We start from the raw sequence: 72,089 nt of genomic DNA, 5'->3' as shown, positions 1-72,089 counted from the left end.
GATATGCCCCTACAGTAGGTGAATCGGGGGTCTGACCGGTTCAGGGGATATAGGGGTCCTAGACCAGCTCCCCTGAACCAGTTTTGAAAAAAATAAAAAAAAATGTAAAACAATGAAATCGAAATGCCCGATACACCCTTATATGCATACCAGGCGTATCAATATTTTCAACCTTGGTTCACACTAGTATCAATTGTGTATCGTTAAACCAAACTCATTTGAAGCTTATAGAACAGGAAGAAAATTCAATTGTGTAACTGTAGTCTGTAGGATGATTGCATTTGCATGGAGCCCCATTTGTACAAAAACCAAGTTTAATTTGTGAGGTTATTGATTGCAACCCCTACACACCTTTCACACATCACTCCAACCTAGAAGTGGAATACCATTGGAGTGATCTAAAGTTTCCGGAAGGGAACATCGCCAAATCATGTGCTAATTTTGAGTGGAGACGGGTGGCCGACCTCGTCCCATTGTGAAACCCCTTGTTCCATCAGGCATTCTTGGAAAACGAGGTGGATTCGAACATTTAATACCAGCACCAGAGTGCATGGTTCCATGCCCTGGAAAAACGGATCTAGGTGTTCAGAATATGACTTTGAACAAGACCCTTTTTATCATGATATGCAACTAATCCCAACATCAAAAAGCTAAACATGCCAAAGCCAAAAAAAATAGAAAAATTTTAAGTACCCAATCCATTAGTGCTATGATGTTTGTGACCTCTAAATCGACCGCGGTTTCGACCTCTTCGTCCAGTCTTCTCAGTTGGTGAGTGCCCCCCCGCATACTGCTATTAAAAACAATTCAGCAGAAAAAAAAAATGTGCACACAGGTTCACCATTCAGATCATGTTATTCTTCCAGATTAGTGTTCCTTATTTTTACTCATTTTCCATTTTGGAGTGTCAGATTAGATTGAATTAAGATACTATATATCATTAACAAATTAAAGTAAAAAAAAATGCAAAATAAAATAATTTATTAATAAAAATGAACTGTAAATGGCTTGGGTATTATTCAATAACTTCTATTAGACTTGAACCAAACAATCTTCTATTGAAAATACAACAATACTTGAACCAACTTTCACGATACCAATATCATGAAAATACTTGAAAATATAGCATATGCTAAAAAATAATGACAAAAAATTTTGCTTGTGAAGAAAATACCAAGCACTTGGCCTTTTCTAATTACAAGTTTTTTTCCCTTTTGCCCCTTGTCTAAGCATGAAGATGCAGACATCGAAAAACAGATCTCGTTCTAATTTCTAAATGGTTGTTTATATGTTAGTCCCAATGTTTCCAATTTTGGCATTATTCTTATGTTCCACAGCCACTTTCTAGAGAAACTGATTTCACAACGTAATTTCTTATGATAAAATTATTGGAGGACAGGCCCAATGCAGATTTCTGATTTCCACTGCAGAGCTATAAGCATTCAAAATGTCAAAAACCCCCACTCTACACACCAATGCCCGCCCGTGAATTGGCATCAATCCCGAGCTGGCACCCACCCCAATTGTACTTTGGGCCTAAAAATTGACCCTGGGCTGAACCGCCATTCTCCCTAAAATTATTGCATGGATTGGTCACCACTTAAAACCAACAGCCAATCAAGAGGAGATAAACTAAGGGACGATGAAATCGAACTTTGAGAGCAAATAACCTGTAACTGGTAAAAATCAGAGGAAGTTTACCTCTGGTTCATGTGTCTCCTCAAGGTGATCAGTTTTAGGGTTCTCATCACCAGCAGCTTCAGATGCTGGTACATTGTTATTCTTCTCAGAGACAGCTGCTTTAACACTTTTCTTTGACAGCCCAAACTTACCCTGAATAAAAAAATTGTCGAGTAGGGCTGAAACCTCAAATTGTCATGAAGAAAGAAGAAAAGCTACTCTTGTTAGTTTTACCATTCGCTTGAGAAGTTTAACCCGCATTCCACTTCTCCAATTATTCTCATCATTTAGGGTTGCCACCTGACAAATAACCAAAAGCACAAGGTTGTCTGCTATTAGAGTTAAACATCTAGATAATACAAATTACAATATAAAAGCACAAGCAAATGAGGGAAGAGATTGGCACTCACAGCTTTCTCAGCTGCCTCCACTGTCTCATACTCCACAAGCGCATATATCTATAAAAAAGAATGAAAAGACAAATTAATTTGCACAGCAAGATGCAAGAAATCAGAAATTCAATCGATACTAGGTATTACAAACTTCTTTCAATTGGATATATGCTCAAGGACATGTATAAATCTACTTTAAAAATCAAATGGCAGGGTATTGCTCGAGAAGAATTTATCAGGCTGTGGGATTCAAGAAGATCCATTTGAGGAGAGGAGAGAAGGTGATGAGGAGGTTAGGGGATGGATCTCAGGGAGCTTTGATAGTGGGATTCAAGAAGTTTTGGGGAGAGAAAGGGGAGTAAGGGTGGTAATGAGATTATGAGAAGGGATTGGTCCAGCAAGGGGCAGATGTGACTACAATGGAAAAAATTGGGGAAAATAGCAATGTTGGAGTCTTGAGGACAGAAGAAAAAAGGAAGCTTGAAGAAATTGTGGGAGAAGAGGTGGTCACGAAGGATGAGTTTAGCAACAGAGATGTTGCAAATGTAAAAGTTTACAAGTGGAAAAAAAAATACAGAAATAAACCTTTAAATGGTGAGGGATAAGACGAGGTAGATTCTAAGGAGGAGGTGATCATTCAGAAGAAGTGGTTATTTACAAAACACACTCAATTGCAAGCCAGATTGATATTGAGGAAGTTGTGATAACAAAAGTGGAGAAAAGTAAAACATTGGGACAATTTCTTTTGGGCACACAAAGTTCGCAATGGAGGTGTTTAAAGAGTTGGAGAAGAGTCAGGAGAAAAATAATATTGGATCATGATGCAGGTGGTTTTAATTCAGGGGTAGAGATGGTTCAAGATAGACTGCAATCATCTGGAGTCGTTGAGAATGTTGACAAAAAGGGTGATGAGGTGGTTGAAAATACGAAATATGAGAAGAATGTAGTCTTGGAGTTAGAGAAGATTGGCGTTGGTTCTACGGACCTGAAGGGTTTACAAAAGATTCCTAACACAATAAGATGCTTCATAAGTTAAAAAAAATCCTGTTATTCGGGTTTCAAAAGTTTTTGCCATGTTGAAAGGGGGTTTATTTGGGGTTGGGCCTAACAAAAAGGTGAAAAAAAACAAATAAAGTTATTAGAAAAAAGTAAAGAGATTCTTATTCAAGCCATGGAAGAAGATGAGCAATTGAGCCAAGTTTTGTGTGGTGTTAATTTGGAGTCCAATGTTCATCTATTGTGAGACTTTATCAATTGCTTGGGAGGTTGGTGAGGTTTACGTTAGTTTGATTAAGTGAAAGAGTTTAGTGTTGAAGTTTTAGGCTTTGGGTTTTGAGGTGCTGTTTGTCTTGTCTAGGTCTAGTCAGATGTATTCAATCTTTCTTCTGGTTTGGGGATTATGTTCATTGGAGAGGTTCTTTTGGTTTATGTGTAAAGGGTTGTTTATTTATTCTCTTGGGTGACTTCTTGTCACATTTCTTGCAACCTCTTCTATCTCTTGATAAATTTTTATTTTACTATCAAAAAGAAGATAAAACAACAGATGTAGAAGAGCATATAGCAGAAATGGAGCAAGCGCTACAACCATTCAGCTACTTGTATTTTAACATCACAGACATTGTTTAGATGGTTCTTCTATTCCTAGGGATTATGTCATCAACATAAATCTCCTTACTTATCATCTCAATTAAGAATGATTGCACCAATTAAAAAGTGAAAAAACAAGAATCCATTTTCATAACAAGTGAGAAAGCTTTTACAAAGTTTGAAGTTTGTGTAACATTTTAGTAGCTCACTATTTAATTCTCAATAAACATATGTAATTTTCGATACCAATGAAATGATTTGCCTAGGTTAAAACACCTATGTATACAGTATACCATAAAAAAATAATACAGGTATTAGCTAGAAGCCTTGACTACATCCAAGGATTAAAATATTGATACGATACACCCTGTATCGTATGAGGCATATCATATCCATATTGGTGCATAAAGATATGCTTGGATACACCAATATAAAAGCTTTTTAAAAAATTCAAAGCTCTAAAAGTCTGTGGACCCTCAAACACCTATTAAAATTAAAAAAAAAGTGAATTAAAAACAGGATATCCAACATATCAGGCACCAATACCCATGTGATAGGTTATCAAAATTGCTTTTACTCTTCAAACATGGCCCTGCACCATAAAAATGGTAGTTTCAGTATTCGCCCCAATAAAAGAACAATAGCCCTCCTCTCCTCTCTCTCACTCTCTACACACACACACACTAAAACACTGCAGTCTAGAAACTCTCCTTTTTTTTTAATCTTTTATTTTTTTATTCCATTTCATTTTTGAACACCCAATGAGATGCTCTTTTCACTAAATAAAAATATAGAAAGCTTAATAAGATAAAAAGAAAATGCAAGCAAGAAAATTTTCAAGAATAAGCGCTCAGGCATGTACCAAATCTATATCCTTACCTTACCACTTATCAACTTCTCAGCCATGCTGACTTTTTTGGGCCCTTCCATGGCATGTGGATCACGGATATAAATATTCTTTATACTGAAAACTCATAAAGCATGGTAAAATGTCAAAATGTTTTAACCATAAAGCATAAATTAAGGATTTGACATCATGATAAATGCATACTTTCCAGCACCGCCAAATATCCTCTGAATGTTCTCAGTAGTGTAACTCTTTGGCAAATTCTCTACCAAAACAGTGAATTGCTAGAGTTCACAAATTAGATGCTAGAAACAAACTATCCAACAAGCAAGTTTCTAAAAATTCAGGTTGACTGAAATAAATACCTCAGCATCCTTGACCTCAGTTACTGGCAGTGGATGAATCCGCTTCACCTTCTTTCCGTCTGAACTCACAACCTGCATTTGAAGGTACAAGAAATTTGTGTGTTTATGCACATGAAAGAGAAATACAAAGGAAACACAAAAATAAATAAAATAAAATACAAGGTTTTATAAGAAAACTGGGATTTGCTCCTCAACCACATCCCACCGTGTATTTGGGATTTGGGAACATATCCCATAAATAATAACCAGTGTTTTAAAAGTGAAAGGCACAAAAAAGGCGCAGAGGTCAATTTGTGCCCAAGGCATATGCCTTTTTGAAGCATGCACAAAAATTAAAAAAAAATGTCAGAAAATTAAAAAAACAAATAATTCAAAAAAATATGCAAAAAATAAAAAATACAAACATAATATTAATACGACATATAAACTTAAATTTTAAAATAAATGTTTTAAAAAGTAAAAAACCTATTATGTAAAAATAGAATACGTAAACATAACATGTAAAGCATATTGAAATGAGAATTTAAAAATAAAATCAGACATATGAAACATTTCCAAGCATGTAAAACCCACAATCACTTTTTTCCTCAATCACATTACTTCAAGTAGCCAATGTGATGTAAAACATGTTACATTCCTGATTCTACGAGCTGCCTTTGTGCCACGCCCCTTGAGGAAGCCCAAACAAGCCCCTAAAAATGCACCTCGCCTGTGTGCCTAGGCACACCTTTTAAATCACTGGTAACATACAAGTATGGGAGATGTTCCCGATGTTCAGCTGAAACATGCTGCGAGATTGGTGTGAGGAACAGAACCAGACACTTTATAAGATTCTCCCAAAAGAAAGAAACAAGTCAGGTTTTTTTGGGTATTGAGCGTATATGCCTGAACCTCCATAGAGGTCGTATATCTTCTTTTTTGGGCACAGCACAGCAGGTCAGCAAGTTGTGATTTGTGAAAGGTAACTCAAAAGCTGTTGCAAAATCTAAACTGCCTCTTAAAAAATATTATCTAGCATTCAACATGGAGGAAGATTGCTTATGGGTAGGGTGTCTGATGAAACCTAAGAATGCTCTTGGAGTGCTTGGCACTAAGATGTACACTAATCTTCTCATCTCAACTAATAAATGAACAGTTACAAATCAGAGAAATAGAGAGAGGAGAGGAAGGGAAAAATTACAAGCTGAGTCGATTCCTTGAGTGCAGCCACTATCAAAGAATTGTCACGAACCAGTTTTTTCATTTTCCTAAAAGATGCAATAACAGCAATAGGAACTGCAAGAAGCAAAATACCACGCAATTGTAGGATCACTTCAACAAAGATTATCTAGAAAACTTCTAACAGAACATCACAGAACAACTCGGGCACTTATATCCCATGACTCAAAACATGAAGAAACATGATCTGTAATGGTGAAATGGAAGATGCAGCTGATAAGACAATTGTCTAATAGAAATACAGATGCTAACAATTAAATAATACATTGGATAGCCCAATTTAACTGCAACTGAATCATTAGGATATTTGGGCAGTTAAGCAGCTTATTTTATGAGGACAAAACCCAATATAGTTGTGTAGAATTTCTAAGAAGCCTGCTAAGATTTTTGGCAGGTTCTCATAAAATGGATGAAGAATGAAAAGTTAACATGATCTGTAAATGCTGCATTGCATACTTATACAAACTAGGACATACAAGTGAAATTTTACACCATCAATCAAACTCAACCAAAATTCTTATTAAAGTGAGCATGCCACCTATGATGTACATCAACTCCAACTAATCAACCTGGTGAAACTCTTCACCTGTAATAACAAATAATTATGACTAAATAGACAACAGTGCCTACACACATGCAGATGCAAATTTCAAGGGGAACAGGGAGCATGCTATGAGAATTGGCAACAGCACAAGCACAGAACAACATACGGTATACCATTGCAGATTACAAGTGGATACACATAGAATTGCCCCTCCTCTGTTTCAACCAATCTTCAAAATTCTCAAGAACTGAAGAAACTGTGTGTTTCATTTTTTAAGAGGTAAAGTATTCTATTAATATCAACAGTATAAGGTTCTGTACAAAAAATATCAGAATTACAACCCCCCAAAGAAATCCACCATCAAAAAAAGAAGCAGAACAAAAAGCATCTCTAAAAACATCAGACATGGATAACCAGCTACAAAGCTCCCACTGTGAAATTAATTACCCCAGCCTGAGTCTTAGCTTTTTGCTCAAAGACCCTACTGTTCCTTTCCAACCAGATCACCCACAAAACTGCAGAGGGAATAATAGAACACACTTGCTTTCCTTCTTTGGACATGCATGGGACTCTACACCCAGATAACAAGGAAGAGACTGACTCCAGCCAGCACCAGCTCAGATTAACTACTCTGAGAAAATGCTGCCACAACACTAGTGTGAAATTACAGTGAATGAACAGGTAATTTGAAGACTCAGAATGCAAATTGCACAAAGGACAAAGCAAGTCTGGCAAGGTGAAACCTTTCCTCACTAACATCTCCTTGGTGAGGCACTTCTCCTCTGCAACCACCCACAAGAACTTGACTTTCAGGGGAGCTACAACTTACCAAATGGCCTTGAGAATGGGAAAGGCTAGGGGACATCTCCAAGTAGCCCCAGATAGAAAGATTTGAGTGAAAAGCTACCAGAATTTGCCCGTTTCCAGCATCTAGAATCCTCAGATTGCAGTTATGGGTGCTGATTCTGAAGCAAAGAAAGGAGTTCTACCACCTGGTCCAGCTCCCAGTCATTAAAATTCCTTCTGAAAACAGGGGACCAGACTAAACTATATTACCCTCCTGTGGCAAGGCAATCAGCAACAGAAATCTGAATATCCTCAGCTACAGCAAACAAAGAAGGAAACCTTGATTTTAGAGCAGTATCACCGCAACAGGGGTCCAAACAATACCTCAGTCTTCTACCATTCACAACTTTATAAGAAAAGCCCTTGGTGAAGTGAAAGTAAGCTCTGTAGATGCCTTTCCAGAGGCTACACCCATAAGGCAGAAGCAAGCCATCTATGTCCCACCCATTATCATTGAAGCCATATTTTTCAGCAATTAAAACTCTCCATAATTCCTTGGGTTTATTTTTCACCTTTCTAATCCCCAGCCATCCTTGAGAGATAGGTTTACTACGGATAATCCCAGTTCACCAAATGGTATTTAGAGGAATCCTTACACCCTAGCCACAGAAAATCCCTCATCTTTTTTCCTATTTTCGATGCCACCTCAGATGGAATTAAAGAGACATGAAATAATCAGAAAGACTGGCCAGAACATTCTCTACTAAAACCAGCTTTCCCCTTTTGGAGTCTCCAAGAATCCAGATACTGCTTGAATTCCCAACTGGTAGCATCTCACTTTTAGAGAAATTGACTTTCAAACATGAAACCACTTCAAACCAGCAAAGGAAGAACCAAAGATTAAGAACTTGGTCTGAAGAAGTCTAACAAAAAAAGAGTGTCATCAGCAAACTGCAGCTAAGTGATCTTTGAACCACCAGGACAAACCTCAAAACCTTCAATCAGTCCTAGCTCCAAGACTTGCTCTGCCATTTTACTCAAGCCCCCTCTAACTTTTGAACCTGTCTTTGACTGCCCCATTGACAAGGATTGAAAAACTAGGAGCAGTAACACAAACTTTCATTCAATTCCTCCACTTCTGGCCAAAGTGCAATCCGCTCAACATGTAATCTAGAAAATCCTAGTTTATGTGACCTTGAATCAATAAGCTCATTGGCTACAAAAACATTGTCATGGATGCACTACCTGCAAGCAAAAGAACCTTGGAAGATGGAAATGACAGAACTCATTACCCTCCTTAGTTCATCTAAAAAGGATATAATGTGATGATTACACCAAAAAGATAGGACATTTACCATGAAGAAACATGGCATACTCCATTCTTCATGTGTGCACTGTGTGCAAATGAGAGAGAGAGCGAGGAAGATCACTACACACTTATAAGAGATATTTAACATTGAACTGCAAGAACATCCACTAACTCATAAGCATTTTCTAGAAACCGAAGTGAGGTTTATGGATTTTCACTAAAAATAAATATGAATGTAAAAGAGATTAAAACCTAGAAAGTATCGTGCTGAAAGTATTTTCTTATCTATAAACATTAAAACCTAGAAAGTGGAAACTAATAAATAGGAATGGCAACAGGGCAGGTTCAAGGCAAGGCACCCACTCCCCGTCAGGCATCCACCAAACACATCTAATTTGGGGGTATTTAAGAAATAGGATTATGAGAATTTGGGATTAGATTATGATAATTTGGGGTACTTTAGAAATGGAATCTGGGATTGTAGGGTTTTAAGAACATAGGGGAAACTCAAGGGTATTTTAGAAATTATAATTAAATCTAGGGGCATTTTACTAATTTACCATTGGATTTAGGGCAGATTCAGAGAATTATACGCAAACTCCATCCCCACCCCATCCCTGATTTGGGGCAAAAATATTTTCCCTGTCCCCATTTAAAATCGGGGAAAACTTACCCCCAATTTGGGGTGGGGCAAGGCGATGCCCCAGTTCTACATGGAAAATTGCCATCCCTACCAATAAGTAATAATTCTCATATGAAACTAGGTAATAGACAAAAAACAAATAAATCAGCATAGTAATGAATAAAAAAAGGCAAACAGAAAACATTTTATAACTATGAAAAGAAATTAAATAAATAGAGAAAGAATCAGTCAGCAGATGGTTGCATAGTCATCCAGGTTCCATCCCTAGAAGCTCAGCACAACAAAATTTTGCTGCACCAGGAGAAACATCTAGTAAGGGCAACCCATCATAAGTACCTGCTTAAACTCATCATCTTCTTCATTTCTATTCTTGCCTAGGCAGACTTGGATCAACAACAAAAGCATAGTCCATATCCAGAACTTACAAGTATCAATATACTGCTACAATATGCATAATAACTTGGGAGGATGACACTCAGATGAGTAAGGTAAACGTCATATCCTGTCATACGAGCTACCTGCAGCAGTAAGCTGGGCAAACATCGTACACAGGATCTGCCACACAGCCTCCTCATGGTCATCTACGATGATAATGACTCGAGGTAAAAAAGCAATGCCTTTATGCATATTAGACATTCTGATGTGAAAATGAAATTTCAGAAAGCAGGCAACTAATAAAAAAAATCAAAACAATAAGAAAAATTTTCTAGCAAAAATCTGAACAATAAAATGTAAGTTCCTAAAGATTAAAATTGTAAAAATATAGTCAAGTCTCTACAGACTTGGAGAGATAATTGTACATGATACTGGGTTAAGACAATCCAAACACCAAGTTCCTAGAATGCCAATATGCCATTACAAAAACTTCCAGGGTTTGGAAAAATCATATATATAATTGGACCAGATTCGTTTTTATTTAGAAATCAATGTTCAAAGACCAAGATGGTTAAATAATTGTTCACACATATAGAATCTATTGAGACCAATGTTTTAGAATGCAGAGATGTGAGACAAGACATTCCACTACCTAGAGGCATGAGGCATGGTTCAAAACAAAAGAGGTGTAAGCCTCCTTAAGGAGGAGGATAAGGAGGAAGAGGAAGGATGATCCCATTGTTCTTTATTTTTAATAAAAATCTTCTAATATTAAGAAGAATGAAGATGCATAGTATTAGTTGAAAGGGGGTTCTTGTGGAAGCGGAGGCATATGCCTCTAGAACACCTCACGAAAAAAGTATGAGGTGTACGCCTCAGAGGTGTCAATGCCTCTAGCATACACCTCAGGATGTTTTGGGGGTACCAAGCTTGGAGGCATGCCTCCGGGCATACGCCTCCCACACCTTTTAAAACGCTGATTGAGACAACATTTCAACAATGGGCTAGAACTTAGAAGATAGCCTTCCTTATTATACATACTGCACAAGCAAGTAGGCCTTTTTTGATGAATAGCAAGTAGACCCTTTTCACAACTAAGAAGGAAAAAAATCAGTGAAGATATATGAGAGCAGCTATTCTAAGACCCCTATGCAGGAATTGAAGGTGCTTTCTCCATATGCTATTATCAGAGAATAATTGTATGTTGCATCATCCTCATCACACACAATACAACAGGTATCCTGACAGTTGCAGTTTTACAAATCTGAGCAGTCACCAAAAAAGACATTTTAATAGTCTTTTCAGATCTCATTAAGCATTGAAATTCCATTCGGTCTGAACTTTTCTTCCTAGTGTATGGAGTCTATGGACTGCAGCTGGTTACTCCAAGTGGTACAAGTTTCACAAGTCATCATTAAGTGGATGGGAATAGGGAACCAGGATCATGGAAGTTTTTTATCCAAAAAAAAAAAAAAAAAAAAACTCCTGATTCAATTGGGTCCATAGACCAGAAAATGCCTGGAAGATTTACTAGTTAGGAAGAATGTTAATAGGCAAGATTTGTAGTGGGGCCATAGCCCCTGGAATAGTGTTTGTATTCTCTTGGTGCATGTGCATGTTTGAGGGAGTACAAGATGTTTGGTTAGCTCTCATTTGATGTTTTGGAAAGGGTTTTATTGCAGTACTTTTTGGGCACTAAAAGAAAAAGAAATAAACAAGAAAGGTGACCAGAAGTTACCTGATAGAGGAAACACAACAGAAGCATACTAATTACCAAAGACTACAATCAAAAACCAGACATCACACCCACAATCCCCTATCATCCCAGCAGAAACAAAGATTCAAGCCCCCAACTACAGCAAAGAAAACGCCATACCCATTATCGTGCATCCAATTATTGCAGTATCATCATCTTACATCCACGAGATTCTTAAATTAATAAGAGTTCTGATTAGTTAAAGATACAAAAGCTTCAGGGTAATAGATAAAGAATCCAACCAAGCAAAGAACCCAAAGTAGGAAGGATGATCAGCACTTACCAAACCCTTCCTTGTCTTTCTTAACATGGCTCATCAGGAACTTATCTGTAGGTAGATTTTCGTCACTAAAGTAATATTCAACCTGCACAAGATCAATCCTATAAATTAAATCTATCATAACTGCTTTGGAACTTTCAATAAAGATGCTTACATAATGGAATAACATCTTGCTGATACAGAAACAGTAACTATGAAGACAGGTCAGTCTGACTATAATGTTGATTATGCATTGAGCCATTGACTAAGGAGAATCTGGGCAGGAGGTAGACATGTTTTTTGGGCCAGGCCAGGCTTTGCCTCTTTGTCAACAGAAAATATCCAGGCCATAGATCTTGAGCCCAAGCTTGAAGCCCAGTTTGGACATAAAGAGTCTTAGAGTCCTATTTACGTTGTAATTTAATAAACTAACATATTATATATCAATATATATTCATTCTATATTATTCATATATTTTTTATTGTATGCAATTGAACAAGTGTTTCAGAGATTTCTTTTGAGGCAATTGACAAATATGAAAACAAGAGGTCATGCGTTCAAATCTTGTTAAACACATTTTAACTTATCCAAAAGAAGAAGAAAGATCTACATATGGTGTAAATTGATCCAGAAAAGGCATATGATAGAGCTCATAAAGAAATAATATGGTGGGTCTTGGAAAAGAAAGGGGTTCAAAATAGGTATATAGACTTAATTAAGGACATGTACGAGGGGGCAACAAGCAATGTTAGAACACCAGTGGGAGAAACTTCAAATTTTACAGTTACTTAGCATGGGTCATCACCAAGGCTCAGCACTTAGCCCTTATCTAATTGCATTGGTCCTAGATGAATTAACTAAACATATCCAGGAAAAAGTTCCATAGTGCATGGTGTTTGCGGATACATTGTCTTAATTGATAAAACTAGTGAAGGATTAAATGCAAAATCAAGTTTATGGGCAAATGCCTTAGAAACAAGAGGTTTTAAAATATGGACTAAAATAGAATATATGACATGTAAATTTAGTAATAATAGGAATGTAAATCAAGATACACTTAGGATTGGAGACCAAGAGACAACTCAACATGACTTTCTGGTACCTTGGTTCAATAATTCGTAAGGGAGAAATTGAGGAGGATGTGACCCAATGAACTAGAGCAAGGGCAAAATGGTGGGGTGCATTTGGACTTTTATGTGATAGGCAAACACCACTTAGATTAAAAGGAAAAATTCTACAAAACAATTGTGAGGCCAGCTATGCTGTATGGAGAAGAGTGTTGGCTAGCCAAGAAACATGCCCAAAAAATGAATATGGCAGAAATACAAATGCTATGATGAATGAGTGAAAAAACTAAAAAGGATAGGATTAGGGAACCTAGGAGTACCTCCAACAAGTGATAAAATCTGAGAGAATGGACTAAGATGGTTTGGCCACATACATAGAATAGCACCAACTGTGAATATAGATTTAAATAGAATAATTTGGCAAGACAGGATTCATGTAGCCAGACCCCATATGGTTGGGATAAGGCATAGATGGTGATGATGATGATTTTTATTATATGTATTATTGTCGGGTCCGGCCAGGAAAGCCCTTTGGGCTACCTAGCCCATGAAAAAGCCCACCAGGAGGGCAATGGGATCGGCACACCCTTTGCCCACCATGTGAACAGGAAACTGAGACATCAAGCCACCTATTTCTTCATTGCAGGTTCTCATGTAGAACCTAGCATCATGTCTTGTAGGCCATCATGCGTCAATGGTGCCCCCCAGCTTCAGTCCATACGACCATACCTTATTCTTGGAATGCCATATCAATGAGATGAACAAGAAAAGCAAAATGCTGGATTTCCACTCATATCCTGTGGAGACTGAGATTAATCTTCTATTGAGCGTCTTAGAACCTGGATTTCCACTCGTAGAGCGTTTAGAGGAGAATGTAGCTCCTCTTTTTTGAGTGTTGACTGTTTTGGTGGCTTATTGTTAATATGTACAGAAACTCTTTGGACAAAGGACGTTTTTACATATCTTGACAAAGTAATACAATCATATTTTACCCTTTTTCATTAAAAAAAATCTAGAAAGACTAATATCTTGCAAACCTAATATATTTTGGGGGAAAGAGTAAGAAATGGCCATTTTAGTGAGTGCCCATATAGGAGGATGGTATTTAAGTTTTTTTTTTGTTTTCTTTTAGTGTCAACTTTAGAGTTGTTACCTGTTTGTTTAGTTGTATTAGGATTTGTAGAGGCTTATAGAGTTACTTAGGAGTCTAAATCCTTACAGAGTGTCCCCATGTTTTTGACTTAGCTTTAAAGAATTTTGAAGCAGTATCTTTATCAGTTTCCTAGTTGATTTTTTTACCAGCAAGTTTCCTAGTTGAAATTGGTTTCTGTAAAAAGAAGATTACATCCCTATATCAGAGCTGATTTGATGAATAAAAGTTACGTTCTAACAAGATATGATAGTTGGGGCCTCCAAGTAATTCTAATCTCTCTCTCTCTCTTTAAAGGTATGGTCTTGTTCTACTTTCTTCCCTCTTCTTATTCTGATTTGTTTTATTTATCCTTGTACCCATCCTCCAATATGAATCTTTCTTTTATAATCCATATTATTAATTCCCCCCTCTTTACCAACCACGTACAACTTAATGGACTTTCTCTTTCTAGTCCTACACGATAGACTTAGCAAAAGAAGATCAATTCATGAGACATATGGCGCCTTCAGTTGCATGTTGGTAATTTTGTAAGACATGGAAATCAGACTTCTTAAGAATATTCAATTCAAAAATGCAGTATTCAAAGATGAAGAAGGGTTTGTTTCTACTACCACATAAGAAAGGGATAGCAGAACAAGTATCCAAGAAAAAACGAAGATCCAAAGTACAAAACACGTAAATAGGATAAGTTTTGCAATTTTTTTACATCTAGTTAAACATAAAATGAAGGAAAAAGAAAAGAACAATTTCCTGAAAACTACTGCTTCCCGGTCTTGGTTGCACATAAACTGGCTATGAAAAACAAACGCTTTCCAAAACAGTGAAGAGTGAATGTAAGAAAATGTCATTCCTCCTTTTAATTCGTTTTCTGAATAGAGGGTTGGGCGTCTAGATTCAAATGTCACAACGCCCATACATTTTTCAAACAAGTCAATCTTGTTTTCAATTTAAAACCAATCGCCAGGAAAAGTTAGGAAAAGGGTTTATTTTCCTATTGAAAATTTAAGTTTTTTCTAACATTTATCTAATCCTTCCTTTTTAAACCTTTTAAATTTCTTTGGCTTTGAACTTTCCCTAATCAGTTCATCTTAAAAAAAAGATTTTTTTAAATCATTACTTTTGCGTACGACTCAACATGGCTCCTAGATTATAGTTTCTTGCATCCACAAAGAATATAAGCAAACGTTTAGAAAGAAAATAATGCAAGAAGAAAAATCAAAGCAAGAAACAACTACATAAAGAAGCAAAATTTTCTGTAGAAGAAGAAAAAAAAAGAAGGGAAACGATGGGTCACCTGTCTTATGATCTTGTTTCGGAGATCATCGGTGAGGACGACGGCCTCGGGAAGGGGGGAAGGATCAGCAGCTTCAGCTGTATCCATCTGATCTTCTCCTTGAAACCCTAGATTATCCGGTGATCCGACGGGCAAGGCTTCTTCATCCGGAAGATTATGGCAATCGACGGAGGAGATCCCTTGGCTTTCCATTTGAACAAGGACAGGAGGGAGGAGGAGGAGGAAGAGGGAAGATGAGGGGGAGCGGCTGTGGAAAACCTTTTCCCGCCTCTTTTCGCTTTTCTTTCTCCTGCCCTCTCGCAGCTCCTCTGGATCTCCCTTTTATAGACGAGCCGAGGACAGGACCATTACATCGACCGCACGTGTGAAGTGAAAAGGCTGAGTTTTTCGACAAGAATTCAAGTCTGTGCTAACACGTGCGTAGGATAGGATGACATCATGGGAGTCCAGCTCTTGTGTTACCCGATGCTTATTTAAATGGTGAGCCCATGGGCCATAAAGCCCCCTGTATTTGCAATTTGCTAATGCTAACCCCTATAACCTGTGTTTAATGTTTTGTGACGGACAATGGCCCGCGATGTTATAAAATTGCTGCTTCTCATTTTGCATTTTTTATGGAAAAGAGTTCAGAAGCCCGTGCATAAAATAAATGCCAAAAATCAATAATTATGGGGTCTGTGACAAAGACCCACTGCACTATGACCGTGAGGCAAAGACCCCCTTCTATTAGCATTCTTTTAAAAATTGCCGTTGCAAAATTTTTTAATTCCCATATTACCCTTCACCGTTCATCCTCCCTGACCTCACATACAAGAATAGTAGCGGCAGCAGACTTCCGTTGAAGTCCTCCCTCTCTCTCCCCCAATCTCTTTCTTCCGTCAACTTCCTAGCCTTGCGAGGATTGCAACAAAAGCGCAATAAGAGCTCCTACCACACCCACTTGGACCAACAAGGGCTAGTGTTTTGTCCGCTTGGGCACGTAAGCTAATGTCTCAAAAGACTTACATATCCGCTAAATCAACATGCTTGAATTCAACTTCCCCTTGAGGTTGTCCGGTGCAGGTGTAGAATTAGGAGGTCAATGACTGAGCTCATGGCACGACCACCCTTGATGAAGTCAAGAGCGAGAGTGAGCGTCTTAGCCGCGCCATTGGCAGACACCATCAGGACCATGAACACTCTTTTATTGTTTTTTGAGAAATTAGAGATACCCTGCTTCACCAGCCAGGATGCATACCACAATCCAAGGGCATACGAGACATAGAGTGAGAACTGTGCTACTCCGTTGCAACTTCCAGCAATCTGTTCCTTCCAAAAACAGTGTCTCAGGGGTAAATCGAGGCTGGAGGAGAAGAGGCTAAGTTTGCCTCTGAATTGAATGCAGCAACAATTCTGACATTTGTTGTGGGTCCTCCTTAAGTGGGGGCCACAACCCTTTAATATAAAAAAAAAAAAACTCTCATTATCTTTTTCTATCGATGAAATCGCTGTATTCACCAAAAAAAAGGGGGGAAGAAAATTTGGAAAGGGGATTGTCATCGTCCTTTCCTTTTTCTACGAACAGAACAGAGAACGACGCCATCCACCGCTCCATCTCCACCATCGATTGCCGCCTCCATTTCATCGCTCCAGCAACAGTCACCGTCAGCCGCCACAGGCGGTAGCCAACGACGCCAGTCGCGTCTTTAATCTTCAACAAGAGAAGATTTCTGCTCATTGTCTTCATCAAAACAAGTAATCATTTGTGCTCCGTTTTTTATGATTTTTCAGTATATTGTTTCTGACATCGTGGGCTTTAATCTATATGGTCAGATTTTCGTTTATTCATCTCTTTTGGTTGGGTTGTTTGTACCCTATTGTGGGTTATTTGGACAGCTTTTGGTGATTTCCACTAGTTGATTGTGAGTAGGAGCTTGTGCTGAATCCTTTTGTTTGGAGACACTTTGTTGTACTTATTATATTTTATAGTGGAGATTTTACTAGACTAGGTCCCGTGGTGTTTACTCCTCACATTGAGAGGATTTTCCATGTTAAAAATTGTGTATTCCCTTGCCTATTTATTTTTAGTGTCATCTTATCATTATTTGTTGTCAGGATGTTTTTGGTGTGTTCCCAACAACTGGTATCAGAATAAGGTTATTTGTTTGATTGAATGATGGAGCCTAATTATAGTAGAATGATTAGTTTGAATGGCACCAATTACCACAAGTGGAGAGGAAAAATGAATGATCTACTGTTTGTGAAAAAGTTACATTTACCAGTTTTTGCTACTCAAAAACCTGAAAATAAATCTGATGAAGATTGGCCTTTTTGAGCATGAGATGGTTTGTGGCTTTATTCGACAATGAGTAGATGATAATGTTTTGAATCATATTGCTAATGATTCACATGCCAGAACCTTATGGGATAAGCTTGAGACTTTGTATGATTCTAAATCTGAGAACAATATTTTTTTTTGCTGAAACAGGCTATGAATTTGAAGTACAAGGAAGGTACTCCTATTTCTAATCACATAAGTGAATTTCAGGAGTGCTTTGATCAATTGTCTGACATGGGTATTAAATTTGAAGGTAAAATTTTGGGACTTTGGTTGCTTAATATTCTACTTGACTCTTGGGAAAATTTGCATGTGACTTTGTCCAGTTCTACTCCTGGTGGTGTAGTGACCTTGGAATATGTAAAAACTGTTGTTTTGAATGAAAAAGTCAGACGACGAACTCAACAGACATCCACTTCTCAGTCAGAGGTTTTGATTATTGAAAACAAGGGAATAAGCAATGATAGAGATCGAGGACAAGGTAGCAGAGGTAAAAGTATGGTTATAAGCAAATCAAAGTCTAAGTACAAAAACATTAAATGCAACTATTGTGGTAAAAAGGGACATATCAAAAGATTTTGTTTTCAGCTGAATAAGGACAATAAAGGTAACAAAGGTAAGCAGTAAAATAAAGATAATGACAATGATGATCGTGTTGCCACCACCACAGCAGGTGATATTGTGATTGTCTGTTATGAGAATTTGATTAATGTTGTTTGTGATTAGACAAGTTGGGTTGTTGATAGTGGTGTCTGTTTTCATGTTACATCAAGAAATGATTTTTTCACATTTTATACCCCATGTGCTTATGGGGTTTTAAAAATGGATAATAATGGTTTGTCAAAGGTGATTGGCATTGGCACTATTTGTCTAGAAACAAATAGTGAGACTAAATTGATTTTTAAAAATGTCAGGCATGCACCAGTCATTCGTTTGCATCTGATTTCTACTAGTGTTCTTAATGATGATGTACCTTTGGTAATGGATAGTAGAAACTCTCTAAAGGTTATTTGGTTGTGGCACGTGGAAAAAAGTATTATGGTTTGTACTGGACCAAGACTTCAGTTTCCATTGATGGTGTGAATGCAGTTGAGTGTGATAACCCATCAGTGTTATGGCACAAGAGATTTAACTACATCAGTGAGAGAGGACTTGATTGTTTAGATAGGAAGAATCCACTTTCAGGTTTGAAATGTACAAGGTTAGAAAAGTGTGTTCATTACTTGGCTAGGAAACAAAATAGAGTTTCTTTCAAGAACTATCCTCCCTCTAGGAAATCAGAGTTGCTTGAGTTGGTGCATTCAAATCTCTGTGGTCCGATAAATACAAAAACATTTGGTGGTGCACTTTATTTTGTTATTTTTATTGATGATCATTAAAGGAAGCTTTGGGTTTATGTCTTGAAAAGTAAAGACCAGGTACTTGGTGTCTTTAAGCAGTTTCAGGCTTCTATTGATACGAAAACATGGAAGAAACTGAAATGTATTCGCACTGATAATGGTGGCGAATATTGTGGACCGTTTGATGAGTACTGCAGGCAGCAGGGTATTAGACACCAGAAGACGCCCCTAAGACTCCTTAGTTTAATGGCCTGGCAGAGATGATGAACAGGACATTGATGGAGAGGGTTAGATGTTTGCTTTTAGAAGCAAAGTTGTTTGGATCTTTTTGAAGTGAGGCTTTATATACTGTTGCACATGTTATTAATTTATCTCTGTTGTTGCTTTGCAAGCTGATGTTCCTAACAATGTATAGTATGGAAAAGATGTGTCATATGATCATTTACGTGTCTTTGGCTGTAAAGCATTTGTGCATGTGCCAAAAGATGAAAGGTCCAAGTTAGATGTCAAGACAAGACAGTGTATCTTCATTGGCTATGGTCGTAATGAATTTGGCCATAGATTGTACGATCCAGTTGAAAAGAATATTGTAAGAAATCGTGATGTAATTTTTATGGTGGATCAGACAATTGAGGATATTGATAAGGCAGAAAAATTAGAGTCTTCGAGTACTGATGGGTTGGTTGATCTTAACCCAATTCCTGAGACATATATGCCCAATGTAGCTGAATTTGGTAATCGTGATGATGGCCAGAATCATATTTATGATGATTTGGTTGAGGATAATGATGATGATGTTGCTGATGATCTTGATGCTTCTGCCAGTGGTGCTATTGGTGAACTTGGTGCCCCATTTAGAAGGTCTTCTAAACAACATATTCCCTCTACTCGCTATTCGTTTAATGAATATGTGCTTCTCACTGATGGGGAAAACCTGAATGCTACAAAGAAGCTATGGAGTCTGAGCACAAGAAAGAATGGGTTGTCGTTATGAATGATGAGATGAAATATTTGATTGACAACCATACTTTTGAACTGGTCAAGTTGCCTAAGGACAGGAAAGCTTTGCAGAATCGATGGGTTTATAGGTTAAAGACTGAGAAGAATACTTCTAATCCACGATACAAAGCTAGATTAATTGTCAAAGGCTACCATCAGAAAAAGAGAAATGACTTTGAGGAGATTTTCTCGCATGTTGTCAAAATGTCTTCTATCCGAGTTGTTCTTGGTTTGGTAGCCAGTCTTGATTTAGAGGTTGAACAAATAGATGTAAAAACTACTTTCCTTCACGATGATTTGGGGGAGAAATTTTGTATGGAGCAACTAGAAGGTTTCATGGTGAAGGGTAAAGAAGACTATGTCTGCAGATTGAAGAAAAGTCCATATGGGTTGAAACAAGCTCCAAGGCAATGATACAAGAAGTTTGAGTCTGTTATGATCCAACAGGGATTCAAGAAGACTATTTCAGACCATTGTGTTTTTGTGCATAAGTTTTCTGATAATGACTTCATCATTTTATTGCTCTATGTTGATGACATGTTGATTGTTGGTCATAATTGTTCTAGAATTGACAAGTTGAAAAAGGATCTTAATATGTCTTTTGCAATGAAAGACTTGGGACAAGCAAGACATATACTTGGCATGCAGATTACTTGTGACAGAGAGGCCAAGAAATTGTGGTTATCTCAAAAAAAGTATATTAAGAAAATACTTCAGTAGTTTCATATGGATAAAGCTAACATGGTAAGTACACCTCTTGCTTTACACTTTAAGCTTAGTACTAGACAACCTCATTCTAGTGATAAAGAAAAATAAGATATGCAACGTATTCCTTATGCATCTGCAGTAGGAAATTTAATGTATGCAATGGTTTGCACAAGGCCTGATATAGCTCATGCAGTTGGTGTTGTTAGTCATTTTCTATCCAATCAAAGTAGAGAACATTGGATTGTTGTGAAGTGAATATTGAAATATCTCTGGGGTACTTCTAGTTTAAAACTCTGTTTTGGAATTGGGGAACCTATTCTTTGCAGTTATACAGATTCAGACATGGCTGGGGATGTCGATTCTATAAAGTCTATTTCTGGCTATTTAATTACCTTTGCAGGGGGAGCTGTAGCCTAGCAGTCTAGGTTGCAGAAGTGTGTTGCATTATCTACGACTGAAGCTGAGTTCATTGCTATTGGACCAAATTGATCCAATTCACTATGTCTTGTTGGTCTGTCCAATCCATCCAAATTGATTCTGGACTACATGGGATTCAATCCAAAACCGGTCCATTGACACCCTTACCCATAGTGGCATTGGCATCCTATACTTTGTCAATTGTCTCACTTGTTGATGATCATATCCCACTGCCACCAAGGTGTTATTGAATAGAGTGCATAATTGATTCATGTTATATTGGTGTGTTTCTGTGCAATACCCTTAAATTGGACACTAATGAGACTTGTGTTAGTTTAGAATATTCACATCCATTGAATAAATCTAAGAAGATTTATCCAGCCAAGGCTGACATTGATGTGCTGCCAAGAAGGTTGGGGTGGCTTGTCCCAGCTGTCATGGTAAAACCCAAAGCACATGTAGTGTGGGTTTTCTTGAAACCTTGAACCAGACCAGATTCCAGTATTACATTCGACCTTGTAGACAGATGGGCAAAACTAAAATGTTACACCTGACCCTTAAACTCGATTATGGTACTGCACTAGGTATCAGATTGGACTGTCTTTGATATGCCAATCAGTGAAATCTTTTACCAGGTCAAAACCTGTGTATATTGAGACAATATGAGAATTCATCTGAATGGGTGATCATAATAATAGGATCAACCCCTTTTGTCAAACAAAGTGAATTGTTTGTATATAGCTAAACTGAGAAGAAAGAAGACAGAGGGAGGAGAGAAGTAGAAGGAGGAGGAGGAGGAAGAAGAACAGTGTCGAATTGAGTAGTCCTAAAGTCCCACACAATCAATCATTCATTTTTGAATTAGTAAATAGGCATACAAAGACAAAAATGCCCTTGTTTATGTAAGAGACATACAGAGACTAAATTACCCATGTTTATTCGACTCTAACACTCCCCTTCAAGCTGGAGAGTATATATCATATAATCCCAGCTTGTTACATATATAGCTCATTCTTCCAAAACTTAACCCTTTTGTGAACAGATCTACCCATTAATCACTTGTTCTCACATGCTTTGTTCTTATCACACCATTAATGACCTTTCCCCTTACAAAGTGGCAATCTACCTCTATGTGCTTGGTTCTTTCGTGAAACATTGGATTGGATGAGATGTGAATTGCAGCTTGGTTGTCACAGTATAGATTCATGGATTTGCTTATTGAGAACCTGATTTCTTGCAATATATTCTTCAACCACACTAGTTCACATGCAATGTGTGCCATGGCCCTATATTATGCTTCTACACTACTCCTTGCTACCACAGTTTGCTTCTCGTTCTTCCATGTCACAAGGTTTCCTCCAAGAAAGGCGCAATAGCCTATAGTGGATCTTCTGTCTGATATAGAGTCTGCCCAGTCTACAACAGTGTATCCAACTATTTCAAGATCACCTCTTGGCTTGTACAGTAATCCACGACTTGGAGCCCCTTTCAAATACTATACAATCCTAAGAACTGCATCCCAATGAGGTACACGAGGACTCTGCATAAACTGACTTACCACACTGACAACAAATGAGATATCAGGCCTAGTGATAGTTAGATAATTCGGTTTTCCCACTAGCCTTCTATACCTTCAAGGATTATTAAACAATTCACCTGTGTCACTTCTCAACTTCACATTCAATTCCATGGGAGTTTCAACTGGTTTAGCACCTAGTAACCCTGCTTCTTCCAACAGGTCAATGACATATTTCCGTTGACAAAGTGATCTTGAAGGAAAGTCTTCAATCTATCAATCCCAACTCTATTACTACCAGTTATGACGATGTTATTCACATAAACTACTAGCAAGATCTTACCAACTACAAAGTCATAGATAAATACTGAATGGTCAATCTAACATTGTCTCATTCCAAACCCCTTCACTACTTCACTAAATTTTCCAAACCAAGCATGGGGAGACTGTTTGAGCCCATAGATCACCTTCTTGAGCTTACACACCTTACCATCCTCTCCCGAAGCAACAAACGCAGGTGGTTGAAAAGCCCGTGCATAAAATAAATGCAAAAAATCAATAATTAAAAATATGGTAAATTACAAACCCCCCGTATTATGGGTCTGTGACAAAGACCCCTGCACTATGACCGTGAGATAAAGACTTCCTTCTGTTAGCATTCTGTTGAAGTCTTCCATTGCAATATTTTTTAATTCCCATACTACCACCCTTCACAGTTCATCTTCCCTGACCTCACATACACGAACAGTTAGCGGGGGGGGGGGGACTTCCGTTGAAGTCCTCCCTCTCTCTCCCCCAATCTCTCTTCTTCCGTCAACTTCCCAGCCTTGCGAGGATTGCAACAAAAGTGCAATAACAGAGCTCCTGCCACACCCACTTGGACCAACAAGGGCGAGTGTTTTGTCCGCTTGGGCACGTAAGCTGAGGTCTTAGAAGACTTACACATCCACTAAATCGACATGCTTGAATTCAACTTCCCCTTTTAGGTTGTCCGGTGCAGGTGTAGAATTAGGAGGTCGAAGACTGATCTCATGGCACGACCACCCTTGATGAAGTCAGGAGCGAGAGTGAGCGTCTCAGCCGCGCCATTGGCAGACCATGAACACTCTTTGATTGTCTTTTGAGAAATCAGAGATACCCTGCTTCACCAGCCAGGACGCATACCACAATCCAAAGGCATACGAGGCATAGAGTAAGAACTGTGCTACTCCGTCGCAACTTCCAGCAATCTGTCCCTTCCAAAAACAATGTCTCAGGGGTAAATCGAGCCTGGAGGAGAAGAGGCAGACTATGTTTGCCTCTGAATTGAATGCGGCAAAAGTTTTGACATTTGCCATAGCCTCGCCTACTAACTGCATTGCCTTGGCATGAGCAGCTTCCAAGTCACCCGAGAAGCCTTTCATGAACATCTTCTGCAGCCATAAATAAACAGGTGGAACCGTTCATTCCATATTTTGTTTTAATACAATATAATTTGCAGCAGAATGCGCCCAAAAAATCTATATATTTGAATTGTCCATTACCTGCAAAACGGTGCAGCAACGACAATAGGGAATGCAACAATGAGGACGAGGGAAAGTCGCCACTGTAGAATGAACCTAGCTGTGCAAGCAACGAGCATGAGGGCTGAATTTTGCATGATAACTGAAATCCTATTTCTGATTGTCGATCGGACATTGTTGGCATCAAGAGCCAGCCTTGTTGCAATCCTTGCAAGTCTGGGAAGGTGCCAGAAGAAGAGAATTGGGGGAGAGAGAGGGAGGACTACAAGGGAAATTCGCCGCTTCTGCTGTTCATGTATGTGAGGTTAGGGAAGATGAACAGTGAAGGGTAGTATGGGGATTAAAAAATATTGTAATGACAGACTTCAACGGAAGACTAACGGAAGGGGGTCTTTGTCTCACGGTCATAGTATAGGGGGGTCTTTGTAATTTACCCTTAAAAATATAATTAAATTCACTAATGCAAATCAAGTATGATAACAGAAATTTAATTTGAGATGAAAATATGGTATTGACCTCAACTTGGGAAGGACTTGGATTTAGGTATTTAGTAGCTACAATCTAATCCAGACCCATAGACTAGGGGTGTCAATTGGACTAAATTTGGTCCAATCTAATTCAATCCAATGTGAGTCCATTATAAATGGACCAAGTCCAATCCAATCCGGTGAATATTTTGGACCAGTCCAATTCAATACCTAAACCTCCCAATCTCTTTAATTTCATTTTGATTTAGATTGGTTTCAACCCAAACCCGGTCCATTGACACTTATATTCTTATTTAAATTAATGGACCATATATTTGCTTAATCTAACCTAATCCAATATAAATTTATTACAGCCGAATCTGGTTCAATTTAATCTAAAAAATATTTTGGACCAAATTGATCCAATCCACTATATCTTGTTGGTCTGTCCAATCCATCCAAATTGATTTTGGACTAGATGGAGTCCAATCCAAAACCGATCCATTGACACCCTTACCCATAGTGGCATTGGCATCCTATACTTTGTCAATTGTCTCACTTGTTGATGATCATATCCCATTGCCACCAAGGTATTAAACAGCGCATGCCCTTGATTCAAATAACTCAAATGCTTTATAGATCCCAAATCTTTCAGAAAAACATCGTCCTCCACCTCAATGTGATACTTCAACCATCTCTTCCATTTACCTAGCTAAAGAACAACCAATTTTCTCATCATCAATAACCCATCACTTTTGCCATCCTTTTTGAAATCAAGATATTGTGCATTCACATTGAACAACATTTGCAGGTCCTCGTGATAGAAATTTCGTAGATCTGGAGATCCTCTATTGGTTGTCACCAAGCATGCTCGGTGAGAGAATTCACCAGTGCCATTTTCAGATTGGGAAAATTTAGTGGGAGATATGGGATTGCTGCTCGAATCGATGTTAAAGAATCTCAATTATTTAGCGACAAAAATCACCATACGTCGAATCCAAGGGTGCATTCTTCAACACTTTGCGGCTGCACGAAGAATTCACAACTCTGTGCTAAGACCTACCTGCTCCTCGAGTGATGCAAACAAGGCTGGTCATCTTGTCTTGAACAGCTCCAATCACCGAGGGCCCCCCGAAGAAAGAGCTCCAACAAGGTTTGATGAATCAATATTTATTTCCCTTTTTATTATTTTATTTTAAAAATTTTGAAGAAGAATATATAGTAAAATAGTCATTTTTTGTCTTTCTATTAATGGGCAATAAGGGAAATATTAATCAATTGTGAAAAACAATAAGAGTAAAATTAGTCAATTTTCAAAAATTTACCCTAATTCATTTTTGTTAAAAACTAGGCATGAATAGGTGAACTGCCCAAAACGTGCCCAACCAAAGAAACCCCCCCAAAGGCCAAACTTAACTCTATATGAGACTGATGTGGCATAAACACTGCATCCCGCTTGCAGTGGCACCATCGTAAAAATATCTCCATCTCGGCCTTTTTACGGATCCACATGTAACAAATCGCACCCACTCCACTCTGGTACTATAAATATGCGCTCTAGGGTTTGCGTTTTGGATCGGCGAAGTCCAGAGGTCTGATATCTCTCGGCGGTGGTGGCGTTGTCTCTTCCCTTTGCATTTTTACATTCATATCGACTATCGTTAGGGTTGGGCGTATGCGATTCTTTATGTTCTTTCTTGTTGTTTACCAGTTAAGAAACAAAGGGCTGGATGTGCGTTTACGGGGAGAGCTGTTTTAACAAGCTTGTAGCTCTGAAAATCCCTGCAGGTTCTCTGCAGGCTTCCCCTGTTCATCCTAGCCCCAGACAAATATGGCCTCATAGTACGGTTTTGTGCTTTTTGGATTGGGTCTGGTCGTGGGTTGGAGTCTTTGGTCTTGAAATTTATTCTTCGCCAAATTCTTCAACCCCAATCGCCCAATCCATCGTCACTCACAAATCCGCCTCCAAATGCCATTACATGTATCTTAACTGAAAGCTTCTTTTATTTTTCCCATCTCTCTCTCCTGGAGTTTAGTAACTGGGTAACTGGGAAAGGAGAAAGGAGATCGACACTACCAATGGGTACAGTAGAGGCCCTATTGCATATTGTCAAACAGTGAAGGAATTTGTAACCCATAGCATTTTTAGGTAGAAACTCGACCATGGATCATCACATATTCCATTTGATAGAACCAGGGGAGGTGTGAAGGTGCACGATGAAGATGAGACTGAAATAATTACATCTCCTATGATTTGCTCAACAGTACTGCATTCAGATTCAAATCAATCGTCAATCATCCTCAGTTCTTCCACCATCACCACCATAAGTGTTTATTGGCATTCCGAAATTCCATTTCAGCTGATCCTAGTTCCTATTTGAAGTCCTATCTCAACCGAACAGATTATAGGAATAGATGATTCCAATTCTGATTCTGATTCCACTGCAAATCAAATGAGTTGGATTAAAACAGAAAAAACCAAAGAAGCTCGTTCATTGCCTGTGTTATGTCTCTCACCCTAAACTCTAAACATTCAACCCGTCACCTGGTTAAGAGTATCTTGGGTCAACCCTAAAAGTATTGAACACGTTGTAAACTGCCTTTTAGCTTTTAACTATGTTTGACGAAGGAAATTAAATAATTATCGCAACAGTACGTAGGACCCATATTATTGACCCGACCCGTCCACGGCCTGAAATAAATCCAATTCAAGTTCCAGTCTGATTAACAACGTTATGAATATCAAATGCTTGTTGTTGTTGATGGGGTCATATAAAATCAAATAAAATAAAATGAATGAGCAAGCTGGTGAAAAATCAGCAGACGGGAAGATCATCTGGTGGAGGGAGGAGGCACTACTCAGAAGGCTTGCTACCATCTTTTACTATGAAAACCATTGCGAGACCCCATGTTGTATGCGCTTCAAGATGGCAATGCATGAACCAGACTCCTGGGTTGTCCACCTTCAACCTGATCGCCGTCCATCCTCCGCTCGGAACTGCCACCGTGTTCCTCTCCGGTGGGTCGATAAGATTGTACTTTGTTGGGTCACGTTTGGCGTCGAAGTTTTCCGAACCCAGTCCCTACCACAAAGATGTTGTGGCCATGGATGTGGATAGGGTGATTCTCTACATTGATAAAGGCCGTGTCTTGCAGCAGGAATTCCAAACGAGCCCCATAAGGAACCACTAGAACCTTGGTGCCGAATTCTGTGTTCATGTTCTCGTTTAATGGATTCACGCAAGTGTAGTCAAAGGCAGTTGGTGGCTTCTCTGGGAAATCGGATGAGTAAACCCCAGAATCGAGTTTCCGGTAATAGGATTCCAGAATGGACATGGATGGACGAACGAAGGATTGGTTATTCATGGAAGCAGTGAATCTCTTGCCCAAGAATCCTTTGCAGGCTGTGTTCTTGGGGCAATCCTGAAGGTTCAGGCTTGTAGTGATGATCACTCGCTTGTCCACTGCTTTAGGGGCGTTACAAGGGTATTGGGCGGAGGCAAGGCTTGGAACCTTGTCGAGGAATTGGGTTGCGAAAGGGGTGTCTCTCATGGTGGGAAGGTTGTGCACAGATGAAATGTTGCAGGGTTTAATGGGTGGTGGCTTGGAATTCATGGCCTTTCCTCCGTTGTACTGCAGGAAGCCGAGGGTGGTGGTTTCATCAAATGGAACCATGGCGGTCACACAAGGCCTTGCAGCCATTGGAAACCTTGTTGAGATATCTGGGACCTGATTTGCACTGAGTAGAACATTAGTGGTTTGTCCAAGAGCCACCATGACTGCTGTGGTCTTGAGCTGTTTGGTGTAAACAGCGTCGACGACCTCGACCACAGTTAATGTGTGGTTGGCTACAACAAAGAAGAGTTTGCTGGTAAGGGCAACATTGATGAGTCGAAGTGTTAGGAATTGGGGTCACTGTAACTTTGGAGGAAAAGCTTTGAAGCGCGTCTGAAGACACTTTCTTTAGAATGTTATTTGCCCCCACTCAGTTTCATTGAGTTTGTTGTGGGTTATAGGCAAATCTGTTCCCAAGATACAACAGAGCCTTGGGCGAGAATCTGCAACCAGCAAAGTTGAAGAATCTCCGAAAAAACTTTCTGTGAGACTGTAGCAGACCGGACTGAGAGAGAGAGAGAGAGAGAGAGAGAGAGAGAGAAAGTGGGTTTCGAAAATGTGTGTTTTTTGAAGTCTGATTCATGCTCCTTAAATAGTTTATGAAGAGGTATAAAGAAAAGGTGCTGGTTCAGAGAAGGCACATTGAACAGTTAGAATTTCAAACATTGTGATTGTTTAAAAGGTAGTTAATAGTTAATGACTATTAACTTTGAATTGTGCCTCTTGATCACACCCGATCGAATCATGACAGTTGATCTCATCAACGGTGATCAATGGCCAGCATCGCACCAAAACCAAAGCCACCCTTCGCGAGCCACGCGGGTGCGTGCATCTAAAGCGCCTCATTGCACCGCACACACGCGCGCACGTACGTTGTGCGGTATCAAACCTCCACTCTCCTCTACTATTTCTAAGGAGTGTAAATCAATTTCTATTAAAATACTAAAAACAAAGCTTATAATTTTCCAATGTGGGACAAGTTCAAAACTATGTTTTGTAAGAGAAAAACTAATTTTCCAAACAAGTGTGCAGGTGCAATTTCTCATGTAATTGACCAATCAAACCCATTGGATTTAATCTCTTATGAGATTAAAATCCAACAATCCCCCACATTGATTGATCAATTACATAGTTCTCTTTCAATCCAACCTACTATGACAGTTATGCATACAAAATGTGTTTATTAATTTAAACATTTTGTTAGTATAGATATCTCAAAGCCTTGTCAAAGTTATTGGTGGTAAGACCTTAAACCAATTATTTTCAAAACAGACTGGAGACACCCATACACACAAAATTGTCCAGTCTCTGCAAGAGTTTCAAGTTTTTTCAACACTGTTATGTCCATGTGCTTATTTTCTAGTTTCATAAACAATCCCAAAAGCAAACCCAAACTCCCATGAGAAGCGGTACAATTTCTATGTTCACATTAGGTGAAATTCCACTATGTGTTCCGTTATTTGATACATTTTAGAACTTTATTAAGAGTTTAACTCAACCTCTCATCATAACAAACATCACTGTTTATGTTGTGACGAGAAATTTTTCAATGTCAGTGCTAATAGTCACATTATTGTAACTTGTTGTTACCCATTAAACCCAATATTGATGTTTTTTTTTTCAATTCAGGTCGGATTACCATTACAGGTGACTAAGTAAAGGGTTTTAATCTCATATTTTTGGTTGTCATTCTTACCAATTCTTTGGCCAAGCCCTGAGTAAGAGGATCAACCAAGTTTTTACTTGACTTCACATAGATTATAGTGATGACTCCATCTTGAATCAGTTGCCTAACAAATTCATGTCTCAGACTTATATGTCTGGATTTACCATTGTAGGTACCACTATAGGCTTTTGACAGAGTTGCCTCATTATCACAGTAAATGGAAATTGGAGGCATATGACTAGGCCAAAGTTTTATATCCAATAGTAAATTCATAATTCATTCAGTCTCTTTTCCAGCAACTACTAAGGCTATGAATTCGGATTCCATGGTCGAGTGAGATATACAAGTTTGTCTCTTGGATGCTCAAGAGATCACACCTCCACCAAGGACGAAAATCCATCCAGAAGTGGACTTGTTATCTCCATTACCGGTAATTCAACTTGCAGCAATGTACCCTTTTAATATGGCTGGATAATCACAATAAAACAAACCAAGTTCCAAAATTCTCTTGAGATACCCAAGAACTCTCTCAATTGCCTTCCAGTGCTCTGCACCGGGATTACTTGTAAATCGGCTGAGTTTTCTTATTGCAAATACAATATCAGGTCTAGTACAAAGCATAACATACATCAAGCTTCCTATTGCACTAACATACTCAAGTTGTACAATTGCTCTATTAGTATTTTCTACTAGTTTTATACTAAAATCATATGGCATGTTATATTCTTTAAACCCTAAATGCTTAAATTTCTCAAGTACTTTCTCAATATAATGTGATTGGCTTAATGCATAACCCATACTATGCTTTTTAACTTTTATTCCCAAGATGATATCTACTTTTCCTAAATCTTCCATCTTGAAGACAGAGGATAAGTAGTTTTTAGTTTCATTTATGCCAATCATATTTGTACCCACAATAAGCATATCATCAACATAAAGACATACAATTATTCTATAATTTTCAGTGAATTTTGATTAGATGCATCTATCAACACTATTATGTTTAAAACCAAAAGATAGAATGCAAGAATCAAATTTTTCATGCCACTGTTTAGGTGATTGTTTTAATTAATATAGTGATTTAACGAGTTTACAGACTTTCTTCTCATTTCCAAGAACAAATCCTTATGGTTGTAGATATTTTCATTTAAATCACCATTTAAAAAAGTAGTTTTAACATCAATTTGATGAACAAATAAGTGATAAATGAATGCTAGTGCTATGAGTGTTCTAATAGAAGTTGTTCTAGCCACTGGTGCATAGGTGTCAAAGTAATCAATCCCTTCCTTTTGACTAAATCCTTTGACTATCAATCTAGACTTAAAAGTTTGTACAATTCTATCAGTATTGTATTTTCTTCTAAACACCTATTTACATTTGATTGGTTTTGATCATGGAGGCAGATCTACTAGTACCCATGTGTTATTTGACATTATTGAATCCATTTCATCATTTATATATTCCTTCCAAAATGCAACATCTCTAGAGGTCATGACCTCACTGTAGGTTTTTGGATCATTTTCAATGTTCAGGACAATGGGTATTTTATTTAAAATCTTCTCTCTATTAGCCTCAACAAAAAATACAGTTGAATGAGTAGAGATAAAATCTGAACCTAAGTGTTTCTCTGTTCTTTGTCTTTGACTTCTAGGTTCTATTGTAGGTGTTATAGTTATGTAGTTTCTTCTTTCAGTCTCATTATTATCAACAGGTATTAAGATCCGAGTTTCTCTTTCAGGTTCTTTGTCATTTTCTGTAGATTCAGAACATAGTTTATTCTCAAAGAATTCAACATCTCTGGTTTCAATTATTATGTTGAATTCTAAGTCTAGAAGCCTATAAGCCTTGTTATGTTCTGCATATCCAACAAATATACTTCTCTTAACTCTAAATCCTAACTTGGTTCTTTTAAGAACTAGAACTCTATAATATGCAAAGCACTCTCACACTTTTAGATATATTAAATTAGGCTTTCTTCCTGTCTATAATTCATATGAGCATTTTTTATTAATTCTAAAAACAATTTTGTTATGTAAATGACAGGCTATTAGGAGTGTTTCCCCCCACAAGTTTAAGGGTGCATTAACTTTTAACAATATGAAATTTATCATTTCTTTAAGTGTTCTATTTTTCCTTTCAGCCAAGCCATTCTGTTGAGGGGTATAGGAAGCAAAACACTGATGTATTATTCCAAATTATTCAGAAAGAATTAAACTCATTTTTAAAGTATTCAGCACTCCTATTACTTCTAAGGATTTTAATTTTCTTATCTAGTTGATTTTCAACTTCAATTTTGTTTAGTTTAAACATGTCAAAAGCTTCATCATTAGTTCTCATAAGGTAGACATAGGTGTACCTAGAAAAGTCATTTATAAATGTTATGAAGTATCTCTTACCTCCTCGACTTAATACACCATTAAGTTCATTGATGTCATAATGAATTAGTTTAGAAATTAAGAATTTCTCTCAACACTAGGGAAATGTTTCTTAGCCATTTTAGATTTTACACATATCTCACATTTTTCAGTTAATTCATTACTGTAAGTAATTATACCATGTTTGCTCATGTTCTTTATGGATTTAAAATTCAAATGTACTAATCTATCATTCCATAAAGAGAAAGAATCAACAATATAAGGATAAACTTTTCCTTCATTAATACTTAATTTGAACATACCATTACAGTTATATCCCTTTCCAACAAACATCCCATTCTTGGATAGGATTAGTTTGTCGGATTCAAAAACAACTTTAAATCCCTTATTGTAGACAAGATTTACTGAGACCAAGTTCTTTCTAATGTCAGGAACATGGAGAACATTCAGGAGAGTCAGTGTCTTTCCGAAGGTGAAGTTCAACTCTACGCTGCCTCTTCTAGCAACTTTGGCACATGTTTGGTTTCCCATCTGTACCTCCTGACCATCAGTCACTTCTTCATATGTCTTGAACAAGGACTTGTCCTTGCAAACATGGGCTGTGGCGCTTGAATCAAACCACCATCTACAAGACGATTCTTCCATGTTGATTTCAGTAATCATGGGCACTAGATTGTCTTCTACCATGTTTACAGACTTGGTTTCGCCTTTTCGATGTCGGTAGACTCAGGCATAATGCCCATCATTTCCACAAACGTAGCATGATCCTTTCTTATTGTTGCTCTTCTTGAAGTTTCCATAATTTTTCTTTACTTGTAATGCAGGGTTAGTCTTCTTTGATCCGTTTTCCACAAAATTGATTTTAAAGTTTAGCATACCGGCCAGGGTCTTATCCCTACTGTCTCTAATCCGAGACTCTTCTTCAATACGAAGGTGTTGCTAAATTTGCTCCAAGGTAAGTTCTTTAGCCTTTTGCAGAAGCTTCTTCCTGAAATCCTTCAAAGAGGGTGGAAGTTTGGCAATGATTGCTCCCAGTTGGAAAGATTCAAGAAGGATGATGTCAAGGGATCGAGTTTTGTTGATTATCACCTGTAGTTCATGAACTTGCTCCAGTATAGATTTATGGTGGTTCATGGTGAAGTCAAAGTATTCTGCAATAAGATACTTATTCATACCTGCTTCTTGCACCTTACATTTGAATTCCAGGGCCTTCTAGATTTCTTTTGGAGATGTAAGTTCCTTGTAAAAGTTGTAGAGCTGGTCTGATAAGGCACTCAGTATGTGTCCTCGGCATAGAAGTGAGTCATATTCTCGTTTTACTCTTTCCTTCTTTAGTTTTTCTGAGTCTTTATTAGTGGGTTTAGGAGGTGATTGCAGATTCGGGTCCAACAGATAGTATAGTTTTAGTGTGGTTAGAAATAATATCATATTGTCTTGCCATCGGCTGAAGTTTGTTTCATCGATGTAGTCGAGTCGAACAAGATCTTGGTTCATCATCTTGATTGAAGTCATGCTTGCTTCCGCCTCCATTGCAGAATAACGTTCTAAAATTGTTGGGAATTAGGGTCACTGTAACTTTGGAGGAGAAGCTCTGAGGCGCGTTTGAAGACACTGTCTTTAGAACGTTATTTTCCCCCACTCAGTTTCATTGAGTTTGTTGTTGGGTTACAAGCAAATCCGTTCCCAGGATACAATAGAGCTTTGGGCGAGAATCAACAACCAGCAAAGTTGAAGAATCTCCGAAGAAACCTTCTGTGAGACTGTAGCAGACCGAACTGAGAGAGAGAGAGAGAGAGAGAGAGAGAGAGAGAGAGAGAGAGAGAGAGAGAGAGAGAGAGAAAGTGGATTTCGAAAATGTGTGTTTTTTGAAGTCTGATTCATGCTCCTTAAATAGTTTATGAAGAGGTATGAAGAAAATGTAGGTGTTGGTTCAGAGAATGCACCTTGAACAGTCACAATTTCAAACATTGTGATTGTTTAAAAGGTAGTTAACAAATAATGACTGTTAACTTTGAATTGTGCCTCTTGATTACACTCGATCGAATCATGACCGTTGATCTCATCAATGGTGATCAACGGTTAGCATCGCACCAAAAGCGCGCAAAGTGCGAGTAAAGTGCACCTCTAAAGCGCCTCATTGCACTATACACGCGTGCACGCGCGTTGCATAGTATCAAACCTCTATACTCTCCTCTACTATTTCTAAGGAGTGTAAATCAGCTCCTATTAAAATATTGAAAACAAAGCTTATAATTTTCTAATGTGGGACAAGTTCAAAACTGGGTTTTGTAAGAGAAAAGCTAATTTTCCAAACAAGTGTGCAGGTGCAATTTAGATTAAAATCCAACACTAAGTAGGTAGGTCTTGCCAGGTTCTACTGTCTGTATAAGTGTATATGCATGCTTGTACTAGTTAGAAACTTAGAATCCCCTACAAATGTGTAATCGAATACTTAGCTATAACTAGCTATGCTGAATTAATATACCTTTGCTAGAACAAGGATACAGAGGTCCAGGCAAACCATTGATGGTGTAAGCATCTGAAGCATTAGGGCCACTTCCATACATTACCATAGTAGATTCCATTGCTAAAAAGTCTATATTCCACCATTCTTCTGTACAAACAACTCAAATGCAGCTTACATCAAACACATGTTCTAACATTTTTTTTTTAAATAATGAGGATCATAGTATATTATCCCATTACTAATTACATTATGATGGATAAATAATCTACTTGAGATTCATTTGCATGGCTGGCTTCAAAACCAAAAATTTTCATTGAAGGATTCTAATAATTAAGGTGGAGTAGCTCTAATAGGTGATAAAATAAGAGAAAGTAGACTAAGATGGTTTTGTAATGTACCACCACCTATATATGACAGAAGTGATATGTTGCAATTTAGTTGAAGGGGCTAGGAGGACTAGGGGCATGCCCAAAAAAAAAGACAGAGATAGATTGAAGAAAGGACTAAAATATCGATACTCACCGATACCCAACATAGATATCGATGTGTATCAATATAGCCAATACTCCTTTTTTTATTTTATAATAATGAGAGGGTCCCACAACAGGTTTGAGACCCTTTAATGTTTTCAAAATATTCTTGTACCGATGTATCCAAGCATATCTGGATACACCGATACTGATACGATACGCATGATATAGGACGTTTGTATCAATACTTTAATCCTTAGATTGAAGTAGTAAGAAATGATTTAAGTACTCATAATCTAACCACGGATACGAGTTTTTTTTTTCAAATTGATAATAAATATAGCAATGAACAGAATGGAATGATAAAACATGATTTACATAACCAACCCCATGTATTTGGGACAAGGCTTAAATGAAATACAGGTCAATCCTATTAAGGATACAAGCCTCAGAGTCTAAGTACTTGGAGAAGAATACTCACCAATGGATGGTAGTGTAAATGGAAATGTGGTTTGTAACCTTAATTTTGACATCATCACCTTCATGAACAGCAATTGTTGGTCCTGGAAACTCCCCATTTACTGTGAGAAGAGGCTTTGTGTGGCACACTCGATCTGGAAACTCCCCATCTACTCTTTCCTTTTTGTTTGTTGGAGAGAGAGAGAGAGAGAGAGAGAGAGAGTTGCTTACATTAAAATGAAAATGTCTTGTGGTTGATGACGAAGTAGAAGGGGAAGCTCCAGCAAGTAGCAGGGTTCCCATCCATACACAGAAAAGAGGGAGCATTAGCAAGCTATTATGCAGGTAGTAGCCCTCCATTACCTCTAAACTCAGAAAACCCTGTACTATCGGTTTAAGTTTATGCATTGAATTGCATACTTGAACCACAGTTATGTGTATATAAAGTGATTTAAACATTATTTTTAAATGGATTGGTAGGTCAGAAGAGACAATAAGCAGGTAAAATAAGCTTTTTCTTTTTGCATTTATTTCATCTAAGCCTCTTAATTCTTATTTAAAATATGTCCTTGATAAGAAGAGACAAGACCTACCTTTCACTCCATCCACTGCTCCTCTCATATTTCTATCATATAACATTTTCATATTCAGAATCTTTTCAACCACTTCTGTCATTTAATAAATGGATTTTTCTTTTCTACAATCAAAATCAACCTTTCTGTTAGGTGTATTGGTGAAGTCACACAAGACAAAACATGCTCAGCTAAGCATCTACTCTTACAAATAATTAGTACCACCTCCCTTTATCCTCTTTTTTGTTCCTCATTATTGATAAATAGTAAAAAAATTGTAGGGATACTCCGTGGACATAGGCTCAATATGCCGAACCATGTAAAATTTATGTGTTCCTTTGTTCTTGTTACTTTTGCTATTTTTGAGTTATAATTCCTCAATAACCAGAAATGTGGCTATGTGGACTTCGATATACATGGGGACATTACAGGGAATGGAGAAATCTATAATTCTATAAATGCTGTTGATCAGCTTGCCAATTCATTCACAGAAAACAAACTTAGGTTAATACATGATTTCCTAATAGATGTTTGATTTTAACATTAACTCGAAGATATCAGATGTGGAAGCTTGTCCTCATTGTATAATTTGGAGTTACAAAACTACTTTGACTATTCCCAACAACGTCGCTGCACTCTTCCCAAATTATGGATGTCTCCACGCCCAAAGCCTTCTTTACTTCTTCCTTCTGCAGAAAAACACTAATAACGTTGGTTTCATAAGGTCTCGTCCTTCTCAAATCATACAGAGTAGCTAACCCTGTCACATTCTGCAGCCAACGCAAGACCCTGGTTCGTGCGTTCGTAGCTTCAGTCCAATTCCCCTCTTGAGTCAGTCTCAAAGCTTCAGCTTGAAATTCCTCGAGCGGGGTTTTCTGATTTTCGTTGATCAAGCCAGAGTAGTATGCGTTTATGGCGTGGGTAGCGACTTGAGTAACTGGGTCAGTCAATCCATTCCCAATTGCGACACCCCTTAAATTCAACCGACGGGAAGGGGATAGAAGAGAGTTCCGTTGCAGGATGTAATACCCAATTGCTGGAACATACTTTCCGGCATAACTCTCGCCGGTAATATAAATTGGACGAGACTTGAACGACGAGTTCAAGGATATAAATGCATTGAGTGCAACAAATAGATGCTTAGCAACGGTATGCTGGTCCCTGGGAATCTCCGCAGGTGCAGAAGCAACACTAAACCCTGTTCCAATTGGGTTATCAAGGAAAAGTAGACCAAGCCTATGATTACAAGCACCGGGATTTGCTTTGACAGTTGGGTTTTCCCCATCAGAAGACAAAAGCCAGGGACCGAGCTAAAAGAAGTTACCGATCATGGAGGAGCATCCGGGGCCGCCTTGGAGCCAGATGAGGAGAGGTGTTTGAGAAAGAGCTGAAATGGGACTTTGGGCCTCATAGAAGGCAAAGAAAATAGCGGAAGTGGAAGTCGAATTGACGGGGAGATGGCCAGTTTTGGTGGGCAAGGCCTCTTCAGAAAACGAAGGGGCTGCGTTGGCTGGTATATTGGACGGAAAGACGTAGAGAAAACAGAGTAAAAAGGAGCAGAGGAGCTTGACGATGGAGATGTTTGACTCCATTGGTGTGCACAGTGAATCTGCTGCTGATACGGGCCAAAGGCATCGAATAAGAACCGGATTTGATCCAGTGCGTTTTGGACTGAAGAAAATTTTCCTTTGAGTCCACACATTCTGTGACACATTCAAAATTTAAACATTGAGACAAGCTTTAACCGATAGTTTCATTTAAGGGAAAATGTATTATGCGGAAAAGATATGGTATGGGAAGAGTTTTGACCGATCAAAAACCCACCCGACGCATGAATTTTGATAAATAACACCTCATCGGCTTTTAGATATCATATTTTTTTTTGAACCCTAATATTTTAATTCCTGTTTAAAACTAAAACTGAAAAAAAAAAGCCACTAAAAAAAGGAAAAAAAGCTGTCTTCCTCAGCCTAACTTTATTTAGATTATGTTTGGTTTTCTAACTTTATTTAGATTATGTTTGGTTTGAAAGAAAACGTAGGAAAATCTGTACAATTTTTATATAGATTTCCTTACCTTTCCCCTCTTTTCCTTGCATTTTCCTTCAAACCAAACGCAGCATTAATGGTGAGGGCAGGCGGTTAAAGGACAAAACGCCATCTTCATACATAAACTGACTTCCACATCCAACTTTAATGGCGAAGATGAGGTGATTCCACCATAGTGATGGCTGCTAAGACTCATCTTCGAGATCTCTCTCTAAACCGATGATGGTGTTTTTTTTTTTTTTTTTCGAATCACTCAGCATATACAATTTTGCTTCTCCTCTTTTTAGGTTCTCAAGGGATAAGTAGGCTCACTCCACCTCAGAAATCTGAAATTACAGGCCCCTCTTAGTCTACTAGTAGCCCCCTATAAACCGCATCCTGCCCATGGTTTTGGCATCAATCCACAGTCAGGATTCATCCCACCTATACGGTGGAGCTAAGATTTTTAGGGGTGGACTGAACAATAAAAACCCCTATTCTTAATTGAGTCATGCCGGTCTAAGCCTAGCTCAATTCAATTAGTGTGGTCAAATTCGCATGCTCTACTTTTTTATTGAATAATCTTAAAACTTTATTAATGTAATTATTTCAATTGAGCATTAAATTATTATAAATTAATTCTCAAATTAATATTTTTTCTTATTTTATTAATTTATATTATTTTAAATCAATTTAAATGATTACAAATTCTAGTAAAATTAAATTTATTATTTTTTAACATTTTTAAAATTTAAAATTTTATTATTTTCAATAATTTTAGTAACAATACTAATAGAATTACTAATACTATAACTAAGTTAATATGGAAGCTATAAAGTTGGATTCCTTGCATAGGTTAATGATGGAAAATAGGGGAGGTAGGTTTTATGTTTCTCAGTGATTAGTTGATAGAAAACAAAGCATGCATGGAAAACAACAGGCCTACTCTCAATAAACAAATGAATGTTTTAAACAAAAAAAAAGCTAATGTGGGTCAATAGGCAATTGCAATAGAGGAAGGGAAGTTATTAATGGGAAAACCAAAATCTCTTTCTTTCCCCCTAAGATCACATCTACGCTCCACATGCACATCTCAACGTGCATTGGGAACATCTGTTGTCAACGGGAGATGTTCCCAGTACATGGTTGGGATATGTTTTGGGGCACAGATGTGAATTTTCTCAGAGATCACATATGCACCCCATAGAAGGCGCCACACAAACACCCTACATGCACATCTCAGCATGCATTGGGAACATCTCCTGAAGTTGTTAATGGGAGATGTTCCCAATACACAGTTGGGATATGTTGTGGGGTGCTCTCAAAAGTAATTCAGTCCTATAAGACTGATATAAACTTGATTAAAATTAGAGAGATAGGTGAAAGAAAGGTAGAAGACAACAATACAAAGGAAGAAGATAGAGAAAAGAAGAGGAAGAAGAAGAAGAGTTTGATAATCTCCTCTCTCTCTCTCTCCCCACTCTAATCCTTTTGTTAATCTTCATTCACTAAGTTAATTACAAGTATGTCCTTAAGTGGGAGGCTAGTTAAGCAAGAACTTAAAATAAACTTAAAAAAAGAAGCAACAAGCCCATAAAGACAGACCCAATAACAAACAAATAAATAACAGGCTACAAAAAATAAAAGAATAGATAGTGGAGCCCATTCAGCCCAGTCTCTCTACACTCCCCCTCAAGCTGAGCATATAATGTCTATCAACTTGAGGCAACTTTTTGTCGTATAAAATGTCTATCAACCTTAATGTACTTAGTTCTATCATGTTGAACAGGATTATATGCAATGTTGATAGCTGCCTGGTTGTCACAGTAGAGAATCATTGGCTTTTCATAGTCAACTCCCAACTCTTCTAAAAGTGATCGCAACCACAATAATTCAAACACACCATGTGCCATTGCCCTGTGCTCTGCTTCAGTAGAGGATCTAACAACTATAGATTGTTTCTTACTCCTCTATGAGACAATGTTTTCTGCCACCAAAGCACAATATCCCAAGGTGGATCTCTCCTATCATTAATACATCTATCCTAATCAGCATCAGTGTATGCCTCTAGCTTCATGTGTTCATACTTAGCAAATAGAATACTTTTCACGTAACACAAAACTTTCTGCAATAACTAAATGTATATCTCTAGGAGAATGCATAAATTGACTAATAACACTCACTACATAGCAAATATCTGATCGAGTCATGTAAAAATATAACAACTTCCCAAGCAGTCACTGAAACACTCCCCTATCAGACGAAAGTTTACCATTAGTATTAGAAATATTATGATTAGGATCTATAGGGGTGGAGCCGTGGAGACCGGTTTAGCACCAAGTTTATTAGTCTCTACAAGGAGGTCAAGAACATATTTTCACTAATAAATGAAGATACCATCCTTAAATCTAACAACTTTAATTCTCAAAAAATACTTGAGATCTCCTAAATCCTTGAGGTCAAATTCAGAGTTAAGAAACCTTTTGAGTTTACTCACCTCTTGGGTGTCATTACCCATGATCACAATGTCATCAACATAAACAATTAGAAAAGTCATCAAAGAGTTACTTCTTTTCAAAAATAAAATATGGTCGGATTGTGTTTGTGTGTAGCCAAAGGAGACAAGGGCAGCCCTGAATCTCTCAAACCAAGCCCGATGAAACTGTTTGAGACCATAAATGGATTTTTATAGTTTATACAATTCCCTTGAATTTCCTTTCCATACACCCCCAGAAGCTATACTAGAAGCCTTCGATGTGTTGTATACTTTCGCTTGCCTTTGTGAAGGGCAATAGGCAGATCAAGGTTTGGGAAGGAAGTAGATGGGTCTGAGGAGGTTGACTTATTACCTCAGTAATGATGGAAGGATAAAGAGGCTCTTCTGTAGGAGTAGAAACAACTTGCTCATGCATGAATCTGTGTCTTTGGTACCACCTTTGGAGAATAGGATGTAAGGGAATTATAGGAAGATGAGGTGGCGGAGGAGGAGGAGTAGGAACATTTGAGATAGACACAGTAAGAGGAGAGGATAACTCAATAGAAGGCTCAAAAGGAGCAGGAAGAGGAACAACTGGAGATACAGAAAATGGCTCATCAAATTTCTCCCTCTCAGGAGAAATACTAACAAAGGAGTAGAATCAACAAATGTGACATCTTGAGAGACAAAGCGGGTGCCACTAGCTAAATCAAAATAACAATATCCCTTCTGTATAGAGGCATATCCTAAAAAAATACACTTATATGCCTTAGGTTCAAATTTATGCCTTTGAAGGCTATGAACATGTACATAACAGGTGCACCAAAAAACTTAGAAGAGGAAGAGAGAAGAGATCCTCATCTGGAAAGAGATGGCTAAAAGGGGTTTTGAAGCCCAGAACTTGGGAAGGCATATGGTTAATAAAAAAGATAGCGGTAGGGACATCACCCCAAAGTTTGGTAGGAATATGAGACGCAAAAAGGAGGGATCTAGCAACCTCAACCACATGTCGGTTCTTCCTTACTGCCACTCTATTCTAATGTGGAGTGTAGGAACAAGAACTTTGATGAAAGCCCCAAAAGTCTCAAAGTAGGATGAGTGGTTCTTCTCAAAATATTACTTATTATCATAACAAAATATTTTGATTTGGGTGTTAAACTGAGTAAGGGTAAGTTTATGAAATTTTTGCACAATAGTAAATACTTCGTCCCGAGATTTCACGAGATAAATCCAAGTGTAACGAGAATAATCATCAATAAAAATGATAAAGTACTTATAATCCTCCATAGTAGGCAAATGATATGGCCTCCACACATTAGGCTGCACAATATGAAAAGGAGAAATAGATCTTTTATTACTTATTGAATAAGATTGTCTACAATACTTTGCAAGTTCACAAGATTCACAATGAAGACTCGATAAAGACACTCCCTTAAACATATTAGAAAACAAATGATTCAAAGCAGAAAAAGGCAAATGACCAAATCGGAAATGACATAACATGACTCTATCAATACTCAGACAAAACCAACTCTAAGGCTACTCCATGAGGTTGTCCAAGAGTCTTATTAGGTGTGTTCAGCAATTATATTCCATTTGCCTCATGGCCACTCCCAATCATCCTTTGAGATTTCAAGTCCTAAAAAATATAATGGGTAGAAAAGAAGGTTATGCTATAGTTCATGGATTTAGTTAAGCTGCTAATAGATAAAAGATTGGTATTTAAGTTTGGGTACATGAAGGATAGAGGATAAAGTAAGGGTGTCAGCAAGAGATATTTTCTCTTTACCAGAGAGGAGATGATATGAGCAAAAAAGGTTAGACAAGCTGGTCGTTTGGTCTGATGCACTAGAATCAATGATCCAAAAGATTTTATAGTTATCTAAAACAGAAGCATGCTTTGTAGAAGCACGAATACTTGAGTGAGCAAATGTGGATGATGATGTGTTGCTAGAAGAGTGGGATGTTGAGATAGTGGTTTCCAAGTGATTCAATAACTTTCCATACTTTTCAAACTCTACCTTCATTGCTGCCAACTGTTCCATGGTTGGCTTTTCTTCACTCTCCTTATTCCCTTCTTTGGGCACTATGGCAACATTAGCATTCTTAGGCTTTCCTGTCTGACCAATCTTCTTAAAATTGTTGTTATTCCTAAACATGTTCGGTAGAAGATCTAGATGAAGCTTCTAGCAAGTGTCCTTAGTATGCCTCAGTTTCTTGCAGTATTCACATATCATCTTTTTTTTCTCAATCAGACCCTTTGGCTTTATTCCAGCATGTGCAAAGTGTTCTATAGGTGAACTTTGTAACTATACATGTCGCCTACTTTCTTCACTACTTACCATAGCATACGCTTGGGCAATAGTGACCTTATCCTTGGCCAGAATATTCTGCCTAATAATGTCGAACTCAGGGTTGGGTCCTGTAAGAAATTCAAACACCTTGTTTTGTCCCACCAATTTCCCAAAAGTCTCAGCATCCTTTGTACGCTCCCATATAATTGTTTCCATAACATCAATTTCCTGCCATAGTGATTTCAACATAGATTAATAGATTGCCACACTCATCTCCCCCTGTCTCAGATTTTTTCATATCACTCTTCAGCTTATAATCTCTTACCACATTTAACTTTTATGAATAGGCTTTCGTAACATTGTCCCAAATCTCCTTAGTTGAAGACATCCAAAGATAATGCTAACTTATATGGGGCTGCATAGATTTGACCAACCATCTGACTACTATATAGTTCTCCTGCATCCATTTCTCAAATGCAGTATCTATCTCTGCGGGTTTCACCTTACCGCTTGTGAAATACCCTAATTTACCTCTATTGCAGACATAAATCTGTATAGACTATGCCCAAGCTAGGTAATTGGTTCCATCTAACTTAATTGTGGTCACTCCAATCAAAACAGAATCTACTGAGCCAAGCTCGAATACTGACATCTGCTTGGACTCACTTCCATATTGCTCCATTGATCAAACGGAAAAAAAAAAAGTAGTCAATTTTTATAAACTTACTTGAAGTCAAAACAATACCTAGATACTTGACAACTAGGGTTTCACTACACTTGGATGTCGGGGAGAAAGAAAGAAGATGCAGTCGCTCCTACTAGAGTTTCCCAACCTCTTTCAAGACTTAATAGAGCACTTCTAGAAGTCAAAATACACCTCCCGCATTGAGCACCACACCAAAAGCTTCTCCTTTACCTGTAACTTCAAAAATCTCTAATCGACTAGGGTTTTGGGTAGAAAAAAAATACAGCATCACTTCTTGGCAGTTTTTTTCCAGACTTTAACTCTCTAAACCCTCTACCAACTAGGCAAAAGATCCTCTGAACTGTAGGAAACTTATCTCTCCATATACTCCTAATCAAAGGGTGTATGGGAAAAGAGAAAAAGAGAAAAAAAGAGAAGGGAGAAACTTGCTATGATACCAAGAAGTAAATCAATCCTATAAAAGCTAATTAACATAAATAGGTAAATTAAGATAAGTAAATAAAGTAATTAAAGAAATTAAGTAAATTAGTTTAATTAAATAAATTGAGTTACTAAGTTAACAAAGCTAATTATGTAAATTAACTAATTGTTAATTTACTATTAGTCAAGCTAATTAAGTTAGTATTTAAGTAACAATTAACTCTTAATAATTGTATATTATTTATTGCTAAATTAATTATTTTTAATTTAATGACTTTAATTTTATAAAATCATTGAAGTAATTTACTTCAAGGTTAAATTTATTTTTAAACAACCCTCTTTTTAATATTTAAAGCAACATTTCAAACTTTAGGTCTAAAGTGGCCTTTTTAAACTTGTACATTGCCACATAAGCATGCTTTATTATTTTATTCATTGTTTAATGGATTTGTCAATGATGTCTCTTAGTTCATATGTTTGACCTTGTCATCGATGATCATAGCAAAGTTCAAAGGTGTGATACCCAAAAATCTGAAAATTTTAATTTTTTTTTTTATGACTATGATTGCTTGTGGAGGATGGGAGGGCTTTTGGATTCATATTAGCTATGTTTTCAACCATTGAAGCATGCGCTGCTTACTGTGCTAATCTTTGCACACTAATCTTGTTCAAGACAACTTTGGATTTTCTACCTATAAGAACTCTACCCACGCCTACCTACAAAACATTACCTCCGTGCATATTAACATATAAGGGGATGAGATGATTTCCATGTGTGGCTGTGATGTTATGGGTAGGTGTGGGTAGAATTGTTATGGGTAAGAAAACTGGACTTGAATTTAAATTAAATGCAGTTGTATGCTATATGAACAGAGTTATTGTTTGTAGGAGATCTGGGCTACCACCTGAAGCAATGGGGAGAATTCAAGGAGAAGCAGGAGCGATATATGGTTTTGCTCCTTTCATTCTCATAATGGATCAAAAGTATTAGAATCGAGTATCCTATCAGACAATTCAGCTATGGTACTCCCTGGAAACACATATATGAATGAAAGATATGAACACATTTGGATATGTTAGGGAAATGTATAACAATAGCATAAATACAAATCTAAATTTGAATTAACTATGAATAAGGTATAAGCACATGATAAATGCACATTTAATAATTTATATGAAGAAAAACATTACAGTTAACAACAATGGGACTCTAGAACATGTACATGTCATCAACAACATTACTAAAAAAATTAAGTATAAAATTACTTATTTTAGTTTTTTATAATTATAACTCTATTTCAATTTTTATAATTATAACTTCATTTCAATTTTTATTAATTTTTTAGAAAAAATTATTTATTAAGTATTTTTATATAAATAATGACTATTTTTCACATAATGAATATGTTTCATTTTTATCATAAAATAAAACATCTAAATCATTTAAGGTAGATAATTTGAATTAATTTTATAATTTTCAGTTTTATTAAATTTCTAAAAAATAAATATTAAAGTATTTATTTCTATTTTTATAATTATAACACTATTTTGATTTTTAAAATTATAATTTTTAATTTTATTAATTTTTGGAGAAAATTATTTATTTAGAATTTTTATATAAATAATAAACTATTTCTTCAAATAATAAATATATTTTTGTTTTTAACATGCAATTGTTATTTAGTATTTTTATACTAGCCTTTAATTACAAATCTATCTAAAAAATAAAAAATAAATTTCTAAAAAATTAAATACGAAAATACACATTTTTTTGGGAAAATGTAATGGTCAAAATTCTTAAAATCGGCATTGTATATCAAGTTGTCAAACCAAGAGCTATAATGCTTTTGTATCGTTGCATATCAGAGCATATACACTGATACGGTGCAATATGGCCCGATACAAAAGCATATCGTACCGGCACACATGAACAAAAAATACACTTTAGTCACAGTGTATCCTGTACCATGTTCACTGGTAATAATATGATACGCCCCATATTGATCATATTATATTGATATCTTAATCCATGTTTGCCATATCTCTACTTACTAACCAAAATATACTATCCTTAGTTTCTCAAACTACATAAATAAACTTACTTAATATAGAACCATGACATAAGCCAGGTGTTTCAGGTTCAAGAAATTCATAAATGAACCAACCCTATGTGTGTTTGGTTTTGATTCAACCTTCCTAGTACATGTTTGCAACTGTAGTTAACCCGATCTGATCATCTTGGATTAGGAATTTAGGATGACCGATACAATCGCATCAAATTCAGATTTTAAAATCTGCATGTGGATTTAACTTTAATATATATTGATTTAATATTATATTAATTTATTATATAATAGGTTAAAAAAGAATTAATTTTTAAAATTTTCTTTATTTTAAAATTGAAATGGAATCGGATTAAAACCAAATCGGATAGGATTGAATCTAATTTGGGATCTTTGATTGGATTTGAATTTTCCTTTCCATTCTGTCGACTGTACTGTAGTACACGATGTGATGACCAATTAAGAGGAAAATGAGGTCACAAGACTCACAACTCACAAGTAGCTACTGTTCCTATGCCGCATTGGAAATCAAGAATCATGATCAGTATGGGGAAAACACTTCGTATTTTACTGTCATAAAGCACAAACACTGTGGCCTGTAAGACTCTGACCTCAAAAGTTGGAACAACATCGATTTTCAAGGATTGAATATATCTAAACAAATAAAACAAGCATCATAATCTGAAACATTTTGAACACATAAAATTAAGTCAGAGAATTGAATTTTTTGTCCTCTTACTGGCGCTGCACCAGGGTCCTACAACCAGCAAAAACAGGACCCTTTTACCTAGGGCTGTTGCATGTTTTCTGTTTGGCCTTCTCAATCAAAGGCTTCAACTGCTTCTTTTCAGCAAGAATCTTGAGGAAGTTGAACAAAAATGGTATGTAATTGTGTTTCCGACGAATGTTTTCTGTTCTCCACTTCTTGAATTTCTCCTCCTCCATCAATATCTTCTCAGTGGCACTCTCAATCCCAGCATTTACTTCTGAAAGTGATCTGTTTAGTGCCTCAATGCTACCATTGTCTACCATTCTCTCTGACTGTACAGCAGCAAGCTGCTGCAAGATACGTTCCCTCTTTCTCTGGAGATCCTTGAGTTCAGCAGTGTACATCTCTTTCCTATTTTTTATAATTGCCATGAGGTTGAATCTTATCTCACTTCTAGAATACCTGTCAATACGTTCCTGGATCACTGGTTGCACCATTCGCAACCAATCCATATCACCTGGTCCACCAGGACACTGTCCAAGGCTAATGGGTCCTTCCTTCAATCCATCAAGCTCATATAGAACACCATCAACAGGCAAATAGCTAATAAAATGGTATACATCATCATCTTTGCCTGCAACTTTTTGCTCATCTGGCACAAATGGTTCAGGTCTTGCAAAGCTATTGTGTGCTGTACGTATGGCTTCGCTATTGTTGATTGCCAATCCTTTAAGTTCAGGTGGAAAATTCTTGGTGAACTCTTTCAACATTGACAGTTCTGGGCCAATATCAATGTCTGGACAGTTCATAAGGATGGAAAGGATTGCTTGAGTTGCACATGCATTGTTAATAACCTGTATGGATATAAAAACATTTAATCATGGGCACTTAAAAGTCAATGCTCAGTAACATAGTTATTGTTATAATTTGGACAAACCTGGCTTGCAAAAAATAAGTTTGGGTTTGGATCCTTGATTACGAGGCGATCATCTTTTTCCCCTGGGCGCCATTTGAAAAGGAATATCAACCCATATACTGGCCTGCATGTATGACAAAATCAGCAATGCAGACACACACACACACACACACACAGTCCAGGTCCAACTGACCGAAGATTGTTCAGAGAATCCAGGTCCAACGAATACAGTTCTTCAACCTGCCAGTGCACCAACAAGTTGTCACATTTTCATATACTAACAGAACGCACTGGGAAGAAAAATGAGAAACACGGGTGCTTTGACAAGTGTATGTATTAAGAAATGAGAAATACAATAAAAGGATTCCCCACAAGAATGGGATTGACACAATCACTGAATAGTATTAGAGATGTAGTTTTACACTTTTACTATTGCATTTACACATGTCCAATGTCAAGGGTGTTTTTGTCTTTTCACACGAGGGTTCTTTGGTTATTAAACAACCTTATATGGGCATATGTAAAAGCACCGCACACTTACAGTGTTGCCTCTAAAAAATTTCATAATACTACCTTGTATTTCAAAGTTATGTACACTGTTAGCCTTGACATTTTTATGGTAAAAGAAAATTTATTAAAATAAGAAAAGAGAGTACAAGCTTCTAAGGTGTTAAGACAACACCTTCAAACTACAAAACAAAATAAAAAAAGACTATCAGTATTACAGGTTTGTAAATCCAACACCTCCCAAAGACTCTTCCCCAAATCTCCTTTTTTTTTATAATAAAAGGAAATTTATTAAAGAAACAAAAGAAACACAATACAAAGCAATGTTTTAAAAGGCTAAAGGCATAGTTGAGGCATAATGGCCCAAAAAGGTGAGGCATAAGCCTCAAGGCATTGTGAGGCATTAGTCCTAAAAATTAAGAAAAAAATTTAATTGAAGTTTATAAATAATAAATGTAATATACCAAGTTAGAATGATGGAATGTACAAATATCCATAAAATAGATGTTTATAAGCAATAAGTCTTTACTTTTAAGCATTAAATAAAATAAAAATTAATCATCTAACAATTATAAACATTTTACATTTTATGTTTCAAAATGCAGTCTTATGAAATTACTCATACGAAGAATCATCCATATAATGGAAAGTAGATTTATGGTCATCCAACAGTTGAGAAGAAAAAAAACAACTTAGTTGATTTGATCTATGCAAAAAAAAAATAAAAATAAAAAATAAATCCATTGGAAAGAGTACAAAATAATACAAAATACCAAGTTTTTACACTCTACATATTTGTACTCCTTCCAAACTGAGCCTTAGGAAAAGAAATGAGAAAAAACAACAAACTTGGGATGTTAAATCAGAATAATAATAAAAAAAAAAACACTTGATTTATCCAAGAGCAACTAATAACTAGATTGGCTACTTTTGTGCATTGGAATCTTCTAAAATAATAAGAGAAAAATACTCAAGGATTTTTCTGGATAAAGAAGTAAAGAGGAAGTATTTGAAGCAGTTAAAATAAAAGTGGTGCATTTGTTGGAGTCCTTGGAAGGTTTCTCATGTGTTTCAGCAAATGATTTACTAAGGAACTGGAAGGCAGTAGCAGATTCATCTGTTCATAAGACTCACAAGTCACTATTGGAGCCCATCGGGTAGAAGATGGTAGTAGCTTAGGAAATCCAGGACCTTCTGGCATTGGAGATGTTTAGAGATGAGGAGGGCAAGACCATTGCCCTATATTCTGGGCCGGCTGGGGAAGGAGATACATTGAGAGCAAAAGTAATGGCTATGATGGGAGGCATACAAAGGGCGAGAACATGAGCATCAGCAAGCTAAGTGTTGGGGGAGATTCAAAATTGGTGATCAACTGGTTACAGGACGAGGGGATGAAAATGTGGATGTATAATAATGATAGGAAGAAATTGAGGTGGCTAATTAGAGATATGGAAGTAAAGATAGGGTGGGTTAAGCAGAGTGCTAATGCTGTTGCTGATACACTAGCCAAGCAGAGGGTGGAGAGAGGTTCGTTGGGGGAGAGATAAGAGGTTTTATCTCTCACGAACTTTAAACTGTATTTGAATCAACTGTACTTACCAATATTTGCTCCTATTAATAAAACTTTCAAGTTATTGATAAAAAAAACAGAGAATTGTCTTATCGGTTTTTCATTTTTACTCTTTTTTGGCCCATAACTATTGAAGTTCTATATATTTTGAACAATAAAAAAATGCATAAAAATATATTTTTTTGCATTAAATCACTAAATAATGTTGATACTCGAAGCATATGCCTTTTTATGTCTCACGTTGCCTCATGGCTTGAGGTTTGTGGCTTGTTGTGAGGCTTAAGCCTTGAGGCAACATCTGTGCACCTTGCCTCAAGGTGTACACCTCATGCCTCAAGGCTTAAGCCTTTTAAAACAATGAGACAAGGTGACAAGGAATCATCCACAAGGGGAAGAAAAACAACTCAAATGAAACAAGCAAAAAAGAGAAAAACAAAAACTTCCTCAAACACCCTACACCATCACTCCATCCCCTAACCCCCAAGACTAAATGAAAACTGCACGAGCCATCACTAATCCTCCCCTCAAGCAGCTCTTCCCACCCATTGTCAGCTTCATTCCTCATGGTATCAAAGACCAGAGGAAGACTAACTCTGAAAATCCGAAAGGACAGTAACGCAATGGTGCTGCTGGACTGGGAGGACCTATGCAGTGAAGACACTGGGATGGAGGAATGAGCTGGCTCGAAGGGGAAAGAAATACTTACTAGAAGGAAGTGTGGGTGACCAATCTATGCAGTGAAGACACTGGGGTGGAGGAATGAGCTGGCTCAAAGAGGAAAGAAATACTTACTAGAAAATAGAAGAACCCACAATGGTTGGTTTATCACTTTAACAGAGTTCTTTGGCAAGGGGAAGAAACAGATGGTCTGCCTACCAGAAGGCAGAGAAAAACAGGGGTGGATGCTACTAGCCAAGACGTTGGAAGAAATTGTAATGAAAGAAATGAAGCCGGTTATAAATGAACAGACTACTAACCAGGAAGGAGCAAAAAAAGTAGAGCCTGAAGAAGGAAGTGTGGGTGACCAAAGGAGTGAAGAAGCCAAACTAAAAGAACCAGAAGTTTGTCAACAAGAGGCAGAAGCAACTCACCACCTCTGAAACTTGCTCGAAACTGGTATGGACAGGAAAAGAACAAACTTGAGACAGAGGAAAGTAGTGAAGGCAAAAATGACGGTAAAAGACTGGAAGGAGATTCTAGAGGCAATAATGGAGAAGAGCCAACTAAAAGGAAAGGTGGAGATTAACCCTTTCAGCGACTGAATGCAATCCTAGATGTGGGAGAAACAAAGGCCGGCTTGGTCACAACCAAAAATTGGTCACCGGCATGTAACAAGCTGATTATCCAAGAAATTACCCTGGTTATTAAGCTTTTTGGTCTTCCTTTCAACCTCCAGCAGAACTGCCTCTTTCACCGAATTGGTCACCAGCATGTAACAAGCTGATTATCCAAGAAATTACCCTGGTTATTAAGCTTTTTGGTCTTCCTTTCAACCTCCAGCAGAACTGCCTCTTTCACCGAATAGCAGTTATCAGTGGAGGAATCTTGGAGGCTTATTGCTTGCAAGATCTTCATGTGGCTAGACAAAGGTGGTAGGAGTGAAACCTGAAAAAATACCCCGTGCAATAGAATTTTTGCCAATGACTGTTGGAGGTTGGTTTAGCTAGCATTGGAGAATGGAGATAGAGGCAAAGCTCTGGAGTCCTGTGTTGAAGGTAGAAGATGAAGCTGACATGGATGAGTTGGTGCCACGTGGACGAAGCTGGGTGGACCACCCCAAAGGTTAAATGGAGCTTACAAAACCGGAAATTGAAAAGTCTCTAGAAAATGCCAGAATGGGGTTTTTCCTCAAAAGGATAACTTTTCATTTTTTAATTCAACAATAATCAAACGGATAAGTTTCAGTTCAGCAGTGATGTGGTTGTAACCCACTTTGGTTTGGGTCATGACTGGTCCACCCCATGGGTTGAACCAAGACATTTTATTTTGGCTGGATCACGTGACCCTTTAAAAAATCAGATGCAGGGGCCCAACCAGTCGATTGGGGACGATTCTCAAGGTCTATCATCGTCCCAATCGAACCGGCCCTCTAGCTTTCAACAACCTGCGGAAGATCCTGTGTACAGGGGTGTTTCCAGTCCAACTCCTAAGGCGGCATTCAATAAAAAAGACTCAGAAAACCCTTTGTCTTGGAAGTTTTGTGGTGTTTCCCTCCAACTCCAAACCTGCATTACAACAGGGAAGAACACAAGGATTTAGAAGATGAAACTGATTAGGAGGATCTCAGAGATATTGAAGAGGAGGAAGTCGATCAACCCTCAGGTATTTGAACCCTTAATTCAACAAAAAGGTTGCAAAATGGCAAATTTCAAGTGTTTTGGAACCAAACTCTTATTTGGAGAGGACTCTGGTACTAAAGTTCTAGAACTGAAGGAAGTGGGAGTGGAAAATTCTATTGCAGACTTTAGGGGATCTACAGAAGAGCCTGATAAAGAAATGGTTGAAGGAACATCTCAAGCACAACTGCAGGATTTCAGTAGTGGGGTTTTGGGTTTTCAAGATGAGCAAAACACAGTTCCACCTGAGGAACAGATCGCTCCAGCTGTCAACCCCACCCCCACCCCACTCTGTGCCCTCTGTTCATGTTGCAACCCCTTCTCTCTGTACTAATTCCTCTTTTTTTGGCTTGGCAGATCCAGTCTTGGAAGCTACGCTTGATATGGACAATGATCTGGGTGCATCTGAGGGAAGGGGAGGATCAAGGGATGCTGACTTTGAGGAGAAAGAAATAAATGGACCTAATCCTAGGGAAATTAACTGTACTAGTAGAATTGGAAGAGATGTCTGAGAAGAAAGGGGAGGGGTAGAACATTACTAGAGACCCAGTAGAGTTTGGAGAAAAAAATGTTTTGACCTATGTAGAAGAAGGTAAAACCAATGACTCACCAAGCAAGGTGGGGCAGGGACTAGAGGAAGTGGGGAAAGAGCCTGCCAAAATGAAAGTCTATCAAAGGAAGGATGCAAGTGAAGACAAAGACAAAAAGAGAAAAGAGGAAAAGGAGTGAAGTGGAAAAATTAGTAAGTGGAGTAACCTATGACAAGGTTGAAAATCGGATGAGGAAGAAGAGGGGGGGAGGGGGGACCGGTAGGTGCTGGAGACAAGAATAGAGCATTTTGAGTCAATAGCAATGAAGGAACATCTCAAGCACAACCGCAGGATCTCAGTAGTGGGGTTTTGGGTTTTCAAGATGACCAAAACACAGTTTAACCTGAGGAACAGATCGCTCCAGTTGTCCCCCCCCCCCCTCTGTGCCCTCTGTTCATGTTGCAACCCCTTCTCTCTGTACTAATTCCTCTTTTTTTGGCTTGGCAGATCCAGTCTTGGAAGCTATGCTTGATATGGACAATGATCTGGGTGCATCTGAGGGAAGGGGAGGATCAAGGGATGCTGACTTTGAGGAGAAATAAATAATGGACCTAATCCTAGGGAACTTAACTGCACTAGTAGAATTGGAAGAGATGTCTGAGAAGAAAGGGGAGGGGCAGAACACTACTAGAGACCCAGTAGAGTTTGGAGAAAAAAATGTTGTGACCTCTGTAGAAGAAGAAGGTAAAACCAATGACTCCCCAAGCAAGGTGGGGCAGGGACCAGAGGAAGTGGGGAAAGAGCCTGCCAAAATGAAAGTCTATCAAAGGAAGGATGTAAGTGAAGACAAAGACAAAAAGAGAAAAGAGGAAAAGGAGTGAAGTGGAAAAATTAGTAAGCGGAGTAACCTATGACAAGGTTGAAAATCGGAAGAGGAAGAGGGGGGGGGGGGGACCAGTAGGTGCTGGAGACAAGAATAGAACACTTTGAGCCAATAGCAATGACGATTATTTGTTGGAATGTGAGAGGCTTAGGAAGTGCAAAAAAGAGAAGGATTATCAGGAATGTCTTAAGAAAAGAGAAATCAGATATAGTAATGCTACAAAAAATAAAGCTCACGGAGTTGAATAGAAGATGGATAAGAAGTATTTGGAGCAGTAGAGGGTTGAATTAGTCATTCACCCCTTCTTGGGGTGCATCAGGTGGTATTCTTACGATTTGGGGAAATGAGGAAGTGGAGTGCCTGGAAGAAGTGACTGGGAATATTTTAGTGTCAATAAAAGCCAAAAAAATGAATGGAAGAGTGAGTTTTAACAAATGTGTATGGCCCCAACTCATATAGAGAAAGGGACCATCTCTGGGAAGAGTTAGCTGCAATCAGGGGTCTATGGGAGGGGCCCTGGCATTTGGGTGGTGATTTCAATGCCATAAGGTTTATCAATGAAACAAATAACCCAAGCCAGGCCATAACCATGAGTATGAGAAAATTTGACTCTTTGATGGAAACCTTAGAACTAAAAGAACCACTTTCTTGCAAGCTTCCTACAGGACCTACACTTGTCCAACTTTTAGGAAACTCTTATCTGTTCAAAATTGGATAGGTTCATGTTCTCCATTGATTGGGAAAAAATGTGGGAAAAACTAGCCTTGAGAGCCCTCCCTAGGGTACCTCTGACCATTGCCCTCTATGCCTAGCCTGGGACTTTCACCTTGGGGGCCCTACACCTTTCAGATTTGAAAACATGTGGCTGGAAGTTCCAAGGTTTACTTAAAAAATAAAGGAATGGTGGATGGAAGATGGAATTAATGTAGATAACAAAGGGATAAGATTCTCAAAAAAAATGAAGAGGCTAAAAGGAAGAATAAAGGATTGGAATAAGGATGAATTTGGGAAAATTGAAAAAATAAAAGAGAGGATTGTCAGGAGGATTGAGGAGTTAGATCACAAGGAAGCCCAAAGAGAATGTGGTGTGGAGGACAGGTTAGAAGGAAGGAACCAAGAAGGTTAGAACTGGACTTAGAGGATTTATTAACTAAGATATCAATTTACAATAGATGGTTCGGCATTCCCCATATTACATGTGCATAATAGGGAAAAACCATTTTCAGTGTAATTTGTAAATTGATTGGTATGTGTTTGCAGTAGGAAATAAAGAAAAAACATCATTAAAATGCATTGTGAAGATTGCACCATATTATATAAGTTTATAGAACCTATGATATTATATGAAGCCTCAAGATAGATCACCTGCACGCCTTTTACTTGCATTTGCTGTATAAGTTCAGTAAACACACCTGGAACTCAAAACAGAAGAGTCTGGAATAAGAATTATAATAATTTGATGCAAAGAAAGAGAAGTGAAAAGTAACACAGGCAATACATCTCTCTAGGTCATGGTTAAAAAACTCAGATTTGACTTGGTAAAGTCATGGATTTGAGTCATATTTTAGGCATATCATGGTCATTCAATCTTCTCAGACCAGCTTAAAAATTCTGAAGACTAAACCCTGAGTCAACAAAGTTTTCATTTAGCTTGTTAAATCCATGAGTTGGCAAAAACATGCTCGAGTTGGGGGATGGATAAATTTGGTGGTTGGGTAGTTCCTAAATTCCAGCTGCAATTCTGCAGTCTTAGTTGGATGAGAACAGAAGTTCGCTACTGCAACTTGTCAAATTCCCAACAGGTCAACACCCACCAGAAACTTCAACAATTTACACCTAATTCATGGAGCAGAGTTAAATAACCAATAACAACAATGAAATGCCACCAAAAACAATATATTACATGCACAAAAAGAAAAACTAGGTAATGTTACACATTGAGTGATTATCAAGGATTGTAATGATTTTATTTTGGCATCTTCTCAGGACCAATTGGGCAAGGAAACTCCACAAAGGTAGACATGCTAGCCACTTTACAAGGGCTGAGATTAGCCAAAAAAAATTTTAACTATAGCAAACATAGAATTAGGATTTAGAAGGGGATTCTGCATGGTGATTGAGTGGCTGGAAAATGAGAAAGGCTCCATCCAAGGCAATGCAAAAACATTATAAAGGAGATCAAAATGCTGAAAAGGGATAGTCTTGTAAATGTAGTATGGATGCAAAGATCAGCAAAAGGGTTGGTTGATACTTTGGCAAAACAAGGAGGAACTGGGGGCAACTTCTTTGGGGAAAGGTGGGCTAATGTTGTAAAATTGGATTTGTAATATAATTCTTGGTTATGGTGGCCAAATGTAAGTAAAATGGCATGGATTTATTTTTAAGTATGAAAGGCAGTAAAGTCTAGGGACCATGGAAAGAAAAGGTATGTCTCCCAACCAAATGTAAGTAAAATGGTATTACTTATTGGTTGATAGTTACCGATTTATTTTCCATGTTTTATCTAAATTACAAACACAGTAGGTGTGGTACATGAACCCCAGACGGCCAGACCCAGATACAAGTTAATCTTCCATATTTCAAGATCAAAAAAGCTTTTCGAGTTAAGTATTTAAAACACAATGTGCAAGTTGGAAGTTGAAATGAACAGATCCAAATACGTGGCACTCTAAAATGATGTCTCCATAACCTCAGAAAGTTGTAAAAAAAGAACTATAAAGTTATCTATGTATGAAGGAAAGTTTGGTATGATTTTCATGTTTACCTTTAAATGAAAAAAAAAAAAAGGAAATCTTTACCAACCTATCACATTTCAGGAAAAATATTCACAAAATTACCATAATGTTCTTAAGGTCTTATTCATTTTAATAAATTTCATGGACTAACAAAATACATAATAGAAAGTCTAATGAGCCTTACCAGGATCAGATTCAATAGTACACCATGACATGATGGGAAATTTTTATAAGCTGCATGGACATAAAAGGGGTAACTTAGAAAATATATAAAAGCAATTGACTAAGCATACAATGATTTAAAAATACAGAGAATTTTCCATCTAAAACATGAATCACATCAAGCGCAGTTTGTTCAGCAACTCATCTTATTGCTATGCCTGCCTGATTACAGTGTTCTCCTTAAAAATAAAGGCAAAGTTTTTTTAAGAAACTGGTTAATACACAATTATGGGTCTGTGAATAACAACTTATGACTCTCTCTCTCTCTCCTCTTCTTTCTGCATCCTCTATTGCTTCTTCTCAATTGAACCCTAGCGTTTGTGATAAGTCATTAGAACAGATCTAATTCTACATGGTTCATATAGTTCACCAGACATACACTAGAACTTCAGAATTATTCTTTCTCTAGTCTCCATCACCAGCAATTTCAGAACTCCAGTCATATCAAGTATCAGAGTCCAAAGATCTTCTGTTCATCTTTTTATTGCAGTAACCATCCTAGTTATGCATTGCAAATGCAGCACTGAAGTAATTAAGGAGATTCTTCCCTCAAATTATACTCAGTATGAAAGCGTGAAGCATTGTATGTTGTAATTTAGGTGATCAGAAATCATGATCATTTATAAATGGTTCATATGGCATCTTCAAATGGTCCTAGATGCAGAGTCATCACTGATATGATATTAGATGTTAGTCATCTCATTCAATTTCTTCAATCATCTGCATTTGCAAGTAAGTTTAATATACAGAACAACTGGAAGTATGCATAACAGACAATTAGAAAGGAAAACATGATTGGTTTCTTTTCAGTTGGTAGATTATGAGACAATGATAACCACATCAGATAAGATACATAACCTATATGACACTGGATACAGGCATACAGCATGTATTTTCTCTCCATTTCCCATATCTCTGTCTGTCCTTATCTTTATATGGACTTTTTCCTAGGTAGAATGGAGAATATGACTGAAGGGTAGCTTTGTAGACTGAGTACCAGAAGAGCTAAATTGTGCAAGGTAAATCTAGACAAACACCATAAAAACCTCCTTATAAACTAAAAACATCCGAAGGTCAAAAGCAGAATTAGAGGATGTTCAGAACAGCGTTGTTAGATTTGCTGAATCCCCAAGATACCTAGTGACCTACAAATTAGTTTCTCCCTAACTTATAGGAAATAATTCAGTAATATGTAGGTAAACCAGAAAACCCTTATATAGTTGTGACTCTACAGTTGTATATGTACTTTTTCATAGAAAATAACATGCTAGATTCCACTTTTTAGTAAAAATAGTAAAAACACTTCAGCTCTCAGGTTTTAGAAATGATATGTAGCTTCCAAAGAATTGGACATGGCCATATAGACCTTAGGGAAGTGACAACCTCCCTTCCGTTAATCTATAAAAAGTCTAAAACAATTAAATTGACGCATTAAACAAATTGGACATGGTCATATAAACTTCTTTTTTTGGGGGATAAATAACATGGATTCATTCATTCATTCATGAAACATGGGTGATGGATCATATAGAGAATTTAATCCACAACTTAAAATTTATGCAACAAACTGGATGAATTGAATTTAGGAAATCAGATTCAATGGCAAGCCTATAAACCATACTACGAATCTAGCAAAACCAGTTCAGAAGAGCTCTGCAGGACCGGGGCACAATTAAACCAACCATCTGTCTGTCTTGGAACTCTACTGAACTCAGTTATCTTCTGAGCACGGTTCGGTTTGTATGACTCAGAAGTGGGTATTAAAGAAGTCTAACTAAGTAAAAAAAAAGTACAATTTTACGAACTGTGAATTAAAGAAGAAAAAAAATGAGAACTTTTTCCTTTGAATGAGGCCTTCAATTCGCTCCCTTGATCTGTACATTTTTAACATGCATTTACACTGGCCCTTGGGTCTGCCTTCTTAGATCTAACATACATTTGTATAGTAAACTAAAGTTCACTATACACAAAATGACAAAATTTAATCACAGAACCACTGAACCTCTATGTATATAAAGTAACTTGGCACTACTGAAAAAATACCATAAAGTCAACTAAACAAGCTCCAGGAGATTATTTTTCTAGAAAATAGGGTAAGAATAATAGCCTGGACCTTCTATGAAAAATCCTAATAGGTATATACAGGTTTCAATATAGTATGATGGAGTGGAGAAGGATCCAAAAGTAATTTAAACCCCCTTTAGCAGGCCAAATCCCCCTTTGTCGATTCCCATTGACCTTCCCCTAGTTTTATGGATGGACCTTCAGCAGAAGCCACCAAACATAAACATTCAAACTTTCTAAAAAAAACCTTCCCCTAGTTTTATCAAGGGGGGTTAGTCACAGTAGCAGCTCAGTAAAAGCAACCAGCCATATGCATAATCAAAGTGAAAAAAAAAAAAGAACATATGCACAAGTACGTGAAGAGTGGGAGCAAGAATTAAAACAAGATCAGATTGGTTGCAAAAACGGCCATAATCGTCCTAAAAAGGAGCAAAATCTGCCCAAAACGATTCATAAAAAATTACTGATATTTCGGAAACTAAAACAAAAAATGAAGAGTAAGAAAATAATTCACCACCTTGTTGCTTCTTTGGTCAGAACTCGCCAGAGGCTCGTCGCGTCGTCTAAACTCGAGTCTTGTCACCTGGTCGAGGTTTCGACAATATGCTTGCACAAGAGTGGAAGACGATATATTTTGGATAAATTTATTAAACTACCCTTAACGTTTAGCGAATTATAGGGCTGATTTTGGAAGGACTACAAATGCAAATACGTAGAGTGCAGAATTTTATATTTTTGTATTATTTTATGTATATTTATATTATATATATTTATATTTTATTATTTCTAAATTGAGCTTAACTGTTTGAAAATTATCTAACGCTACCCTTATTATTTCTCACAATCTTATTGGGTTAAACATGAATGAAACGGCTGAAATATCCATTTTACCCTTGATGAATCAATTTTTGGTCATGTATCAATCTTTGGCTAAGTACCTTGTCATTTGGTCTACTTCCAAGTGGTCGATGATTCAGAGGCCAAAGTGGAGCTGCCTAGGTGTCAAATGCCTGTGAGGTGCCGAGCTGCCTAGCTGCCTATCTGGCGATTTGGATTGATGAGCTTCGTTGCTCTTTAGAGGCCTGCAAGGAACCAAATGTCAAAGGACCTAGGGTGGCTAATCCGGCGAGATCGCTCCGATGCTTAAGTCGGTACTCTCATATTAGACTGTGAGCTAAAAATCACAAAGTATGAGAGCTAGAATTTGCCTACTTGCTTACTTTTTTACCCGCCCCCTTGCCATTGGGGTTGGTGCCTTTATATAGGCATTGTTTGGCGTGGGCTTCACGCACCATATTCGAGATTTCTACGAGGTCGCCTAAGTGGTTCGAGATTCCTATAGGTAACCACCATGCACGTTGACCACCTTCCAGATCGTTCGGCATGTGGGCCAACTTCCAAGGGTCGTGGGAGTGTTAGGATATGCATGCTGAATTTGTCAACAGGCACATTTCGCAGGTTGCCAGGTCGCCAGTTTGCGCCTGTGCCAGGCCGCAAGGTTGTGCCTGGGCCAGGCCCCGGGTCGCACTTGGGCCAAGCCGCCAGGTGGGACACCATCAACTTGGCTAAGGCAAATTGTTGCCTAAGTGTTTTCAGGTGTCACCTACTTGTTTTGAGGTGCCATGTGTCACCATGTCAGTGGAGGGCCAAATCCGCCCTCATCATTTGCCCCCACTCCCGAGTTGAAAGTAACTCGGCGAAGGGAGCATATTGCTTCTTTTGGCCTGGAATGAATAATTCGATGAGCTCGTAAGCGTTGGTTCAATTCCTTAGGCTCTAGGAGCGACTTGCAGTCCACTCTCATTACCTTTGATTTTGCCCATGCCAAAGAGGCGACTGGGTCTTATGTGGTGTCGAGGTTTTTTCCAGTTCGGCACTTTAGCCCTTAGGCTCTGGGAGTGACTTGTAGTCCACTCTCCTTGATTTTGCCCATGCCGAAGAGGCGACTAGGTCTTATGTGGTATTTTAGCCCTTAGGCTCTGGGAGCGACTCATAATCCACTCTCCTTGATTTTGCCCATGCCGAAGAGGCAACTGGGTCTTATGTGATATTTTAGCCCTTAGGCTCTAGGAGCGACTTGTAGTCCACTCTCTTTGATTTTGCCCATGCCGAAGAGGCAGTTGGGTCTTATGTGGTATTTTAGCCCTTAGGCTCTAGGTGTGACTCGTGGTCCACTCTCCTTGATTTTTCCCATGCCGAAGAGGCGACTAGGTCTTATGTGATATTTTAACCCTTAGGCTCTAGGGGCGACTCGTAGTCCAATCTCCTTAATTTTGCCCATGCCGAAGAGGCAACTAGGTCTTATGTGATGAGGAAGTCTTTTATCAGTTCGTCAGTTCGCGCCTGGGCCAGGCCGCGCCAGGTCGGCACATGTGCCAGGATGCCAGGCCACCAGGCCGCACGCAAGCCGTCGGGCCGCATGTAGGCCGCCAGGACGTACGTAGGCCGTCGGGCCGCACGTAGGCCGCCAGGGCGCCGGGTGGGCGCCTTAGAGCTATGATTGCACTGCATCAGCCTCATGATGTCGGTCACCCACTCGTACAAGAAACTACTAGGAGCTTGACCTACATGGGCAGCACTACTGACTTTAGGTCACCAACTCGCACGGGAGCCTTAGAAGGCTCGACCGGCAGGGGCGTCCATGTAGTCTATTGGCCGCCAACTCCCGTGGAAGCCACGAAGAGCTCATCTTTGTAGAGGGGACCTTGCGAAGAAGACTGACGAGGCTTTATCCGAGTTGAAATAAAGTTGATAGAGTTGTTTACTCTGTTAGCCATCAACTTCCTATAAAGCGAGAGCTTTTGTTTCTAAAAGGTGAGAACTTAGCTTTCTGGAAGAAGAGGACTTAGCCTTTCGGAGGATGATAACTTAGCTTTTTGTAGCGTTTCCCATAGATGATGCCAATTGATGAATCAAATTTTGGCCATGTATCAATCTTTTGTCTAAGTACCTCATCATTTGGTCTACTTCCAAGTGGCCGATGACTCAGAAGCCAAAGTGGAGCTGCCTAGGTGCCGAATGCCTGTGAGGTGCTGGGCTGACTAGATGGTGAGCTGCCTGTGAGGCACCGGGCTGACTAGGTGGTGAGTTGCCTGTGAGGCACCGGGCTGACCAGGTGCAGGGCTGCCTGTGAGGTGCCAAGCTGCCCAGGTGTAGGGCTGCCTGTGAGGTGCCAAGCTGCCCAGGTGTAGGGCTGCCTGTGAGGTGCCGAGCTGCCTACCTGGCAAGTTGGATTAATGAGCTTCGTTGCTCTTTAGAAACCTACAAGGAACCAAATGTTAGAGAACCCGAGGTGGCTAACTCGGCGAGGTCGCTCCGATGCTTAAGTTAGTACTCTCATATTAGACTGCGAGCTAAAAATCACAAAGTATGAGAGCTAGAATTTGCCTACTTGCTTACTTTTTTACTCGCCCCTTGCCATTGGGGTTGGTGCCTTTATATAGGCATTGTTTGGTGTGGGCTTCACGCACCAATGCACGTTGACCACCCTCTGGATCATTCGACACATGAGCCAACTTCCAAGGATCGTGGGAGTGTTAGGATATGCATGCCGCATTTTTCGGCGAGCACGTCTCGCAGGTCGCCAGGTTGGCACCTGTGCCAAGTCACCAGTTCAACGCTTGTGTCAGGCCGCCAGGTGGGACACCATCAACTTGGCTAGGGAAAATTGTTGCCTAAGTGGTTCCGGGTATCACCTAATTGTTCTGAGGTGCCATGTGTCACCATGTCAGTGGAGGACCAAATCCGCCCTCATCAACCCTTTAATTCAAACTTACGGTCAAAATTAAATTTACCTCTTTTATACCTTGTTTTAATGCATATGTGTATGTTCACTCAGTTGAACAAAACACCCAAGAGTAGAGAAGGAGCACCATCACCATTGCCTATGATGACAGTCACTGCAACTTACGAACGACGGATTGGTGAGAGCACTAAGGACATGAAACCGGACAATAGTCATTCCTTTCCCTCGCCAATCGCCATTATTGGTTTCAACGGTCTCTCTATTTTTTCTCTTGCTGATGCAATGTTTCCTAGTCTTCCAAAGGAAAAAAAGAAGCTTTATTTCTTCGAAAAGTAAGGGTTTTTGAACTTTTAAAATCTCTAAACAAGAGAAGAACAAAGTTACAGTGTTTAAAACCTCTAGTTTCTATCATTTCTTACCTTTCGGTTTCGGTTTAGAGAGAAAGGGTAAGAGCAATGGTGGAGGAACCAGTTAGAGTAAGGGTCTATAAACCCCCTCCAGAGAGTTTTTCGATTAACAGGAAGAACCATTGGGTAGCTCTGCCCAAGGTTCAAAGTATCAAAAAACGCAAGGTGTATAGAAAAAGACAATTTTAAGAGACTAATCAGGATACGTTTTGGATACACATGAATACTGACGAAATATCAAGATATGCATAAAAATATTAGAAAATTCAAATAAATCATAAAAAAAATATTATTAACATAACTATAAATAAGTCATTTAAATGTAAAAAAAACATAATTTAATATGTATATAAAACGTGACATATTGAGATATAATCAATAGCTGTTTAAAAATGATGAAATAATTAAAATGTGAAAAAAACAAAAAAACTAAAATATGAATGTATATACATCAATTTTCAAATAACCAATTTAATTTTCTTAATATGTATTAGTATATCAATTTTAATAATTAATTTAAGTATTTATTAATAATTAAGCACCACTAAGAAAAGAGAAAATTGACTTAAAACTATAAATGCATATAATTCCACCAAACAAATCCAAGTGGTTTAATGGCAAAATTATGGACATTAAAACCTAGTGACTAGGGTTCAAGTCTTGCTATTGTTAATATTTGTAGTTTTTACACCAACAAAATGAAATTACTGATAGAGAAAATCAATAATTAATAGAATTAACGAGTGAAATGTAATCGGTGTTGAAATTCAAATTTAAATTTAAAATTGTCTTAAATATAGGAGTAATTAACTGATTAATGAAGAAGTTAGATTTAAATAGTAGTAATAATCGATATATGGAAAGAAACAAAACACATCATTTTTACATGTTTCGTATATCAATTTCTTATCGGAATGATATGTATAGATTACGATATTCTAGACCTTGGCTCCGCCATCGTTGTCTGCATTGACCCCCTCTGACATCGGCACCTTTCGTGGCAAGATCGGTGATAGGTTGGAGATCTTAGAACTTTCGAACAGATGCCCAGATCTATTATTGAGTATCTCTGAAATCTACAAAGAACCGTTGTTTGCTACTTCGATCAAGTGATCAATGCAAACAAGTTACTCGCAAATCCGCCTACTTTGTATAAACTAAAACCCAAATGTGCTTTCACTCATATATGTAGCATCGTTGACGGTGGATGGTTTGAAGCAAGGTGGAGGTCTTGAGCTTCAAGCACTACAACTCGAAGATAACAGAGCTTCGATGACTGGTAAACCTTCGATTGAGTGTGACTCACATAAGATGCGCCAGAGCTCCTTGACTCAGGAAACACATCGTTAGCCTGAGTACTAATGTTAGACCGAAAGTTGAATATCACCGGAGACAATGGAAGTGGAGGAGCTTGAAATCATGGTGTTCAACGATAAGAAAATGGGAAACAACAAGGGAAGTTGCATGAGGAAGAGAATGTTTCTCTCAAACGTCAAATAGAAACAGGGTAATCTTGATATTTTTGAAAGTTATAATAATTATGTGATGGCACATTTGGTGGCGGAACATTAATGGTAAGGGAAGTATTAGTGAATTGTGAGGAATAGTAAAGATAGCGTTTGACAATTTTCAAACAATAAAGTACATTTAGTGAATTCACTAAATTATAAAGGTAGTTTAGGAAATTTATCCTTTATTTTTCCTCCAAACTTTGATACTGATCATAGGGAAAGTATAGTCATTATATAAAGTGCATAATGACAATATCGTCCACTCAAAACTATCTTTAAGATGAGCACGGAGTATTCGTTTATGTATTCCGGAGAGAAAACAGCCCGCTCGTCTCTCTCGTTCGAGTGCAAGATTCACACGTGATCTTGAACTAATAGAGCATTAGAGGTCTTCCAACTCCAGTTCAGATCTGCTACAAACTACTCTCCCAACATCGTTCCAATGATCACTGCAACCGTACATCGGGAACATCTCCGGGATACTTCTAATGCACGCTGAGATGTGCGAGTGGGGCGCCAATCCTAACTCTTCCAATTTCATCCTTCCTCCGTCTAGGGTTTGTTTATTCTTGTCAAGGGCCTGGGCCCTGGCGTTTTGATTTTTTTTTTTGATATTGATAAGTAGGGGTTTTGATTCGATGCTACGTTTATAGGTAGGGTTTGGACTGACGTCTAGGGTTTGCTTTATTCTTGTAATGGTCTGAGTTTTCTATGTTTGCTGCAGGGATTTGGGGACGTTGCATCATATTCTCTGAGGAAGCTACAAGGTACAGTCTTCCATCTTTCACGTACCAATTTTATGTTCTTCAATTTTCCCTTACTGGTATCTTGCGTGGATTAACTGTTTGTTAATTTTCCCTTACTGGCCCTGTTGATATTACAATCTATATTCTTTGCTCAGAAATATTTTAGAATAAATATTTTTCTACACCTGACATTCTTTATTTACAGAAGTCGAACTTTATATGTGGGTTGTTTTTTTTTTTGTTCGAGAAATCTCAGTGAATAATTGATTAATTTCGAATTTTATATGTTTATAAGTTTATTTATCCTTAAATTCATGAGTTAACATATAATAACTGGTTAACATTTTTTAAGTTTTCCACCATATAGATGCTTGTTTGACATTCTTAAAAGGGACATCATATCTAAATGCATATATGAAATTTGCATATTCCAATTTGGTAGAAGCTTTTTAAATTTTCATTTATAAAATAATATTGAGGTTGGTTGGAAAGCTGAGTTCCTTAACCCAAGGAAACCAAACATTGCATTCACAAAAGTAAGTTGAGAAAAGAACTATTCTCATGGTAAAATCAAAATCGGGGTTGCATGAGAATGGATCATGTGATTCTTCAATATGCACATCCCATGTTCAATTCGGAATGGGGATAGGTTCAATTTTGAATTTGCATTGAATGCTTGGTTTTGAACTTGGTAACTTAATATGCTTGTCCTTTGTTTCTATACTGTTGGTCTTGGAATCTTCATGATGTAATCAAACGGGCATGTGTTGTGCATTTTATTATTGATTGAGTATTCTTGTTCTAATTTCTTATGCTGAATTTGTATTCTTTCTGTATACAAGCTGTTCTTTCTCTGAAATATTATGTCGCATAGCCGAATGGCTTTAGTTGGTAAATGAAACAGGTCATGCCATATCCTGATAGTAGATGTTTGTCCAATTTGAAATGATACAGCGGATGCTTTAGTATAAGAAATTGAAATTGCAATAGTTCAATATATCCCATATTTCATTTTCTTCTCATGATTGGTTTCTGAATTTGGTTACTCAAGATGATTGTCTTCTGTCTTTGTATCTTTCTTATTAGTTTCAAAGTCTTCATTATTCTAATGAAGCAAACTTGTACTGATGTAATTTTAGTATTGACTCAAGATGCTACTCCTACAACAGGTTCTCTGGTATCCAAATGTCTTGTGCTGAAAATTTTAAAGACACTATACAACAGGCTGGTCCAGCTATGAGATAGGATTATTCTCTTTCTGTCTCATTTTGGTGTGTGTTAGTGAGGTGCCTGTTGAGATCCGTCTTGATCATCCTCAACAATGAAACAAAGGTTATTTAGTTCTTACTTTTATTTGCCTACATATCTACCAGATTTACCAGCTTTTCTAATTCAGACTTTTATGGTCATACTCATACCAATTCCATGCACCAAAAAGAGCAGATTCCTCTACTCTCTATTGATGGAACTTTGGGTTAAGGTATTTTTCCAGGCCTAGCCTCAAGCCTAAACCCGCCTAGCTCACAAGTCACGACAATTTATTCCCAACCTGACCTTTAAATATTTGGCGATTGATTGTTAGATATCATTTTATTTAGTACTTTAACACTGGACTCGTACTTTTCTCATTAAAGAAAAGCATCAAGAATAATTTCACAGATTTCTTAGCGAGGTTAGGGATTATAATGGAAGTGGACTTATAAAAAAAATTATAATGGAAGTGGCTGTTAGGTATTTCATGTTTGTGGCATAATTGGAGATTGTTCAGCTGTTTTAACAGAATTCTCAAGCCAGCATATGAGAAGGGAAGGGGAAAAAATTGTGCCCACCTATCCTGTTGGAGAGGGAGGGGTTTGTTCTAGTTTCCATCTGAGAATTAATTCACTGCCTGTAGTTCCATATTATTTCATTTTCTGATTACCTATGGACTGTTTCTTTATCTAAAATAAATTGTTACTTATTATATGCATTGTTCCTCCAGTTCAACCGAACTAGTGAATTGCTTGATTGCCTGTTGTTTCTCTTTTCCACTTGCATGCCTTGGTTGATTACCTATATAGTTTCTTAGTCTAAATTGGCCGTTTCTTCATTATATCAGGACTTGCATTATCTCACTGCATGTAGTTCTACATTTTTTTTATTTATTGATTACCTATGGATTGTTTCTTAGATGCAGCATGCAGTTATTTCCTATCATACTAATTTGTAGTTTATGCTTGAACTGTACTTGGACGGGGTGGACTATATCAACAATATACTGAAGCTTGTCTATATATATATATATACATATATACATATATACATATATACATATATATATTTGCAGGTATTTGTCACAGATTGTTGATTCGTCTACTATTTACTCGTAACTGACTCAACTTAAGGTTGAATTTTGCTGACTTCAATGTTCTGCTTATTCAGCTCAGTATGTGTGAAGTATAAACGATATATTTTCTATTGCTTTTTCATTTTAATGGTGTATCTGTATGTTATGGTATCTTGCTGGGTTTCATGGTGTTATAAATATATAATTAGGGGTGATCATGGGTCAGGCCCTGGCCAGGCTGGGTGAGGCTTTGGGCTTATGTCACTATATGCATTATATTTAATATATAATATATCATACATGTATAAAATATATGATATAAGGATATGTCTCTGATGCCGAAAAGGTACAATATCGGAATAGCTTTGACCAATCAAATCCCACCCCATGGTGAATTTTGATGAATACCACCTGATTGGTTACCACATTTGTGATAGCGGTTGATTGGTTAAAAGTTTTTTTTTTCCAATATCATGTTTTTCCGGTACCATAGTTGAACCAATATGATTTGATGGCACTACCCAAACACTATTTGTTTTTTCCGTATAATTTAAGATCTTTCTTTTATATTTTATCTGGATTTGATTTACTAGTATTTACTCTCACCTTAGGTCAATCACAAGTTAAAGAAATTCCACACTCCAGGATGTCCCTAGTATCTTCATCTCAATATGATCTTTTGGGGGACCATTACAACTGGCTGGTTTTCTACATCATTAGCACATAGTGTAGACCCCCCTCCCCCTTGAGATGTGGTGGATGTCACTGACAATAATAACGTTACGAGTCTCAGAATCCTACAGTCCAAGACATTGGTCATGGTACCAGTACTGAAGTTGAGCAGGCCTCTACTACAACAACTCGACATGAAGCCCATAGGAAGAGAAATGTAGACCCCCCTCCCCCTTGAGATGTGGAGGATGAAACTGACAATAACAACACTGTTACGAGTCTCAGAATCCTATGGACCAAGACATTGGTCATGCGACCAATACTGAAGTTGAGCAGGCCTCTACTACAACCACTCGACATGAAGCCCGTAGGAAGGGAAATTTTTTACTTTATTGAATCAATTAATGAACTGAATTCCTATGCAAGTATGAAAATAGATAAGCTAGTGTAGTCAATTAATGTGCTTATTGATAAACCAGAAAAGTGCTCCATTTGGAGGTGCTGACTCAATGTGACTATAGCGAACTCTTCAAGGTTTCTGTGAGTGTCACTTGTTGGATATGGTACACAAAGATGCTTCCACATGTTAGTAGGAACTGGATTGTTGACATTCTTAACAAGTAGAGTTCGTCTAGGTGGCTGATTATGTTTGGAAGTGACTTTAATTTGTAACTTATTTACAATATTTAGCACTGTTCTTTGGACCATAGTAGTTGTAATTGTGAAATGTTTATTTGAATTTTAATGTATGTGATTTGACTCGATTGACTATTATTTTTTCTAATGTGCTATGTGATCCAATTATACTTGCTTGTGTTGTACTGATCATTTATGAAATGCACATTTCTTAGCAGTGAGCAATGGTTGATAGAGACACCTTGTTGAAAGTCGATCATTTGCAGTCTGTGCATTGGAATTGGAACAAGAGAATATCATTATTAATGCACTCATTGCAGCTTATGCAGATGATCTTTACAATGCCGAGTTAATTAAAGAATTAAATTCCTCTGCAAATGCAAGAATAGATAAGCTAGTGGAGTCGATTAATGTGCTTATAGGTAAACCAGAAAAGTACTCCATTTCCAATTTCTTGGACGAGATAATCACCATGGAGGGGCTAACTTGTCGTGACTATTTGAAACTCTTTGAGGTTTTTGAGAAGCCCACTGCTAGAGAATGGTACATGGAGATGCCTTCAGATATTAGAAGGAAATGGATTCTTGATTTTCTCAACAAATAGAGTTCATCTGGGTGGGCGAATATATGTGAGGGAGCGACTCTTAATTTGGAATTAATTTTTATGTTGCAATACTTTGACATTGTTCAGCTGTTTCTTCTTCGGACCATACTAGTACTAGTGGAATATGGAATATATATATATATATATATATATATATATATATATATATTTGAATTCCATTTGCATATGATTTGTCTGATTAACTATTATTTTTTTTCGTAGGGTCATGTACTATGACACCCCCTATATGACACCTCGGTTGCAACTCCTTATCCATCTTCTGTCAGGAACCGTTTGAAAAATGAGTGGAAAATGTGGTTCCATGGTTTTTAATCCAAAAAATAATCCTAGCAAAAGCCAAAGAAGTTGGTGCTCGTTTTTCCTTTTTCAACATTTTACATGCACATTTCATGGGAACCCATGAAAGAGATATCAAGGTTACAAGCCCAAGGGCCTGTTCGGCTGCTTTTGACACCTCTTCCTGCATTTAGAGGCATTTCAGAGCTTTGGTTGCTGACAAGGCTAAATACCTTTTTTTTTGATAAAAGATATTGCTAAACCTAAATACTTTGAAATGGTACGAATGGTCCAATTTAATTGCTTTGCTGGTTGCACTTTTGCCTTTGTTTTCTAACAACCTATTTAGCACTATACCCATATTGAGTGACACGTTAGAGTTTTTAGATATAGTAAATAAAAATAAAAATATTAATAAAGTATAATAAAGAGTTCAATAATGTAATAAAAATAAATAAGTTATTTAAAATCTTTTATCATTTTTCATAATTTTCTTATTAATTTAATTTATTTCATAAAGTTTTTATTTATATATTATTGATTATTATAATAGTTAATTATTCTATTCTATTAATTATTCATTAATTGTTATTATGTCAATGATAACAAATTAACTACTAAATTAATTATTATTCATTTATATTTTAATAATATTAAAATATGGATTATGATATAACCATTATTATTATTTTATTTAATAAATATCATTCCCATTATTTAATAATTAACTAATTATTTATTTATTATGTAATTATTTTAAATGATAATAATAATAAAATAATAATTTATAATTTTTTTTGAGTAAATTATAAACCTGTACTTTTAGGGGTAGTGGCAATTACCCCTTGAACTTTCATTTGTGACAAAGACCTCCTCTCTGTTAAATTGAGTGGTGAAAATTAATTTACCAAAATACCCACTCAAGAAACTTCTATAAAAATAGAAAATGCAAAAAAAAAACAAGAAACCTTTTTTAAAACCTGAAAATTCCAATAAACATAATATGTAATTAATACCAACTAAACTAGTGACAAATGGAAATGAAAAAAAAAACGTTAAAAAATCATTGAGAAAAGGGTAATTTGGAGATTTAGAAAAGTTTAAACAATTACATGAGAATTTTTTTTCAAAGTTAATGAAATGCTAATGGAAGGTGTCTTTGTCAAAATCTGAAATTTAAGAGAGCTTTTGTCGTAAATAAGAATTCAGGGGGATAATTGCCACTACCCCCAAAGTTCAGGATAGTAATCTGTAATTTTTCCTTTCTCAATTCCATTGTTTATTAATCATTTTATATTATTTTATTTAATTGTTAGTTAATCCATTGAATAGTTAAACAAACATTCTCATGTGTATGGACCGATATGTATTGATACTTTGAACCTTGGTCTTAAGGTTAAGATAATCAATTATAGTTTCAAGGGCATGATATTATATTTCGGTAAAAATGGACAAATTCTAACATTGTAAGCACTATGTTCATACAATTTGCTTTCAGAGATCTAGACAGTTCAATCTAAATAGGAGATTGTAAGCTAATATCATAAACTCCGTTTCTCAAGAGTTTGTAGGCAATACATTTGCCGTTGAACAGAGACCTTGGTGCTCCAACTAGATTATCCGCCCTGTTCAAGGAAAAATGAAGGCGTTGATCTCCAGCTAGGTTATCTCCCATGATCAAGAAAAAAAAATTGATAAAAGATAGATAACGTAAAAATCTAATTGGATCATCAATTAGGATACTTTCTGTACCAACGGAGGAGTGTCTTGCTTCAGTTGTGAAAGTTCAGAGAGGAATCTGAGGCACTAGAAAGTCTGCGTAGTAAAGTGACACACTGCCCAGTCCCCATGGGGCTGGGGATATTCGGAGTTTATCCCAAAAAGAATCATGTTAGAGAAGACCTTGATCATTCGCAGAAACACTTTAACAATTTAACTATGTCGTTTTTAACCGATTGAATAATTTGTGCTATGTACAATTGTGGTAAACTTTGGTTCCTAGCCATTAGTTGGTTTAGACTTATAAGAAAAACCAACAGCTGGCATTGGTATTGTAATCATTCATGGAGAGAGAGACGAGAGAGAGACGAGAGAGAGAAAGAGAAGAAGAGGAAGATATGATTGAGAGAAAAAGAAAAATCTGTTCTGGCTGCCGCTAGTTTATTATTTATATTAACTTAATATAAAATGAATGGAAATTATAAATATGTCCTTGGCGGCACTCCCTAGAAACAAATTAATAAGAAAAAAAAAGAAAAAAACTAACTGACAACATCTAAAGAGGATAACCCACTAACAGCAACTATAAAATAACAATTAAATAATCCTCACAACACTCCCCCTCAAGTTGGATTGAATATGTCTATCATGCTCAATTTGCCACATAACTCATTGTGTCGCAACTATGGAAGCCCTTTTGTGAAGACATTAGCAAGTTGTTCCTTGAAGTTGACATAAGGGATGCATATTTCCCTTTTTTTTTCCAATTTTTCCCTTATGAATTGTTTGTCCATCTCAATGT

The 72,089-nt window shown here is 37.5% G+C and overlaps 2 protein-coding genes, 1 long non-coding RNA gene and 2 pseudogenes across 6 annotated transcripts; 1 reads left to right on the top strand and 4 right to left on the bottom strand.

Annotated features, from left to right (window-relative positions):
* Nucleotides 1-249: 249 nt before the first annotated feature.
* Nucleotides 250-15,714, bottom strand: LARP6A (RNA-binding protein). 3 transcript variants are annotated; one of them, XM_088980625.1, is made up of 11 exons: nucleotides 15,277-15,714; nucleotides 11,786-11,867; nucleotides 6,052-6,146; nucleotides 4,872-4,943; nucleotides 4,711-4,790; nucleotides 4,539-4,623; nucleotides 2,091-2,138; nucleotides 1,915-1,980; nucleotides 1,702-1,833; nucleotides 694-790; nucleotides 250-563 (listed from the first exon to the last, which is right to left on the bottom strand). In XM_088980625.1, the coding sequence occupies exons 1-11, from the start codon at nucleotides 15,466-15,468 to the stop codon at nucleotides 436-438; spliced, it is 1,077 nt and encodes a 358-aa protein (XP_088836751.1). In that variant the 5' UTR covers nucleotides 15,469-15,714; the 3' UTR covers nucleotides 250-435. The 3 variants fall into 3 exon arrangements, with proteins under 3 accessions (XP_088836751.1, XP_088836750.1, XP_088836752.1); XM_088980624.1 differs by having other exon boundaries at nucleotides 694-793; nucleotides 15,277-15,574; XM_088980626.1 differs by lacking the exon at nucleotides 694-790 and having other exon boundaries at nucleotides 15,277-15,574.
* Nucleotides 15,715-27,358: 11,644 nt separating this feature from the next.
* Nucleotides 27,359-34,783, bottom strand: LOC148866872 (laccase-1 pseudogene; annotated as a pseudogene).
* A 1,833-nt stretch (nucleotides 34,784-36,616) lies between these two features.
* Nucleotides 36,617-37,982, bottom strand: LOC148866871 (serine carboxypeptidase-like 50 pseudogene; annotated as a pseudogene).
* Nucleotides 37,983-46,699: 8,717 nt separating this feature from the next.
* LOC148866870 (ubiquitin carboxyl-terminal hydrolase 2-like) lies at nucleotides 46,700-59,442 on the bottom strand. Of its 2 annotated transcripts, none has more exons than XM_088975910.1 (6): nucleotides 59,142-59,442; nucleotides 56,523-56,572; nucleotides 54,969-55,015; nucleotides 47,971-48,017; nucleotides 47,799-47,901; nucleotides 46,700-47,715 (listed from the first exon to the last, which is right to left on the bottom strand). In XM_088975910.1, the coding sequence occupies exons 2-6, from the start codon at nucleotides 56,551-56,553 to the stop codon at nucleotides 46,936-46,938; spliced, it is 1,008 nt and encodes a 335-aa protein (XP_088832036.1). In that variant the 5' UTR covers nucleotides 56,554-56,572; nucleotides 59,142-59,442; the 3' UTR covers nucleotides 46,700-46,935. The 2 variants fall into 2 exon arrangements, with proteins under 2 accessions (XP_088832036.1, XP_088832037.1); XM_088975911.1 differs by lacking the exon at nucleotides 59,142-59,442 and adding an exon at nucleotides 58,182-58,295.
* A 5,116-nt stretch (nucleotides 59,443-64,558) lies between these two features.
* LOC148866869 (uncharacterized) lies at nucleotides 64,559-69,357 on the top strand. The gene is made up of 4 exons (XR_016109667.1): nucleotides 64,559-64,844; nucleotides 65,012-65,054; nucleotides 66,203-66,365; nucleotides 68,886-69,357. It is a non-coding gene; the product is annotated as an uncharacterized LOC148866869 (long non-coding RNA).
* Nucleotides 69,358-72,089: the final 2,732 nt, after the last annotated feature.

Source organism: Nelumbo lutea, chromosome 3 (assembly GCF_056320005.1).
Source record: "Nelumbo lutea isolate HS-2025 chromosome 3, American lotus-T2T, whole genome shotgun sequence".
NCBI classification, from domain to species: domain Eukaryota; kingdom Viridiplantae; phylum Streptophyta; class Magnoliopsida; order Proteales; family Nelumbonaceae; genus Nelumbo; species Nelumbo lutea.
The sequence above is the reverse complement of the archived record's forward strand: the minus strand, read 5'-3'. Positions and strand labels throughout refer to the sequence as shown.

Bases quoted from the DNA above. Each gene is read 5' to 3' on its own strand.
- LARP6A (XM_088980624.1), bottom strand. From the start codon at position 15,468: ATGGAAAGCCAAGGGATCTCCTCCGTCGATTGCCATAATCTTCCGGAT. The intron at 6,147-11,785 runs GTAAGTGCTGAT...TGCTTCTTGCAG, and splicing joins GAAAGACAAGGAAGGGTTTG to TTCCTATTGCTGTTATTGCA. The intron at 4,624-4,710 runs GTATGCATTTAT...ATGAGTTTTCAG, and splicing joins ATATTTGGCGGTGCTGGAAA to TATAAAGAATATTTATATCC.
- LOC148866870 (XM_088975910.1), bottom strand. From the start codon at position 56,553: ATGTCATGGTGTACTATTGAATCTGATCCTG. The intron at 55,016-56,522 runs GTAAGGCTCATT...TTTGAGTTCCAG, and splicing joins TACTATTGAATCTGATCCTG to GTGTGTTTACTGAACTTATA. The intron at 47,716-47,798 runs GTTTGTCCAAAT...ATATCCATACAG, and splicing joins ACTTATTTTTTGCAAGCCAG to GTTATTAACAATGCATGTGC.